The sequence below is a fragment of the Gordionus sp. m RMFG-2023 genome, chromosome 1, assembly GCF_954871325.1.
Source record: "Gordionus sp. m RMFG-2023 chromosome 1, tfGorSpeb1-WG-v2, whole genome shotgun sequence".
Lineage (NCBI taxonomy): Eukaryota > Metazoa > Nematomorpha > Gordioida > Chordodea > Parachordodidae > Gordionus > Gordionus sp. m RMFG-2023.
This window is the reverse complement of record NC_088775.1, coordinates 40,232,255-40,284,807: the sequence shown is the minus strand read 5'-3', so window position 1 is coordinate 40,284,807 and position 52,553 is coordinate 40,232,255. Positions and strand designations below refer to the sequence as shown.

The following is a 52,553-nucleotide window of genomic DNA, read 5'->3' as shown; positions in this document are numbered from 1 at the left end:
AGGTTTAATTAGTGTTATATCATAAAATTTAGCCTTCGATTCAACGTCTAGATAAATATTATGAAAATATTCATCTACATTCATTCTTATTGTATCTACCTGTTCATATATTTTCCGCCAAATCAATAACCTGAACCAAATCTAAATTTGGTTTTTGTAAATTTCTACAAAGTAGTGAGCTATTGGAAAATAATTTATTGATGCAACTAGCAGCAAGATTGATCAATTGAATTCAATAATCATATCGCTTCTGATAACACATTACTTTTTTTCATGCTCAGCCTTATTTAACTTTTGTATTTCTATTTCTTCTGTTCTACAAAATGGAAGTAAAATGAAAAATATTTAAAAAATTATAGATATTTATTAATAATTAAAATATTATTAAAAATACTTATTAATTCTAACTCACTAATAATTTTGAATTTAATAAAATAATTATATATAATAATAAAATAAATTACCGTTTGATTTCAATCTTTTTGACTAAAAATTTTTCCATTTTATTAATATTTTTGAATAATATGTTGGGAAATTGATATTCAAATATTTGTAAAATTTTGATTGAGGGTGGAGGGTAGAATTTTTATTAGCTTAAAATGATATTTATGAAAACAGTCAAATTTGCGATGGGGGGGGGATTTCCCCCTTTTCCCCCCAATGGTTACGCGCCTGCTTCCTTGTTTTATCCAGTGACCCCTACAACGGGGGGGGGGTCCGAAGCAACTGCTTCTATAAATTTCTATGGGGGTACATTTTTTTTAAAAATTTTTTAATTTTTTATTTTAAAAAAAAATTTTAATGGTCGATGTTTAGCAAATTAGTTTGTTATCCGATTTCTTATCATAAAATTATTTTTCCACTTTCAAGATTTGACGCAAAATTAAAATTTTATCAAAGGGAATAGTAAAAATTTGCCCAAAAATATTAACCAAAAAAAATATAAATTTGATTAAAAATTGTACATATCATAATATAAGAGATGATAAATGGACAGATCATATTAGAAAAAGACATGGTGGGCTTAATTTTTACGATATAAAGAAAAGCTTTGAAATAGTGGCATTTAAGAATATTTCTCAAAATTGGACAAATAGCAAAGTAATTTTTTTTATTAAATATTTAATTGTTTATACTTATTTATAAAGGGTATTAAAACACAATTTAAGGAAAAAGAAGTAAAAATTGGCAAATCAATGCTGTTGGTATAATAAATATTTTTATTAATATGATTATTTTTTTAAAAGTGTACTAATAATGAAAATATGTTAGAAGAAAATATTATATCTGACTCTGATAATTTAAATAAATATAAATTTATAATTATTATCATGTCAAAGATAAATATTATGGACACTACTACAGTTACAGAAAAGGATCAACATCAAGAAGAGATGCCATCTGGATCTGGTGTTGTGGGATTGATAATAATGGAGAATAATGAGTTATCAAAATCAGCAAAAGAAGTTAAACCCCGATTTAATGTGAAATATGTTATGTTTATTTTATCTTCCCTCCCCCTCCCTTTTCTTAGGAATCAAATGATCCCATCAATATTGTTGGAAAAAGAATTGACAAATTTATAATTGATAAATATCTAGAATTGGAGCTCTCCAACCTAAACATTATTTATTCCCCAAAGATATTAATAATAGAAACAGATCCTTTAATGAAAGTTTTTATGAGAAAACTAATATTGACAAGAGCAAAGTTGCTAGAAATTGGATTACATATAGTATTAAAATGAATAAAGTTTTTTGCTTAACATGTCTATTATTTGGAGGTCCACACTCAAATTCAAATTAGACATGTGAAGGTCTTAATATATGGAAAAATATTAATCGTGATATTATTGTGCATGAATCTTCAGAGGCACATATGATGGCCGATTATGGAAGGCTTTCTCACAATAAAAATTCCATATTACAATTTATAATACCCCAAAAGGAATGTGTCGATAATAACCGTTACATCGTTAGAATAATAATAAGATGCCTAGGATATTTAATATCTCGCAATCAAGCCTTCTGGGGGAACAGGCAACAAGATGGCAATATGATGAGCCTTATTAAGCTTATTGCAGATTCTGAGCCTGTTCTTAAAATGTATATACAAGATAATGAAGAAAGAAGAAGTGAGAAAAAATTAAGGGATTAAAATCTAAATTATATTCAAATCTGTTATCATATAATAACATAAATATTCTTATTGAAACCATGAAAAATATGGTTATAAAAAAAAAAGGAGATTGAATTCAAGTGCTATTCAATTATAGTTGATGGTCCATATGATGTATCGAAATCAGAAGCAATAGCTTTGATAGTGAGATATGTTGAAAATAGCGAGACACCTAAGCCCGTTGAAAGGCTGATAGACATTTATTGTACGGGAAATACAACGGGCCTCGATATTAAAAAGAATATAATATCCAAGCTTGGCTTCATGAATCTACCCCTCGAATTCCTAGTGGGGCAAAGCTATGATGGCGCCTCAAACATGAGTGGAAGAATTAATGGAGTGCAGACTTTGATTAGAGCGGAGGCGCCAAAGGTAGCTTTTATTTGTTGCTATTGTCATCGATTAAATTTAATAGTTGTTCAATTATGCCAATCAGTAAAAGAGCTGCGAAATGTCTTGGGAATATTAGACGATATTTACGTATATTTTAATGGTGTTAAAAGATATGAAGTGCTCAAAACATGTCAGAGTGATTTACTGACAAAATCACATAGATTTTTACGCATCAAGAATACCACTCGGTAATATTATCTTAATTGTTTCGATATATAATGTTTATTTTATATTTATAGAAGCTGGCTAACATCATATAAGGCGATTGTAAATTTTTTCCTACTTTATGATGCTTTGAGGGCAGCTTTGGCAAATTTAAAGGATTCTGAAGATCCTGCCACTTCCACTATGGCTAGTGTATGGTCTATAGAATAGAAAAATTTGATTTTATTTTATCACTATGTGTTTTGGATAAAATATTGTTGATAACAAGCTTGGCTTGTACAAAATTGCAAACCATTTCGAAGGATATAGGGTTTGCAATAAATCAAATTCAATTGGCAAAAGATTGCCTGATTAATATGAGAAGTGTAATTTAAATTATTATCTTTTATTATTTTATAATCCTAAAATAGATAATAACACTGAATTTTTGGATGTCTTTTCAAAGGCCCAAGATTTTATGAAGAAGAGAAATTTACCTTTTGATTTTGAAAGTTCAAGACTTCAAACATTACAATCCAAAAAGGAGAGGTATATATATACTTTCATCATTAAATATAATATTTTATTTTAGCTTTAAAATCAGTGTGTTTTATGCTGCACTTGATTTAATTATTATGCAGTTTAGTGAAAGATTTAACGATGAATCGATAAGATTTTTGAGTCAAACATCATTTTTTACCCCAAAGGGAATGGTGGAAAAGGCAATTGTTAAAGATGATATCAAGGATATCTGTGAATTTTATCAATTAAATATAAGTAAAGTTTTTGAGGAAATGTTGATGTTTAGAAATATTTATAAAATGGCTAAAACGGGGGACGTAATTATTACTCGTGACCTAGAGGTTAAAGAAGATTCGTCAGATTATGATAATTGTAAATTTATTTAATTAAAATATTTTTACTAATACATTATTTAGCTTCTTCTGATGATGATAATAATTCTGAGATGAATGATTCAGACTGGAGAAACTATTCATTTATTTTACCTTATCGTCTGCTTATAAATTTTTCTGCTTTCCCAAATTTAACAATTTTATATAAATATTTATTAACTATTCCTACTACATCATGTACTGCCGAAAGGGTCATGAGTAAAATTAAACTAATTAAAACAAGACTTCGTAGTGTCATGAAAGATCCATTTCTTAATAATTTAACCATTTTATCAATGGAAAATAATTTCTTTAAACAATTAAATATTGATGAAATTATAAATTCTTTTGCTTTCTCTTCCCCTAATTTATCTAAATTATTAATTTAAAAATAATATTTTTAAAGCATATATTTTTTACATTATATTTATATTATAATAAATATTGATGCAATAAAAATTATTTTTGAAATTTATTGGTGTCAAAAAATAATTTACAATGGGGGGGGGGGTACTTTAGGGGGGTATTCTGCTTCTATCCCTCAAAAAGTGTAGGGGTCACTGGTTTTATCAGTTACTTTACAGTAAAAATTAATTTAAAAAAGTTATATTAACACTAACAATAATTTATTGTAGAGATGTATATATTTTTATATATAAAAAAATAAACTTCTCGTGAACCTCAAAAAATACGGAAAATAAAAATTTAAATATTGATTCAATTTTCACTTCAGATATTTTTAAATTTGTGCTAGTCTTTTTAATTACATCACTTGGATTGACAGGTCATCAAATAGAAATAACTAATGTTAGATTTATTAAAAACAATTTATAAATATTCCGAATTATTCGAATAACTCGTTTTATTCGTTTCCGGATAAAAAAATTCGATTCAAATTTTTTTTTAGTGGACTAATATGATCTGTACCAAAATTATCTTCAATATCAATCTCTATTGTTGACATTTAAAAATTTTAATTATTTTGAAAATTAAATTTATAATGCAATTTTAAAATATAAATTTTAATTTCAAAATTAAATAAAATAAAATAAAAAGATTATGATTATAGAATTAACTATAAAATTATAAATATATTTTAATATTTTTATGTATATTTATTATATACTACTTTCTAAATTAGTAGCAAGCTACATCGCTATTTTTTTAATATTACAAACCTGAAAATACCTGTAGAAAATAATTAAATTATTTATATTTATTTTAATCTCATACCAAAACTTTATATATATCTAAATAACCATACTCTTATTTACAAGTCCCTTACACCCCCCCCCCTATCTATACTTATATTTTACATTTTCACACAACCAACACAATAAAAAGTCAAGTACAAATATCTCTTTTTTTACAGTAAACCCACAAATTTGGGAAGTACCGCGAATAGTATCTAAAATACAAGATCCTTTTGTATCTTCTACCCAGTAACTTTGACATTTCTAATAAGATACAAGTATATGTAACGAATATATTCTTTTTTTAAAAGAACCTTTTATTTTTTTTATTTATTGACAAAAGATACCGATTCTTTTATATTTTTATTTAATAAATTTTATAATAAAATATAACCATATTTTTTAATAGAATATTTTTAAAATATTGGTAAAATTTACAGTATAACTAAAATCATTTTGAATATCTACTGCTTGCATCAATATAGTTAAATAACAATAACAACACCAAAATAGAATAGATAAACATAAATTTTATAAATTAATGTTATTGAATAGAATATCACAATTATATAATATTTTTAATTTGTAGGTTTATTAATACTCATGGTCATGGTAGCAAAGAAGGTTGGGAAACTAAAAATACGGAAAGTAGTCTCCCTGAATCAAATCCAAATCTTAATTTTAGATAATATTTTTTAAATTATCAAAGTAGAAAATGTAAAAAACCTGAATGCTAAACTTATATAAGCAAGGATCCGATAAAGGGTTCAAAAAACTCCTCTAAAAATTATCTTAAACATAAAATAATTTCTAATTAAATGAACAATTATATTTAATGGTTTATTTTTGTTCTGATTGCTTGTTTGCATAGGTGATCTGCATCTGGCCTAATTTTTCAAGCCCAGTCCGAAATTTTTTAAAAAGGTTTTGCTGGCCCGGCCCGAACCAAAAATTTTTTTAAAAAAAATTTACGGGCCCGGCCTTAATTTATTTAAATATAGAAATTAATTTTTATAATTACTCAAAATAAAAGATATATGTTATATGGCGTCTAGTTTCTATAAATAAAATCGAATATCTTTATTTTACATAAAAAAATCAAGATAAATATAGATATAATTAAAAAAATTTCTAAAGCTCGACCCGACCTGGCCAGAATTTTTAAAAAAAAATCGGACCGGGCTGCAGATCTCTAGTTTGGATTTATCTTAATTAATGCATGTTTTTTCTTTTTAGATAATATTATTAGGAATAACAATTATTTTTGGATCAAATATTATTAAGGGGAATTATATGTTTAGCTATATATTCAAATTACATGATTGCCAGAAAGATAATCAAGTGCCAAACATTTGGACTATGCCTGGAACATATTCTTATGATAAAATAACTGAGTTATTGCAAGAAGTCTAGAGAGAGTGAGAAATTTCAAATAAGCTAATTGCTAAAGTTACAGATAGCCCCCCCCCCCAGTCATATAAGTATTTAAGTGAATATTTTATAAATTTAAATGATCTTGATAATTATTATGAGAATGACATATTAAAATTTAGTATTTACATATTTTCAATTTTTTAATGTTTTTCTTTAAACGAAATAAACAAAATAATATTACTTACATTAGGTAGGCATAATACACTTATCCTTAGTTATTACTAAAGATTGTCTTTCTGAAATATGTAACTTAAAAACTCTTCTATGGATTCGCTATGGAGTAATGGGAAAATATACAAAACTATGGAATGCTTGTGGAAGGTCATCCAAATATTAAAAAAGATAAGGGAAGTAACAGAGAAACAATTGAAATTCCATGCGTAACATGGAGAAACTTATTCAATATAAAGACTGTTCAAATAGAAATCATTAAATTTATTATTTGGATAATTGATAGTCCAATTTTAAAAGATATAGATATTACTTATATTGAAGATAAGTTTTGAGCCCGGCAGGGGCGGACTGGCGATGCTGCTCTACGTGGGTAAATGTTTTCTAGCGACCACATTTATGGGGCTTCCCCCATATCCCCATTTGCAGGCCTTGGTCCCGTTTTTACCCGGCATTTGTCCAGGAACCCTTCAATGGCTTATTTATATTATATATGTTCTAATTATTGCATATTTTTTGGATGAAAATGTCTAAAAAGATGGGTTACACACAATATTACAGTTTCAAAAATGACCCATATTAAATAATAATCCCATATTTTATTTTAAGAATTGCACTTATAAAATCATACTAATTGAACATATAGAAGTATTACATTTTGCACTATAAAATCTACATACAATATTTCATATTGCACCGAGTATAAGACATAATTATACTTATAAAATCAGGCATATTGGAAATATAGTTTCCCAGATAAAATTTAAATTATAAATCAAACGAATATTATTTACGCTAATAAATCTCGCATTAACTCTCAACATTGTCTTAAATAAACATATATTTGAGTTATATTTGCATTAACACTTCTTTTTGAATGGGCATCAATAAAATTATCTTCAATTAATCGTTTTCCCATTTTGCCTTGCATATATTTATAATTTTAAATTTACTAGATGTTCTTCCACAATTTTCTAATATGTTAGCAAAAAATAGATTAATGTATGTCGTTGTGTGGAAAGTTAGGCAGAAAGTTACAAATAGCGTTACGTTACATATAACATATCTCACATTTTAAAGATATGACGAAGAGTTTCTGTAAAGAATGATATATGTGTCATCGTTAATGCTTTCAAAGGGTTGCTGGACAAAATTTGACCTCAGAATATTTAGCGTTATTCCTTTTTTCACAAGTCAAATTAATTACGGAATTTAAATTTACTAATCAAACACTGTATAATGGTGCGAATATTTAGTGCGGTTATAATTTTTGTTTTGGTGAGCCGACATTTGTTTAATTTTATTTATTTCCTTAATATTTTATAAATTTATTTCGGCTACTAAACTGATCGAAGCACTAACCTCTACTAATAAAACACTTAGGAATGATATAAGTTTCATCGTTAGTGCTTTCAATCGTTCAGCCAACTCATGCCTAAATCGTAACGTCATAACTTTTATATAGCTTATAACTTTTTTATAAGGTTATAATTAAATTAATAATGAAATTTAAATATATTATTCAAGCATTAAATAATAACCGCAATGTTTTTCTTTTGGTGTGCCGCCATTTTTTATTTATTTCGTTAATAACTTTTTTTAGCCTATTACTTTTTTTAATAAGACGGTTAACAAAATTAATGATGAAATTTAAATATATTAATCAAGCAGTAAATCATGGTGAAAACAAAATGTTTAGTACTTATATAATTTTTGTTTTAGCAGGTCTTGATTATTTGTTTATTTTTGTTTTTTTCACAAATGAATTTTTATTTTTAATTTCTGCTACAAAAGTGATCAAAACTTCTACTAAGGAAGCACTAAATAATGATATATATTTTATGTGCTTTCAATCGACTTTTAAGCTTGAAGTTGTCAATTTTTATTTTTGCTGACTTTTTATCTTTATTCGGCAGCTATACAGATTGAAGCACTAATGAAGAGTAAAAAATGACATAAGATTCATAGTGCTTCCAATCGTTCACTTCATGAAACTTATTTTACTTATATATTTTTTCGGTGCAGATATTTTTACAATGCAGTTATTTTATTTTTTTATTTTAATTTTATTTAAATAATCCTTAAAATTTGTAGATCTCAAAAATATTTTATATAAGACTGTGTTCAAAAATACCAAAAAATTAAATTCACAAACTTTCGAGACTTTAATGAAAACCTATAATAAGCTATTTTAAATATAAGAATAAAAATATGTCCAATACATAATTCTAAAAAATTTATAAATTTCAAAAATTTTATATATAATTTCATTAAAATTATAAAATGGAGTTTGAAACTTTTCGAATTTTTTTAAAAAAATTTGGGCATAGCCTAATAAAAAGATTATATTAAAAATGCTGAGTTATAAAAAAAATTCATAAGTAGCTAACAATTAAATAGCTAATTTTGAAATGTAACTTGTTACAAGATACTTATGTAACTAGTCGAAGTTACTTTTTAGAATGTGACTTTTAACTGAAATTAGAATTTTTAATGTTGTAACTTGTAACTAGTTACATTTCAATATAACTTTAACAATACTAGAAAATACTGTGAAAACATAAATAAATTATAAAAAATATGAGCACAGTATGTGCACACACACACTATAAATTTGGATAAAAATATACAAAGCACTTTTACTTGTCAATCATAAATTAAATTGCTTATTTTCGGCTTATAGTTTTCTTTAACTGAATAAACTTTAATTTTTAATATATTAATGCTAGATCCGATATAATCAAATTTGGTTAAATGATATTATAATCTCTAATAAGTTGGTTTGCCAAAAATAAGAACATTTTCTTAAATCGATTTTTAAAAAAATTCTCAAAGCGTTTTTAAAAATTGAGTTTCACTTTACATAATTGCCAATTGTTAAATCTTCGAATAGGATTATAAATGCGTGTTATAATATGTATTAGTGTATAATGAAACTTAAAAATATTTAATATGATTTTTTGGAATTGTATTATTTAACAATATATAAAAATAATCCTTGTTTATTCCTTTTATAATACTTATAATATAGATTCCACTTAAAATACGGTATCAATATTTAAATCTTGCATATTTTAAATCTTAGGCAAATTTTTTAAATTAAAACATTTGGTTTTGTAGAAAAAAAATACAAGAAATGTTTATTCTTATATATTTGACTTGAATTTACTTACTGTATATGGTGGAAATATATCTTCGCCCTAAAATTGGAGTGCTCCACTATACATAAGATTTTGAGTTAGTAGTGAATTTTAGAGTCGTATAGAAATGAAGGGGGGGGGGTGAGTTCAAGATAATATAAATTTCCCCCCTCACACCCCTCTTCCCAAATATATATACAATGTAACCTAAGAGAAATAAATAACATATACATGACCAAAGGCCTGCAAAGGTGGACCTAGTGACCTTTAATAAGATTTCGCAAAAACCCTACCTAATAATGTTCCTCCTTCTTCCACTTAGCAAAATCCTGGCTACGCCTATGTTGCTATCTATCATTACAGACGTGGGGGGGGGGGGGGTTTCTTGTTCTCATAAATATCATTTTAAGCTAATTACCCCCTACACACCGCACACCCCCCTCTCAAAAATGTATACAATATATCATTATAAAGAAGAATTTGAAAGAAAAATTAGTTTAGAAAAAAGAAATTTTTATAAAAGAAATAGGTGACTACCCATTTTTAAAATATATTATTGCCAAAGGCCTACGGACCGACCTAATGACCTCCGATAAATTTTATGGGGGAAACCCCCGCCTAATAGTTCCCCCCCTCCTATAGGAAGATCCTGGATGCGCCTACATTTTATAATCACGTGTTGCGCACCTTTTTGAAATTATATATATAAATTATACAAAGGAATAAATGGGAAAGATTAGTTTTGTTATACAACTAAATCAAGATTTGAGTTTTTGTCAAACTAGGAAAAATTATTAATTAAATATTAATTAATATGATTTTTTGTAATTATTATTTTAACGAATGTATTCGAATAAGATAAAGAGTTACTGTCTATATTAAATAATTTGATGATTGTTAGTGTAGTTATTTCTTTTAAAAAAAATCATAAATTCTCATAAATTTTTTGAATATATGCTAGCACTAAAAATATTATGAGTTACCTCTCATTTTTACAAAAATTAATCTATTTTTTTCCAATAAATCTAAACGGTAAAGTTGTTTTCAGCTTCAACAATTTCCACGTAGAGCTAGAGCCTGTAAGTCGGTGAGAACTTTATCAATGAAATATAGGCACGCCACGTGGCTCGAATAGTAAGTTATATTTCTTATCTTTTTTTGTCCCATTCATGAGGAAAAGTCCCAATCAAAAAAGGAAAAGTGTCAATCAAGAAAGGAATAGGTTCAGGTGTCAATCTAAAAAGAAAAAAGTCCGATCAAAAAAGGAAAAAGTCTGACCAAAAAAGGAAAAAGTCTGACCAAAAAGGAAAATTACCAAAGGTTTAGGAAAAGTCCGATCAAAAAAGGAACTCAAACAAAAAAGGGAAAGGTCCAATTAAAAGGAAAAGTTAAAAAATCTAATCAAAAAAAGAAAAGTGTCAAGCAAAAAGGAAAAATATCAAATAAAAAAGGAAAAGGTCCTATCAAAAAAAGGAAAATTCATATTCAAAAAATATTTTTTAAAAATTTTAAAAATCTTCTTGTCAATTTTTCTTAAATTTTTAGTTTTTTTAATTTTCCTTTTTTTTTAATTTCTAACTTTTTGGGATATCTTTAAGTCATTTATATATAATCTTTATTTTTCTTAATCTTTACTCAATTTTTTTTCTTCTCATTTTTTGATTTCTTTTCTTTTAAAAATGGTATCACGTCAATTCGGTAAGGAAAATTTAGCGCATGACAATTCAACGCGGCGTCAATTCAGCGCGGCAACAATTCGGCGTCATTTCAGCGCTGCGACAATTCAGCGCAGCGTCAATTTGGAGCGTATCTAATACAGCTGCAATTTATTATAAATTTATTAGTATAAAAAAAGGATGATTAAATAGAAGTCATTTTAAATTTAGTCCTATTAATTATTTCTTTATATTTTTTACAAAAATCTTAATTTTATTTACTAAATGTGTAATTTCAATAAAGAAATTTAATAATATCAAAAAAATTAACCAATATTTATACCGATTTTTTTTGGTGGACAATTTATCACATAATAAGGTATACATATTATTTTGGCTAGTTTTTAAAAATGACCCAAATCGGTCGTTAACATTTTAATTTGAATTTATAAAGAGAGGTCTACTTTATTTTGCTAATTCATCTAGAATCAAATTTTTATCATAGGGCTAATCCAAAGATTTTTCACCGGTTGTATTTCTTAAATAGGTTTTTAACCTTTTTAAAGTTAAAAAAGACCCTTCATTAGTGCAGGTACTAATTGGTAATGTAGCTAAAATAATTAATAAAGTTTTGATATTGGAAACCTAAAGTGCAATTACACATGGAAAGGGTCTGCAGAGCATTTTTTAGTATCAAAAAATACTCTATTCTGTCATGATTACGAAAATCAGACATCACAAAATAACTTCATATGAGCCTACTATAATGAATTTTCCTAATATCCTCTCGTGTTTCAAGAGTAATCAACAGTTTAGACTCAACCGGCAAAAGAAATAAAAGAAGCTTTTTAAGATAAAAATATGACTAATAAATCTTTCCTTTAATTTAAATAAAAATGTATCAATAAGATAAGATGAATAAAAATGTTTATTTTATAAAAATCCTCAATCGTAGATGCATCAATATTTGAGCAATTGGATTGTCTAGAAACTACTCTAGGTTAAAAAATTTCCTTCCCAAACATATTAGCAATCTCCTTTACTTTCTCATATTTCATGAAATTTTTATCCACATTCTCTTTAATATTTGTTAATATTTCAACAATATCCTTTGCTATATTCATAACCTCCCTTAAACCCAAATCAATTTTTTGTAGCATTTTGCTAAAATAATATGTATAATTAAATAAAAAATAAACACAATGAATAGATATTAAAATTATGGCTTAATAATAGCCTGCAAAAGATTCTCAGCATCTGCGGAATCTTTTTCATAAAATTCCAGTGCTGCAAATACAACATCATATAGTTCAATAGAGAGTTTCACCGACTCTTGTCTTTCAATGAATCTATTCGGACAAAATCTTCATAGTTTCTTTTTTTGATTTTTTAAGTCAATGTCATGATAAGCTTATCCATGATAATTGGAATGTCAAATTTCAAATATTTAATGACACTGGAAATTTATAATTTTATTTTCAATTAACATATTTATAATTTCAATACCTATAATATAAATAAATAAAAAAATTGCTCATTAATTCGTCGGGCCGATTTGGGCTAATTTTTAAAAACGGTCGATTATGATTTTAGCCAAAATAATATGTAAGATTAGAGATAGAGGTCGATTTTTGTAAAAAAAATATAAAGAAATAATTAATAGGACTAACATTCAAAATGACTTCTTAATCATCCTTTTTTTTATACTAATAAATTTAATAAATTGTAGCTGTATTAGGCACGCGCCTAATTGTCGATGCGCCGAATTGACGCCGCACCGAATTGACGCTGCGCCAAATTTCCGCACTGAATTGACAAGAACCTTTAAAAATATTTCTTCATTTCTCCCTGCCATTTTTCTTTATCTCTGTTTTTATGTCATTTTTAACAATTTTTTAAACTCTGATTTTTTTTTCCTTATATTTTTTAAATTTCACTTAATTTTTATTTCTATTTGGCAATCAAATATTTTCTAATTATCATTGTGCATATCAAATTATTTCATTACAATTACGATGTATATATATTAAAGAACAAAATTTATATTAATCATTTAAAATTTCCTAGTTTACATTTTGGAATATAGGTCTCCATATTTCTAAAATAATTCTTTGCATTCTCTTCGGATTCTTCTCTCTCTCCATGCTTTATAAAATTAATTAATTCCTAGTCATTATTAGAATTTTGGTTTCTGACAAAATCCTTCCATTGAAAAAACACATTTTTAATGGGATTAATATAAGGTGTGCGTGGTGGTAAATATTATATTGCATGCCCTATCTTACTATCGATTTTGTTAATGTATGTTTATGATGAAATGAAACATTATCCATAACAAAAGTCATATTCGTCACATTACTTTCTTCAAAATTAAGGGGGGGGGGGGGTATAATTTTTTTTATATTGAAATAAATTTTTTGCGGCATTTTTTATTAAAACTGATTATTATATAAAATTTATCATAACCAACCCTATTTTAAAAAATAAAAATTTCGGACATATAAAAGTATGAATAATCAGCTATTATATTTTTTATAAAAATCGATTGTGTTTTAAAAACAATAATATTTTATTTGTAATTCTTTTGTAATATACATTTTATAATTCTCCAATTTAACTTCTAATTATATGCAATTTGATTAACCTCGATAATATAATATTACATGTCGGAAAGTTATAATCAGAGATGTTAAAAGATACTTTTTAAATGGATCTAGATACAGATACATCGTCTAAAATAATATCTAGATACAGATATTTTAATAAAAAATCTATCTAGCAGATACAGATACCACATTTTTATATCTAGATACAGGATCTAGATACTTGTAAGATCCTTTAACAACTCTGGTTATAATAATATAATAAACAAATAGCGTCCTTTTAAAATATATAAGGTAACCTTTTGAATATATACGATATTCAAATAAAATAGTAACTATTATTGGAGGGTTATATATTCGTTATATTAAATTATATTACTTTTAGGTCTTTTTGGTTGACTAAATTTTCTTATATCTAGGTGTTTAAAAAAATGTAAAAAAATTAAACCTTAAATTTTCGGGGGATAAAATATTAATATTCGATATAAAAATCTAAACCCAATTTATAAAAGTCTTTTATATATATTCAAAATTAATTTTTATTTTGCATTTTGTTAGGTAGATTCTGCTTTTATATTTTATCTTTATCCCTTGGACATTTTTAATAGCCTTTTTATTATTAGTGAATATCCATATAACCGTCTCATTGATATTAAAAAACCACTATCATCGATAAAAATAAATGTTTTTTTTCAAGTAGGCTACATTCACAAACTAATTCGTATTATTTGCGGATCTCGATATTTGATTCGTTTCTCTATCTGAATGTAGTGATACCCTTTTAAAATTATACTTAAATCCAGATAGTAACCTTGATACCTTTTTTGATATTTTCACATAAAATCTTTCTTTGATCCTTGGATAAAGTGCAATCCATATTTATACAATTTAATATAATATTGATTTAATTTCTTCCGTACACGTGATGGTTAAACTATATTTTATTCCATTTTTGAGATGGGAGTATTTTATATTTGTCACAGTTTTATAGCTTACTTTAAAACATGATAACATTTATGATACTATCTTTTATTGCGTCAGCTTTTGTTGCGCTATTAATGTTGTTTTACTTGTTCCATGTCTTCATGATTTTATTTTTTAAACAAAAAAAAATTTCTTTTTATACTTATCAAATGGAATGAATGTGAAATTCTTTTTAGTTTATAACATTATAACCTCTTTATAAACCTTATTAAAATTTCGGGCTATGGACCTTAAAGAACTATATTTAGCGGGCCATCAGACTCGGACGAAAAATTTATTTCACAAGCTTCTAGGTGGCACTCCAATTCTGAATCGATGTAATTCAAAAAGCAAAAAATTGAATAAATAAGTTATTGATCATTTTTTGACTAATTTCTTCTTAAATTAAATTTTTTTCATTCAAGTTCAGAGTTTTAAAATGTAAATAAATAGACTATATAATTTTTTTTAAATTCGAAAGGAAAGAGGAAACCAAAAAATAATATCGCGTTAGAAATTTTTGGGATTTTTTTATTTCGAATAACATATTTATATTTATCTTTCTTTTATATTAATTTTGTTTCATTTTATATTAAATATTCTAGAGGTACAATAAGCGGGTTTTTAGCCCATCCGTTCATTCTAGAAATTGGCACGGGCTTAGGATAAAATTTTGGCGAGCGAGCGGGTGGGTTAAAAAATATTTCTAAGGCAATTGGGCGAGTAAACTTGAAATATTTTTTGGGCAAAATGAGCAGAAAAGTATAAGTTAAAATGCATTAAAATAAAATAAATAAAGAGCCAGTATAATAATTTATAAACATTAGGCGGGCTGGTTAAATAAATTTTTTAGATCAATAAGAGGCGGGAGGGGGGAAGTAAATTTAAGGAAAACTATGGGGGAGGGCGAGCTAGTTAAATTTCTTCAATCAATGGGTGGACGGACGTTCGAAACCTACCCATTGCAGATCTCTAAATATTACACCTTTCCTCATAGCGTTTAATTTGTGTGATCGGATATGTTTTCCTAATAATACACGTATAATACGAATACACTCTCCTTTGTAATATTCAGGGGAGGACTAGCGACCCTTTGGCCTCGTATATTTATATGGGGACTTCGCCTCCATACTCCCCATTTTGCGGGCCTTTGACTCGCTTTTACCCGGTCCGGCTTCTTTGATTTACATGATTTTTATTACTTCTTTTTTTTTGAAAATAAGTTCAAACGTTTTATATTTTTAGTAAAAAAAGAAAGAATAGTATTATACGATAATCATATATTTTATTTTCAAAAAATGCACATCTAAAATCATAATCATTACCTATATAAAATAATATTCATTGAAAACATATATTTTATATTAGATTTACAATGATATTGCACTATAAAATAAAATCATACATCACATGTTAAATATAAAAAAAATACATACTCAATATATTAAATCAATTAATTATAAATATAAAATTATTGCAGTGAGAATAAAATTGCTGCACTTTTATATAAATCAGGCACCGATCATATTGTAAATAATATTAATAAGATTCTAATAAAAGAATTAAGAAAATATATAATTTTTACGTTAATAAATCTCTCATTACTTTGAAACTTTGCGCAATTATACAGGAATATCTTCTAGTTCAATCTACGCTAATAGTTCTCGTTCAACTGACATCATTAAAAACGCTTCTAATTTTTCTTGGTCAATATTAGCTTTCAGCTTATTTTTATAATTTTTAATTTACTAAATGCTTTCTCGCAATTAACCTTAGTAAATGATAAAGTTTAAATGTATTCATATGCTAAAAATAAATTAGTGTCACTTGTATGCATATTGTATCTTTTAAGAATTTCATACACGCATATTAAACACTTGTTACATTTATTATCACACTCTGATTTATTATCATATTATATTATTTCATCTTCTTCATTTGACTCCTCACTTGTACATACAATATCATCGTCCGTTTCATGAACATAATTCGTTATGAAAATTAACATTCAATATATATTCCAATTGTGCCAGTTTTTTCAAGGCCTTTTCAGAAATACCTTTACTATTTATTTCATCAAAATGTCTTGGATGCAAATATTGCACATTCAAGATAAGCTCTCAATTCGCAGAAAGTAGTTCTAACAAGCTGTTTATAATTTGATCAATTATAGGACGAAATAGTTCGAACCTATAAAAGTCAATCGATTCTTGAGGACGTTCATCTTGGCATTTGTCACTATAAATTCTCTTCGCTCGTCCTATTAGATCTTTTTACAGAGCATTTTGTACTTAGATACTCTCCGGGAGCTATAAATATGAAAATGTTTCATTTAAATTAGCAATTTTATTGCTTTATTTTGAATCGATGATACAGAAGATTTAGCATCTTCTTTCATTTTCCTTGCTGACAAAGTACCTAATTTTTTAGTTTGAAGATATGACAGTGGCCCCATTATTTTAAAAATTTCCAAATATACTATTACTTAGAGTCTTAAATTTAAATAATTATCAAGTTTTTATCTCAAATTATTTATTATCTATTATAAATTGAAGTGCCTTTATCATTATTGGGAGCAAGCTCTCTTTGCCATATATCCATATAAGGGCTTTTTCACGTGCCCACCATCTTATTTCACCTATTTTTTGCAGCCTTCTCAACTTATTTTGGCCAGATGAATTATTCTGTTTCACCCAAGCATCCATCCTTTTATCTGATTCACCGACCTGGATTTTATTTGATTTCAATGAATTAGGAACAAGAAATGTTGGCTATATTTTCTACAATAAATCAATGTATAAAGATATAATATAATAAATTTTAAAAAAAACAAAGAAAAGAATGTGGTAGTGTAGCGTAAAGCGACGTTATTGATATATTATGCATTAAAATATAGTAAACGACATGACAATTCCCAAGGAATGTATATTCAAATCATAGAGATATCATTAAAAATAAATAAATGATAAGAGAAAATAATGTGAACATAATAATTATTTTTTTCTAATTGGCCTCTCTTTTGATATTTTTATCTGATCGGCCTCAAAAATAGACATTTTCTCGCGGCCTCGTGGGCAAAATGCCCACCGGGTCTTATGGCCAGTCCGCCCCTGGTAATATTCCTTATCGGTGATATTCTCCCGCATATTACTATTTATAGTTATATGGTTTGGAGATAAATTTTTTCGTTGAACGGCCCAGGTTTTTAAAAATTTGCCATTTTAAACTAGGAAATTTTAATAATGAAAGTTTGTTAATAAGAACAAACATTTTAGTTAATATGGTTTCTCTTAAAGTTAATAAAGCCATTCCTTCCTACATGCAAAATAGTAAATATTTAATTATATTTATTGTACAAAGTCGTGTGAATTATGAAAATATTTATAATCACCCTCTATAATTAATATCGGAAACGAATCTAAATATATTCAAATGAAGGTCACTATCTTGTATAAATTTCTTTCATCTAAGTAGCTATGATATTGATAACACATAATTATAAACAACGGAAGTCCGAACAAAAATATCTGTTATATAAACAGCTTACTCAACTGAATTATCATGATCAATAAATTAATGGGATATGAAATTAACGTTTTCATCAGGTTATAATACAATTAGAAGCTACTGTAGAAGTAGGAAAGACCGTCATAAGTGATAAGACATAATTGGCGGCATTGGAGGAAAAAAATTTAGATATAGATATTAAAAATGTAGCGGCAGGAAAGTTCGCACAGAAAAATTTAGCAGGCCAGAACGGAGTTTTCTTAAAATTTTAACAGTCCGGGGCGGGCAATTTAAAAAAAAACTATAACGGGTATCGAACAATATATTTAACAGGGTTTAACAGATCTCTAGTAACTAATAAGGCCAATTAGATCCTTTTTATTCATAAAAATTGCTAAAAGCTTTGTAAAAGTGCGTATTAATATAACTGGTAAATTTGGATAGATAGTAAGGCAAGGCCAAGGAATGGCATTATTATTTTTATTCATAAAGATATAAAAATCCTGTAAAGACAAGAACTTAAAGAAACTGATCAATTTGGTTAAATAACAAATCCAAATATAGTTAATTAATTTTTATTTATAAAAATTTCTAAAAACCTTCTTAAAGTGATCATTTAATAATTTGGTCAATTTGAAAAGGTAGTGACACCAAAGCGGCATTATCATTTTTAACAGTCAAAAAAATATAAAAATCTTCAAAAAATCTCTAAATTACAAATAAAATTAAAATGTATTTTAATCAACCCTTTTACCAAAAGAAATCCCCAAAAATGCAATATGTGACATGCTATTAAAAATATTTTCTATGATATTGCTGCAAACAGAAAATATATTTTTGGTAAAAACCTTATAATATTGCATTGAATCACTATGTGTTTGCATAAGGACAATATATGACTAGAAAATATTTTATTTTTTCTGCCATCCCAGCTCTTTAGTCCTGAGAATATACTTTATTTACTTGATTTTTAAATTAAATTATTTTTTTATCTTTAAAATAAAATTCAATTAAATATAGGTATAAGTATAGTTAGGGTTAGACAAGTTGCTCTAAATAGGTTATAATTACTTAGAACAAATATATAATGATTAGGTTATCATGATTTTGATGAAAAGGGCTAGCAGAAAATATTTCTCCAAACAATAAAACCCCGGTAAAAATTTCAACTAATTCCTCGGCAAAAAATCCCCTTGAAACTCTCGGAAATAAAATTCCTACGAAAATAAATTATCTAAGAAAATAATTTCCCGGAAAAAAACCCCGAAAAAAATCTAGAAAAATATCCCATTTAAAAATTTAATCAAATTGTAAGCAATAAAAAAAAAATTTCTCCGAAAGAAATTCCTCATTGACATTTTTAAAAAAATTAACGGGAGAAAAATCAAAGTTTATTAAAATATAAGTAAGTTCTCAAAAATAATTCTAGGTAAAATTCTTGAAAAATTAGGTAAGTGTTAAATTCTAAAATATTTTTTAGAAAAAAATACTATAATATTCAAATACAAAAAAAAATTCTTGCTGAAACAATTTTCAATTAAATCAAAATGATTTAGAGGTGGGATATATAGTTTTAGAGTAGTTCGTAATCATGGCCCCAAAAAGAACCAAAACGGAAAATAAATCCTTATTTTCAAAATTAACAAATAGGTGATGAAAATAAAACCTCAATAAAAAGAACCCCAGGAAAAAATTATTTTAAAAAAATCCCCCACCCCCCCCCCCTCCCCAATTATGAATATCTAAATGAGGCCTATGCAAATACGTATAGACGCATTTGGTGAATAGAATTTGCATTATACATCAACCAAATGTCGACATCAAAACGCAATAAATATAATGCTTTAAAAAATATATTTCTTACCATTTGTCACTACCACATCTATAATTCCTTTCCGAAATTTTTTTTTCCCCTGGATTTCCATAGGGTTTTTTATCTGGGTTTTTTTCCATGCTATTTTTATCTAGGAAGTTTATTTCGTGTGTTTTCTCTTCCATGGGTTTTTTTCCCTATAATTTTTTCATAATTATTTAATTTTACCTGGAAAAGATAAGGCCTGACTAACATAAGGCTGGGAGATATGGTTTGCGTTAGTTTATAAAAATAATTTTATTTAACATTGAAATTACTCAATTAATATATTTTTTATTTTTAGATATTTGGATCTATAATTTTGCCATTGTCGATTCAATTTACCACAAACCTTTTAAAACTCAAAAAATAATAAATAATAATTTATAGAAAATGTACAAGAATATCATATGAAGTTTAATACTTTAATAAAGGTTTTTTAATTAACCAACACTGAAAATACTAATGGAAAGGCCTATGATAACTTAGAGTTGTATTGTAGAGGCTTATGGTTAAACAGATTTGGATTGGTTTATGATAACTTAGAGTTGTATTGCAGAGGCTTATGGTTAAACAGATTTGGATTGGTTTATGATAATAATTTTGTCCAGTTTTCCCGTAATGAGAAGGGTTGGTCTGGCAGGTAGCTAAAGATTATGAATAAGCAGTCACTCACCTCTATAACGGTGGTGGTCATACATCAAGTTAGTTATGTTTAGAGGGTGGGGTGTATTTTGACTTTGTTAGAATTTTTTACTCAGTTACGTAATTTAGTTCATTTAGAAAATAAATTAGTTTTTTTATTAAAAAAATTTTTAAATTATTTTAGCTTTAAATATTAAATACTTTTTTAAATATTTTTTACAAATCGAAATCTTGTTATTTTTAAGGCCATACACTATAAATATATATTAAAAAATATTCATGCATAATGTATTAGATAAGTCAACTGCAGGTTTTAATAAATTTTAAATAAAAGTATTTTGAAAGGTTTGAAAATTTTTTTATATTTTAAAATAAAAAAACGTCACTATTAAAATTGTAAGAAGAGAGTTATCTATTCATTACATTTCAAACTGATAGAATTATAAGTATGTTCATTAGTTATGTAATACTAATTTAATGATGTATATATGCTACTAGATTGGCGATTCATTTATTAAATCCATTTAAAAATGTCCATGCTGTAGCACCAATTTGTGGTTTGCACGTAAATTAAATGAGAATTATCAAATAATGATAAATAAAAGAATTAGGATACGTTCGACCCACAATGGGGTTAAGCTAACTCCTATATATATATATACCAGTGATGAAGCGCCTATGGAAACAAGGAGAGCATTGTTTTTCTATTTAATTTTTCTTAAAATATTAATAAATAAATTTATATAATTTTTATGCTACTTTAAATAAATTAATATTATTTTTACTGTGTTAAAAAGCTATACATATGTTAAGTAAACTTATAAATTGCTTATTTTTTAAAATAAATAAAAGAAAAAAATAATGCTTCTACGATATATAATTTTTTTATTACGTAAAAATAATTGGTTTTTTTTTCAATAAAAAAAGAGAAAATCAAGCAAATGTATTGTATTTATAAAGCAAATGTATTGTGTTTTTACTTTCAAAAAATAAGTATTGGGGAATCAAATAAAAAAATGCTTATTTTTTTAAAATAAATATAAGAGGAAGAAAAATGTTTATATTATATTTTTATAATAAATTTAAAATGAATTGTGTTGTGGAAATTTATTATACAAATCTTTTAGTTCAAAATATTTTGTATGAACTTTGAAGAAATTGATTATCGAAAATGACTAACACCAACTTTATACAAAACTTGGATAAGAAATCAAAATTATTCAATCTAACTTTGATTTCAACACTGCAAATACAGACCCAAAATTTTAACATTTAAAAAAGACAAACATTGGAAAAAAATATAGTTTAATAAATAAAAAGTCAATTGTTTCTCAGTGGTATACGTACACTTTAATGAATCAACAATCTATTTGTATAATATATATCATTGCACAATGTAATTTTTTACGTTGGTATAGTATCTTGATAAAAATTAAAATATATATCAACTGTAAATGAATTTTTTTTAAAAAAAATAAATGGAATTATAAAAATAAACGAATAGAATTAAAAGGATAGGGAAAAATGAAATCAGAGCAAATTCATATGTGGAATTAAAACTTTGAATCTTTCCTGTATGAGGGTTTAGTTTTCTAAATTATGTAAATTTAAGTTTATCACTTTTATTTAGTAATGTTAATCATTCATAAATTCTACTAAGAATTTGATTCATAACCTGTCAAAATTAAATGTAAGTCACTTTCAATTCTATAAGTTATATAAAGATAAAATGGCTGAGGAAAGTGCATGGATTTCTATATATGATACTCTAAAAAAGAAAATTCTTATTTATGGTATTTTAACATATGGTGTTTTTGTTTCCTTTTTTTTAGGCTTTAACGAATATACTCCTAAGGATGGAAGTGATGGTGTATATATAATTAGGAAAATAACCAATCTTCCTCCTTTACAGTTTCAATTTGAAATAAATGTAGAAATACCCTTTACCATAGGGTTTGCTGAAAATGATATGGAATTAATTATAAATCAATGTTTACAAACAATGAAAATACAAGAAACATCACTTTTTGCTTTTAAGCTTAAATCAAAATTTGATAGTGATTCTACTTATAAAGATACCATTATTGAGCTAAACCTTACAAAATTTACTGTTCAACCAGAAATATGGGAAATGACAACTACCGAAAAACTCAGTATGTCTAGACTTCATAAAGATAAAGGATCACAATTATTTAAAAATGGAAATGTAACCAAAGCCCTATACCAATTTAGTCAGGCAATGAAATATTTAATAACTTTTGGCCCTGAACCATGGCCAGATTGGGCAATTGATGATATAAAATCTTTAAAAGCTTTATGTTATTTAAACATTGCAGCATGCCAAATCCAAAATAAATCCTATAAATATGTTATTGATAATTGCACAAAATCATTATCCCTCCAACCTAATAACAAAAAAGCTTATTATAGACGATCTATTGCTTATCTTAACTTAGGTGAATATGAATTAGCTTATAAAGATGCAAAACAAGGATTATCACTAGAACCTAATAACAAGCCTCTTTGCTCATTAATTATTGAAATTAAGAAAAAAATCATTGTAACAGATAGGCCATTTAAATAAACTTTTTTAAATTGTTATATTGTGTTATGCAAGATTCTTAATAAAAATGCTAAATTGTGATAATTTTATAATATATTATGATGAAAGTAGCTAAACTACATCCTGTCTTAAAATATTTATGTAATATTTTTATCTTATTAAATATCTCAATTATAAAATGAATTAAAAAATAGATAAATATTCATATATATGACATTATGCAAAAATAAAATTATTGAGGTTATTGCTGATCATTAAAAATTTTGCCTGTCTTTGGTTAGACTTACATGAAAAAAGTTTTCATGCTACCTAGACTAAAAATTAGATCTATGGGTACATATCATCATTTGCTTAAATTTTATATTATTTTTAATAAATACTAACCTTACTTTATATTTGGCATCTATTTATAACCCCAGCTTGTCCAAGAATGACTTTAAAAAAAATGTTTGTGGGATTCAAACCATAACCTTCTGCTGAGCTATAAAGCCACTTTCATTAGCAATGATTTATAATTATAGTTAATTTTTTTTTTATAAATTATTAAAATAATCTGATAATGTAAATTAAAGGTCCACAATCATTGTTTTGAAATTTTTATATTGCCTCCCAATTATAATTTTTTAAAAAAATTTACCCACTCACTCAGATTTATCTATAAATTATGTTTAACCTGCTTGCCTAATATTTAAAAATTATTTTAATGGCTGGTTTGACTCCTTATTATATTGTATTTTTAATTAACATATGTAATAAATGCAGAACTCTAGAATAGATTACTTTTTAAAGGTTTGTTTTTATCTACAATAACAAAAGCTAAAAATACAGTCATTTAAATTTGTATACAAAGGAGATTGGTAGTTTAATAATTTCCCAAATCACAATATATTTTATAAAATAATTGGCCAAAACAAACTATTTTTGAAAATCAAAAAAAAAGTAAATAAATATATTTTTATAATTAGTTAAAATAAATATCAAGCATAGATAAAATTATTAAAATTTCAAATGCATAAAAAAATATTACATAAATAATAAGTTTAATATTTAACTTTATTAAAATACTCATACATGATTTTCAAATATATAAAATATCATTAATGGAATCAATGTGGAACAAAAATTATAATGTAATAACAAAATTTATGAACAATGAAAATAGATTGGAAATTGATCTTTATTCTGATTAAACTAATAAATTACTATTCATCGTAAAATGCTATACAGTGTTGAGATTATAACACATTTAAAAAAAAATGATTTTAAACAAAATTTTACCAAACATAGGCATAAAATATGTAGGTTCAGCCAGATTTAAATAATAATACAGCAACTTGACCCAAATAAAAATAAATGAAATGTCGTGTTTCATGAGTAACAAAACTACCAAAATTACGTCCAACAACACAATGCCAGGTAGGCGAATATTTTCTATCAAATTCTTTCTTTATATATGCAGCAATATCTTTTTCAATATTGTATTTTTCAATGGCGTTGCTTGCAACATCAATTGCATCTTGTTGCATCTCTTCAGACATATCTGCATTTTTAACTATAGCTTTACGTTCAGCGTTCATTAATGAAATGTATACCTAATCTTAATTATTTAAATATTTAAAAAAAAATAATCATTACCTAATTTGAAAGTATCAATTTATTTTGCGTGATTGAAAACGTTGGATTTGGACGTATGATTTGAATATAAAAATTTATTTATATTAATATTTAAAAATTATTTAAATTTTATAGTAATTTAATTATGTATTTATGTTGCTTATATGTCCTTATAATTATTAAAAAGATTATTTAAATAAAATTTTTAGGTATATTATATTAATATAATTCAACCTCAATTAATTAATTGCTTTAAATGTAATAAGTTATGATATTTATTCTCCTATTTAAATTTTTTTAGTAATTTCTATTTATGTTGCTTCTATGTCCTCTTATTTAAATAAAATTTTTGGTTATATTATTTTAACATAATTTAACCTCAATTAAATTAATAATAACGTAATTAGTTATAATACTTATTTTCTAATCTATGGACTAAAAAATTATTTTGTTATTCAAGATTATTTATGAATGAGATTTGTATAACTCAATCAGTATCCAGGGCTGAGTGAAGGAAAAATTTTGAACCTGTGTTTCAGGTTTGTGCAGTTGGGGAAATAGACGAGTGGGGTAATCGCAAAGGGCCTCTAAAATTTAACCATTTTAAGGGATATCAAATTTGTTTGTTTTATTTAATTTAAAAAGTGCATAATTTTATATTTTTGAAGATTAACTATTAAAATAGTCAGAGAAAAAAATACGTATATTTGGTAACCCAGATTAAAAATCTAGTGAAATTAGTTTTTATATGCCAAAATCTAAAAGAATTAATAAATTGTTCAATTATTATGTAATTTTTAAAAAATAATAAGGTTTGATATATGCATCTTTATCTATATCTTGTTATAATAAAAAATTTGATTATTAGTTATCAAAATTTTTATTTTCTCTATTATAAATATATAATCTTAAAAAAAATTTAATAAGTAAAAAATATATAATTATTATAAAAAATTACATAGAACTATTTTTTATTAAATTATAAAAAGTTAGGTTATTTTGAAATTGCCTATGAGACATATTATAATTAATTTTCCTTTAAGATAAAAAAAATATTTAAACCATGGTCTTCATTTAATATATAAACTTTATGGCTGGTATACTTTAAATTGCCCTCATGGTAATTAAGTATTTTAATTACGCTTTAGATTAGACAATTAGATGTTTCTAGTTTCAGAAATTCCACAATACAGTAAAACTTTAAGCGTGAAACATTTATTGCGAATGTTGTTTATCACAAGTAAATTTTACAGCGAAACATTTATCGTGAATGCACATTAGAATATACAATAAGACAATATCGCGACAAATCTATTTTTTAATAGCCACACTCTTATTGCTAAACCTCTAAAGCTAATACACCACCGAGATACGTTTATCGCGAATCAATAATAGCGAAATTATTATCGCGAAACCCAAATCCCGAGCGATGACAATATAGCGTAAACTATTTTGCGAATATATGGCCAATATATTATCAATATTGCGATAATTGCTAAAGTGACTATTTAATTTTGAAATAAAATCATATTAATTGAATAATATATTTTTTTAAAAAAAGATACAAGATTCATTCAACGATAGAGTTTGTTATTTTGCCTTAATAAATTTATATAATAGTTATTGAATTTAGAATAGGGTTATAAAACTTATTATTGCATAATTTATAGAACTCGGCCTTTATTAATCACTCATTGCCTAACCTTACTAGCGTAAGTGATATCTGGGTTACGCCAATATGTATTGCCTGATGAGTACTTATTATTTATTAATACATCAATCAGTTGCCAGTCTATTGGTAAGCGTGACCGGCAGTTAAAATGTCAATTTAATTATAAATTTCATTAAATAATTTGATCCAAACTATAGTTATATTTTATAATTCCTTATTTCTATTTTTATTGAATTAAATATTTTCTATTTCATATAAAATTAGATCTTGTAATATTATTATATCTCCACTTTTTCCAACTTTACAGAAATGCAATTTTTAAAATTCCTTATCTGTCATTATAAATGCTTAAATATTTATTTTTTATTATTATATATTTGATATGAATTTAAATAATAAATTATGATCATTATTTTGGATACTAAATAATAAAAATGAAAAAATTTTATGATTTCTAAAAATATATTAAAAAAGATTTCGGTATTTTATTACTACTAAAAATACATTACAAAAATGGCGCAGACTATAAAAAGTTTAACGGATTCAAACCTGTGTTACAAAGATTGGTACAACTTATTTCAAGAATTTAAAAAACTACCAAAAGCATGGCACCGAGTACATATTGATTATGCTAGACCATTTCAAACTCATTATTGGTTAGTAGTGATAGATACTAGCAGTCGCTGGCCAGAAATGGTTCCCATGACTAGCTCTACAACCGAAAACACGATAAAAATATTAAGAAATATTTTTCCAAGATTCATATTTCCAAAGATAATCGTTTCTGATAACGGACCCCAATTCAGCAGCAAAGATTTCAATATATTTTGTGATAAAAACGGGATTCCATTAGTGCACGGAAGTCCTTACCATCATCAGAGTTCGAACTTTTAAACAGAGTATGAATAAAAGAAACGAGAGGGATTTAGACCAGTCTAGCTATTTTAGTCTGCAATTACAGAAATACACAAGGGCATAGGCGTAGCCAGGGTGAGGGACAAGGGGAAAGTCCCCACCTTCAGAAATTTATCACTTTTTGTGAATATCATTTTAAGCTAATAAAAAATATCCCCCTTAGTCCTTTCCCCACTCCTTGACCCCCAAAGAGTAATTTTAATTTATTTATCTTAATAAAAGTAAAATGCAATTATAAAACTATAATTAAAATTAAATCATAAATTAAATAAAAAATTTAAAGCACAATACAAACAGTGGAATATTATATGTCGTAGATTTATATGACAATCAAGTATTTTTACCAATATAGCGATTTATATATATTTACAGAAAACTATAAAATATTGATAAGGACATCAGAAAATATCTTTAAAAGACATTATGGGATATAATATGAAGATTAAATTTTAATATCATTTTTATTTAAAATAAATAGATGGCGTAAAATAATTTAATGCAAATTGTTGCTATATTTATTATCAATAGCATTGATTAGTAAAATTTGTTAAAATATTAACTAATATATTCTCTAACTGTCAAATATGTCTGTAAAAGTGGAATTTTACCTAGTATTTTGTAACAATTCTATATAATAGAGGAATATCACCTTTATGTCTACTTACTTTTTATAAATAAATTTCTTATACTTGTTTGGAATAAATAATTACCATGCTTTTATATTAATGTATATACACAAATAATTTATTATATAAACTAATAAAAATATATTTCATATTTGTTCCAGGTATATTTATATTAAAATTAGCCTCTTATCTTGAAAATTTTATAACTATATATAGACTAAGGTAACCCGGACGAAGGCCGGGCGAAAGCGGGCCAAAAAACCTGCCCAAAATGGGGTCTGGGGGCAAAGCCCCCAATAATTTTTTAATCCCCCCCCAGGAAAATCCTGGCTACGCTTATGCACCAGGGACAGAAACGGAACAAAGTCCCGCTGAAATACTACTAAAAAACCTAGAGGATTGTTAGATAAAATATTCGAGAGGGTGAACAAAAAGAAGAAGTTAGTATACCACAATCAAAAATTCCAGATAAATGAAAAATTTTGGTCGTGTCTTTAAATAATAAATAAAAAAAATGGGAAGAAGCCATTATTAAAGGCATACTCGGATCACCACGTTATGAAGTAAGTATAACGGGTAATACGATTATACGTCTTACGGACCAATATTAATTAAAGGATACGAATTAGAAGAGAGAACTGAAGTAGAAGAGAAAACCGAAGAGATAGTAAACAAATAGGATGTAATAAAAAATAACGATGAAATGAATCTAAAGGAGAGGGAGGAAGAAGATACAAGTCAAGATCGATATCCCAAAAGGATACGATCGAAACCAGATAGATTAGGGATAAATGATATGTATTAAATTGTTGTTTTTGTTATTTTTGTAAAATGTTATTTATCACTTTTTGTAAATATCATTTTTAGCTAATAAAAAATATCCCCCTTAGCCCCCCCCCACTCCCTGACCCTCGAAAATGTATGCATATATCTTAAACAATAATTTGAAAGAAAGAATGTAAAGGTTGATGTTTTTTTTATAAAACCATTCATCATAATTTATACATATTTGGGAAAATAAATTTATAAATATATAAAATGAACCAAAAATGTTTTTTTTAATAAATGGGATATTAGCCAAAGATAAGTCTTAAGACAAAAGTAAAATGTATTATAATTATTAATAATAGATCCATAAAATTATTAAATAATATAATATACCAAATATAATTTTTTATAAAGTGAGTAATTTTAATTTATTTATCTTAATAAAAGTAAAATGCAATTATAAAACTATTGATAAATTTAAATCATAAATTAAATTAAAAAATTAAAGCACAATACAAACAGTGTAATATTATATGTCATTGATTTAGGTTGAGCTATTGTTGAATAAAAAAAATTAGCTTATTTTTAATGCCGTAGAAAAAATAAAAATAATTTTTAAAAAAATATAACCAAAAAAAATGATGTATTTTAATTTTAGTTTGTTTTTTTATTATTCATGACATGACATGAAGCCACCCAAGCTCAATTACTTATCAAATAAAATGAGAATATAGTATATTAAAAAAAGTTAACCTAATTCCAATATTTAAATAATTAATAACCTTAAGGAATTTTAGATCTATAATATAACAAAATTAATTCAACCAATTTTTTTCCAAATTTTTATAGCAAGAATCCTTACAGCTGTTAACGCATTTAAAAATAAGCAATTAAGCCCAAATTATATTTCACTCAATTAAAAAACCCTTAAAAACTAATTTGATACATCTGATTAATTAATAAACATTCAAATATTCAATATCTGAGTACAAAATAATTAACCAAAATTCAAAAACTCTGAAATGACTCAAAGTACCAATTTAGATTTATAAACCAGAACATGTCAATAATAAGACTCTCAAAGAAAGAAATATTGCTTAAAAATCTAATATTATTTTTAGTTATAAAGTAAGCAATATATTAACTGAATACTTCACTTGATAGAAATCTTATCTCATGATATGCTTAATACAATCACACTATATATTTAACAACACAAGAAGGAGTTATAAAATTATCACTTTAAAGAGAAGGCCACATATTTAAAGGTAAAATTCTGTTGCAACTAGTTTAAATATGCAAACCTGAAGATGAGATGCAATAAAAATCTCATTATTATATATTTAGTATACACACTCTAGTTCCACTCACCATCAGCATTTCTCCTTCTTCATCATAATTCCCACAAACTAATGATATAGTTCAATTACCCCTTTATGAAACCTTTTTTTTTCAATCAAAGCTTTTATATCATGATCACATATAATAAACTGATTTGAAGATAGAAAATAAAAATTATAGAAATATTCCAGATGGAAAAATTTAAATTTATCAGTAAATGGATTATATAATTAATGGCATTTGTCAGCAAAAATTTCATCATATCCTACTTTTATGAATTTTGAACTTTAATTTACAGAACAATATATAAATTTTGCCATAAACATATTCGTGAATTTTAACCTTAAAGGTTTTCCCTCCTTGAGGCATATTATACCACTCTATTGCATCTTAGTGTTCAAGCATACACACTCTGGTTTCACTCACCATTAGTATTTCTCCCTCTTCATCTCAATTCCCCAACACAATAATGTCATTACTAATGATATAGATAAATTACCCCATTGTAAAACCATCTTTGCAATCAAAACTTACATATCATGATCACATATAGTAAACTGATTTAAAGATGAACAATGAAAATTATAAAATCATTCCAGAAAGAAAATTTTAAATTTATTAAACAATACATAGATTTATCCATAAACACATCTGTGATTTTTAACAATAATGATCTTCACCTTCACCTTAAATATGAAAAAAATTCCTAATCCATGAGCCTACCAGACCTCAGCACAGCACCTACCAAATGCAACTGCCCATTATGCAATAAACTTATTAAGGTAACCAAATTGGGGCTATTGCCATCTCATAGTAACCATAAAATAAAGTTTCCTCAATCTGGGCTACCCATCTTATCACCAGCAATTCCTAGAACCCTTAATGCCTTCTCTGCCCTTGCCCTCACAACTAAACAACCCATAGTCACCATTCCCAAATCATGGACTGATGTGCTCACTTACCCAATAATCCTACCTTCACTATCACAAATGCTTCGACGTTCGACCCAGCCGACTCAAATGTAGAAATATTTCTAACGACACCAAAACCATTTGTAATTTCACGAATACCTAAAGGAGCAAGGCTTCAAGTTGTGAGACATCTGTCAAAAAACTTGACTTCCTTGTTAAATAATTATTCTTCTGTAAGACACTGGCTAGACACCCTGTCATTTGCCTTTACTACCTTACAAGTTCCTGATCCTACCAGCAAAAAATCCCTGACCCAACAAATTAAGGATTCTACTATCTACCCATAGGCGTAGCCAGGATTTTCATAAGGGGGGGGAAATAAAAAAATTACTGGGGGCTTCGCCCCTAGACCCCCTTTTGGGCGGGCCTTCGGCCGGGTTACTTTAGTCTATATATAGTCATAAAATATTTTTACAAATTTTAATAAAAAAAATAAGCCTGGAACAAATATGAAATATATTTTTATTAGTTTATATAAAATAAAAATATAATAAATTACTCGTATTGTATATACCTTAATATAAAAGCATGGTAATAATTTATTCCAAACAATTATAAGAAATTTATTTATAAAAAGTAAGTAGACATATAGTTGATTTTAATCTATTATATAGATTTAGTTATAAAATACTAGGTAAAATTCCACTTTTACAGACATATTTGACAGTTAGAGAATATATTACTGTTAATAATTTAGCAAATTTTACTAATCAATGCTCTTGATATTAAATATAGCAACAATTTGCATTTAATTATTTAACGCCATCTATTTATTATAAGTAAAAATAATATTTAAATTTAATATTCATATTATTCATCCCACAATGTCTTTAAAAGATATTTTCTGATGTCCTTATCAAGATAGTTATCTGTAAAATATATAATTCGCTATATTGGTAAAAATTACTTGTTTGTCATTTGATTATTCCACTGTTTGTATTGTGCTTTAATATTTTTTTAATTTATGATTTAATTTTATCAATAGTTTTATAATTATATTTTACTTTTATTAAGATAAATAAATTAAAATTACTTACTTTATAAAAAATTATATTTGATAAATTATATTATTTAGTAACTTTATGGATATATTATTAATACCTATCTTTGGCTTATATTCCATTTATTAAAAAACATTTTTGGTTCATTTTATATATTTATAAATTTATTTTCCCAAAAATCTATAAATTATGATGAATAGTTTTATAAAAAAATATCAACTTTTACATTCTTTCTTTTAAATTATAATTTAAGATATATGCATACATATTTGAGGGTCAGCTAGTGGAAGAAGGACCAAGGGGGATATTTTTTATTAGCTAAAAATGATATTTACAATAAGTGATAAATTTCTGAAGGGGGGGATTTCCCCTTGCCCCCCCCCCCCCATGGCTACGCCTATGAATCTACCCCTTACCCATCAATCACATTACCACATCTTTTACGAGTGACGACACAGATAAAAATAGAAATCACAAAAATGACGTACTCACCAAGACCAGGCTAATATCTAAAAAATTGGATAACCTGAATGTTAAATCCGCCATACGTCTGGCAACCTCCGACAATAAACTGGCTCCCTATGACTTAGTAACTTATCAGGCCCTTCTCCTAAAACACCAATCACACAATTTTAAAAACGAAATACCGACTTACCCTGAAACTCCTCTAATTGCGGCCACTTATACCGCAAGCGACGTTAGAAAGGCTATTCTCTCCTTCAAATGCGATTCCTCACCTCGGTTCGATGGGTTTCGCCCAATATTCTTACAAGACCTAACCGCACCTTACATAACACAACAATGTGACGTTCTAGAAAAAATTACCCAATTAGTCAACCGTATGCTTACTGGAGGCATACCACCCGCCATTATTCCACTGCTATACGGACCTAAACTCATCGCTCTCCATAAACCCAATAAAGATATTCGCCCAATCGCTATTGGAACCACTTGGCGCCGATTAACTGCCAAACTTGTAATTAGCAGATTATTGTTCACAATATCCAATCACCTTTGCCCGAATCAATTAGGAGTCAACGTAAAAGGTGGATGTGAGGTACTACAAACGGATCCCACCAACGATATCCTAGTCAAAATAAACTTCTCGAACGCCTTTAACTCTTTAAGGCGTGGAGCTTTTCTAAATCCTATTCTCACCCTCTACCCAGAATACTCACAATTTATCTTCGATTGTTATGCTAATCCCTCACATCTTTAATTCGGAGATAGATTGATTCCTTCTAACGAAGATATACAACAAGGTGACCCTCTAGGTTCCTTTTTGTTCTGTCTGGTCATTAATATTCTAATACGAGAAATTAATGACCAATGCAACCTAAATCTCCATAACTGGTATATCGCCGATGGCATACTAGGCGGCCCACCGACTGAAGTCACGAAGGCAATCCAAATAATAAAATCCAGCGAGAAAAGTTTGGGACTTTGAGTTAATCAAGACAAAAGCGAATATTGTCCTCTTGGAATCATTGACCTTAACCACGATACTATGTTCAATCATACACCATTGAACGTTTTAACACATCTCGGATCTCCAGTAGGTAAAGACGAGTTCTTTACCAAGTTCTTTGCCGATATCTTACGAGAGATATTCCTTATGCGAGATACACTATCTCGCCTCCCAGCTCACCAAGCTTTCTTCTTATTAAAGAACTACCTTTTAATACCAAGAATTTTATATACACTTCGAGCGTCTCGGATCTTTCAATATGACGTCAACCTTGCTTCACATGAACTGGAGATTAAACGCCTAACAGAAGATATACTCAATCTTAAATTTGGGGAGTTATCATGGCTACAGGCTACCTTACCAACCAAATCCGGCGGTATTGGTATAAGGTCACCTTCCCTACTTTCTGTTAGTGCGTTCATATCCTCTCGCTCGTCCTGCGAGCCCATCATTCAAACGCTAACACAACATCCTGACCCCTTACTCCAACAGGCAATTGATCTATGGAAGTCTCATTAGTCGATCCTCTATCGTCGGCATTACAGAAGGATTGGGATAAACCTCTAGTTGGCAACTCCGTTGCATTCCTTAAATCGAGGAGCCAACCAGAGGACCATTCTCTACTCTTCTCCATTTCCGAAGGTAGTGGATACAAATTTCTTGAAGCCTTCCCATCCCGAAATCTTGACCAGCTCCTAAGCAATGATGTTACGTCACGCCATCGGTCTTAGACTGAATTGCGATATGGTAATACCTTATAACTGTATCCTCTGTCAAACGTCGGTCAACTCCAAAGGCCGTCACTCACTACACTGCAAGCGCTGTAAAGGCAGATTCATTAGGCATTCAAAATGCAATGATACCATTGCCAGGGCCTTAAAATCCGCCGGCATCCCAGAACCTACTGGCCTTTACAATTCAGATGGTAAGCGGCCCGATGGTTCGATTATTATCCCTTGGAAGAGGGGGGAATTCCTAACTTGGGTTTCTCATGCATTGATCCTCTTGCCCCTTCCAATATAAATAGAGATGCCATACTAGATGCCGAGGCGAATAAATTAGCTAAATATTCACCATCTCTTCCCGCCAATTATACATTCCTACCATTAATCGCCACTATCTTAACGTCGTTCGGCTCTCATGCCCTAGACTTCTTTAAAGAGCTAGGAAAACGGATCTCTGCTAGGACCGAGAATCCCAACGAGGGATTCTACCTACGCCAACGATTAGCCATAAACATAGTAAAATACAATTATCTCAGCTTTATTTTTTTAATATCCGAAAAGCCGTAATTGAACATCCTATGCATAGTATAGACTTTGGCCATTTTGTTGCATATTATTATAATGTTAGCGCTAAATTTATATTAATGTATAATTAATCTATGTTATTTTATTTTATTAAATTATTTTACTAATAATGTAATAATATCTTATTATTATAATGAATATAATATTTATATTTTAAATAATCGCTTTTTATTTGTAAATTGATTTCTATAAAGTATAATAATTATAATAAATATCATTTAACAATAAATAAATAGATGGCGTTAAATAATTGAATGCAAATTGTTGCTATATTTATAATCAATAGCATTGATTAGTAAAATTTGTTAAATTATTAACTCTAATATATTCTCTAACTGTCAAATATGTCTGTAAAAGTAGAATTTTACCTAGTATTTTGTAATAATTCTATATAATAGAGGAATATCAACTAGTCTACTTACTTTTTATTAATAAATTTCTTATACTTGCTTGGAATAAATTATTACCATGCTTTTATATTCGTATCAGGTCAATTCAGCAAAACTTTTATCGCGAAACACTTTTTCGCGAAACTTTTATCGCGATGGAATTTTATAGCGAAGGTAATATCGCGAAACCAAATCCGGGAATTTTTTTCCGCGAAACATTTATAATATCGCGAACTTATTATCGCGAATTTATTTTCGCGAAACCTTAACCGCGAATACTTTATAGCGAATACATTCTAGCGAAACTTTGATCGCGAACTCGTTATAGCGAATTTATTTCCGCGAAACCTAAACCGCGAATACTTTAGAGCGAATACATTTTAGCGAAACTTTAATCGCGAACCATTTATAGTGAATTTTCTACCGCGAATGTATTTGCGCGAAATTATTATAGCGAGCGCATGACCGCGAAAATGAATTCATTTTAAGTGAAATTGATATATTCAATATCAATTTACCAACCGAAGTTTTTTAAATCATAAACGCGAATGTTTTAAGAATATTTTATTACTTATTGTTTTTAATAAGCATGTAACCTCTATCTGATGTAATAGAAAATATATTAGTCTTTCTGGTCTCACTCACTCATGGTTGTAAGTATGGAGGGGACATTTTGGGTTAAGTTTTTACCAGAATAAGTTCCCCCCCCCCCACATAAAATTTTAAAGTGTGCTTTATGTCATTTAAAGTAAATGAAATACGTATTTTCCAATCTAGATAAAAAAATATATTAAAAGCTAAGAATTTTTTATTGATTTTCTCAGATTATTTTTAAAAATTATAGAAGATTTTACTGATAATTAATGCCTCCTAATTACAATTTTTAGATAATGCACATCGATATAACTTTCTGATATAAAATTTGAATATTTTGACCTCTCCTTTTTCTTCATTTCGCATAAATAGAAATAACTGCAAAGTTATGATTAATCAAAAAAAAAAATTGAAAATATTCTATTGGATTACATAAATTTGTAATATTTATGAAGAATAAATTATGGAAATAAATCATTAGATCTTCAGTTATTTTAGTTTTTTATTTTTGCTCATTTCACAAGTCTAACTAAAACAATATAAAAATTAAAAAACGTAAAATAGTTTTCATGATTTTTTAAAATAATACCAGTTCAATTTAAATCACAGCGTTTTTATGAAAATACAGCTAAACGCTTCTACTCAAATTATAAGCACTTTTACTCATTTTTTCTAATAAAATGGAATAAAAAAAATCAGGATTTTTCGAAAATAGATAGAAAATGTTCCAAATCAAGAAAATAAAGATATTCCAATATCGGGAAACCAGGGCAAATGGAGTGTTTATTTATTTACCCTTGTCACAATGAGGTTGGCATTAGACTGAAAGTTGTAATGGTCCTGTTGCCTCCTCTCTCCAACACCATTGTCACAATGAGGCGATTTGTCATTGTGAATCAAAACCTAAATATAAAAAGAAATTAATAATAATTAGGAATGTTTAAAGTAAGGCTTTTGAGACCTAAAATAAAAAAAGAAAACAAATATATATATATATATATAAAGAAATTAATAATAATTAGGAATCACGAAATGATGAAATCAATTTCATCCTTTATTCAACAAATTAACAAAATTATTAAAGTAAAAATAATAAAAAAGATTAATAAAAATAAAAATAAAAAATAAAATACAAAAAAGTTAATAATTATGAAAGATGTTTTGTATGGTAAAAATTGGCCTTTTTATACTCTTTACAATCTTCTTATAACTAATATTCATAACTATTCAAATATAATATTTTTATCACGCGTTATAATAATAAATCCAAAAGAATTCCTTATGCAAATTAAATATAAAGTACAACAAAATCCAAAAGAATTCTTTATGCAAATTAAATCTAACATTTACAACAACTCTTACATATTTTATCACGACAAGGGTGAGAGGGGGGGGGGGTTGGTTTGTTAAAAACATTTTCTAAATTTTGAGAATAGTATATAAATGAAGGATAATAAAAAATAATTATAAAAAGTGGCTATATTTTAATTATATTAAATAAATGTCATATTCAATTTTCTCAATTTGTAAATTGCAAAAATTTTTAGGCCCGGCCATACCTCCCATATTCTAAGAGTGAGGTGGGATTTTTAGACTAAAAGGATAAAAAGGGGGAAAGCGCGACAACTGCAATTCTTTTATATATAAATATTGGTGAATAATATTTTTAAAATTATAATTTATAAATTTAAATTGAATATTATCCATATTTATTAAATCAAAATATATAAAAATTATATCCAAATCTACATATTTATCGGAAGGAATTTATTTTATTTAAAAGTTTATTATATATGAAATAAATTTTAACTCTTGGCAATTCATGTCAAAATTCTGCTTTACCATTAATTCGGCCTCTAATAAATCAAATGAGACCGAAGTAGGATTTTTTCGCCTAATCATATTCATTAAACTAATTTCTGAGCCAGCATTTGAATGTAGAATTAAAAATAAATCTTTACATATTTTTTTAGGCTTATATTTACATTTTTATTTAATTCTTTCAAAATATTCTAACTTGATCGTATCCTTCAAAATCAAAGGTTTAAGCTATTTATATCTATAATTACCATAATAGTTTGATAATTCTGAGTAATTTCTTTATATGCTTCAACTTAGGAATAGACAAGATTTATATATTTTAATATCAGCGCCGTTAAATTTGCGGCTGAATAGTTCTACGAACTAATTGTATATTATTCAATATTTCTTGCTTTATTAGTACCAATTGAGTATTTAAACGAGTATATAGTAGCTCGTAAAAGGAAAAAACTATTAGTAAAAAAATTTTGGCAAATCTATGATTTAAGCGACTGAAATAATTTATTCCGAAAATTTTATCGATGTTCAGTATTAATTATAATTTAATTCGTTTAATAGACAGTATAAAGAAAAAGTTTATTAGCAAAATAAGAAAAATTGCCTAATTTGGCATTATTGATAGAATGGAAAATAGCTGGTTTGCGCTAATATTTATTAATTCTTCAGTCATTTTTTTCACACACAAAAAGGTAACCGTACTATAAGAGAAATAAAATCTATTTCACCCATTAAAACGTAAAACAAACCAAATTTCTAGAAGCATTTAATCTGGAACTTAATAATTGAAATTTATTACATTGATTCTTCAATTCGTTTGGTAAATAGTTTTTAGACAAAATAGGATAAAATTGCCACGATTGGCAACATGCGAAACAAACAAATATTTTTGGGTGAGCTCATACCATATGAAATTCCAGATTAGTACTTACTATTCCATCAATCAGTTTTCCTAGTCAATAAACAAAAACTAATACTAATAAGAGAAATAGACAATAGCACACCTTTAAGTATGAACAGGGTTACCATTCTCCCCCCATCAGCGGGAGACTCCTGCAAATTTTTTAGTTTACACGCAGATATCTCTTTCCCGCAAAACTACCGCAATTGGAAATCTCCCGCAAAAATCTACCGCAATTTTTTTATTTCTCCCACAATTTTTTAAAAAAGTATTTTAACGTTTTTAATATGTAAATAATAATTTTGAGACATTGATTATTATTTTTATATTTTTAAAATAAATTTTAAATATTTATTCGAAAAACATGTCTAGTTTGTAAATTTCTTTCTATCCTGTTTTATTTTTATCCAATAATAAATCAACATTATTTCATTCATATTAGTCAGTACAGGGGAGTATATCAACATCGATTGCAATACAAAAATATTCTCAAAATGAAACTATATTTGCGGAAATCGTATACATCTATTATGTAGTTCAACATTCACAGAGCTCTATATATATCATTAAAATGTGATCTAATAAGGAAAATAATAAAACATTTCCCTCGATCCTTCGCAATTTCAACAAGAATAAGAACATTTCAATAAAACTGTTAAAATTAATTTTTTCCTCGGATAGTGAAAAATCCAACAATATAGCTAGCCACATATTGGTAAATATAGTTGTTTCAGGGTTATCAATAATTTGCATGCCAGCTTTCTGGGCTGATAATGCCTCTGTAAATTTTGGCAAAAACTAAAGTTAGCGAATTGAGGCAGCACAAATGAATTAATACCAATTGGCTGTATATGCCATATATACTACATAATTCTTGCAAGAAGGCAATTAATGTACTATCTATGGATGTCGAAATAATTGTGATGAAATGTTTTAACGAATTTAGTTCAACTAAAGGAGTTAATGAATTAAAAGAGTTGGTGAAGTGGTCTGACTTTGAATGGTGTGAGTTGTTGCGATATATACCTATCAGGTGGTTGTCATTACCTGCCATCGATAGAATTTTAAAATTTTACAAACCCTTAAAAAAATACTTCTTAAATAAAGATTTTAAAGGCTGTCCTAAAATTTTTAAAAATTTTTTCGAGTATGAAATGGCAGAAGCATATTTGGGATTCGTTTCACATGTAGGAAATCTACTGCATGCAGTTAATATTCAGTTGCAATCAGAATATTCTTTATTAAAAATGATTTACAAAATCATGCTACAGCTCTGTTCATCTCTATAGTTAAAAATTGATATAAATTTTATGGCGCTATTGCTAAAAATATTATTATTAAAATGTTCAAATAATACTCTAATTAATACATTTTTAAATGAAGCAGATATTTTTATTAAGACAATTTTAGAATATTTACAATCAAAATTTGATTTTAATAACTCTATTTACAATTGTATAAATATTATGACATTGGAACAGAAACCATCAATTGATGGTTTTTATAATTTAATAAATATATTAAAAATACCGAAAGACATTGATGTCTTGTTTGAAGAGATTGTAATTCTCTCCATTTTTTATGATTCGCCAATACTTCTCCTTACCTCATTCTTATGCCTCATCCGAGCGCATTTTTAGCCTGAAGAGGACTGCCTGGAAAAAGGAGAGAAATCGCATTTAACAACATTAGAGAACGAGCTAATGGTTAAATAATGTATAATATGTCATGCCAGGAATTTTATAATCTCAATAACGACGGTAAACATTTAGTTCTATTATTTAAATCTCAAATAAAATATAATTAAGTTTTAGCAATGGCGCCATAAAATTTATTGTCAATTTTTAACTGTAAAGATGGACACATCTGCAGCATAATTTTGTGAATCTTTGTTAAGATTCTTCTGATTGCAACTCACATTCTACATGTGAAATCATTCCTAAATATACCTCTGCCATTCATTGTTGAAAAAAATTTTCAAAATGTTAGGACTATTTAAGAAATATTTTTTAAAGGTTTATAAAATTTTAAAATTCTATCGATGGCGGGTATTAGGAACATATCGCAACCAACATTGTGCTGACTCACTTCTGTAAATACACTCTGTTTTTACCAAATTCACTGAGGCATTATCAGATCAGAAAGCTGACATGCAATTTATTGATCATCTCGAATCTGATATATTTACCAAGATTATGTTTGTTAAGTAATAAATGCAAATTTAGTAATTATAGTAGAGCTATAGAGAGAATAAAAATATTTTCAACCAATAAAGATATACGTTAGAAAATTTCACATGTAGAAAGTTTAGATATTCTTGAGATAATAAAAATAGGAAAGGTGATTGAGGATGAAGAAGCTTATGACAAAATAATTAATAAAATTGATAATATAAAAATAGAGGGAGACACAACCGAAATAAAACAAATAGAAATGCAGAAAGACAATCAGCTGATACGGATAGAAGAATGATAAAATACGATGATAGAAATAGAGGGGTGGATGCACAAACGTATTACGTTCATAGAAATCAATGGAGGCCTAGATACGACAGTTATCAAAGAAATAATTATCAAGAGAATAATTTCAATCCTCGTTTTCAAAACAATTTTAATCCTCGATATCAAAACAATTTTAATTCGAGACATGCAAATAATTATGAACTAGGTTATCGGAATAATTATAATCCTAGAGTTTATGATAATAATAGGGGGTATAATGGGACAAGACCGTATAATAATTTTATAAGATTTAACAATAAAAATAATTATAATAACAACTACAATAACTATAGATATAATAATGATGATAATTATAAATATAATGAAAATAATTATAGATATTATAGACATCAAAACGAATCAAGATACATACCAAGATACAATAATAATCGAAACAATAATCAGTCATACAACAACATATATAGAGACAATAATAATAATCTATCCAGATATTCGAATAATATAAATACCGTCGATATAGAAGAAATAAAAGAGGATAATAATGATAAAAAGAAACACAATTTATTTAACGTTGATGTGAATAATATGGAAGATGATGACAAGGCAAATGATGCTTACAAAGTTACGATATACCTTAACGATATACCGATAGACATGCAGATCGATACCGTGTCGTGATTTTCGATATTGCCGATTAATATTGCTAGAAAGTTAGGAATCAAAGTCTTGAATAAATCGGACACGAAACTGACTGGCTATGAAGGGAAAAGAATTAAGGTGCTAGGAATCGTTCAAATAAAAGTGAGATATGAAGACAAAACTCAAAACCTAGATGCGTATGTAGTCGAAAGTGACAAGAATGCACTTCTGGGAAGAACGTCGATAAAAGTTTTTGGAAACATACTTAATAAATTTGTGAATCTAATCGAGGAAAGTGATAATGATACGATAGAAAAATTAATAAAAGAATGCAATTCAAAAATTAATAAAAAACCTATATATCGTAGTGATGTTAAATTACATTTGAAACAAGATGCTAAAATAAAAATTATACCACCAAGACGCGTTCCATATAAAAGACTTGATTTAATAACAAAAGAATTACAAAAATGGATTGATGACAAGATAATAGAACCGGTAGATGAAGTACGATAGGCAAGTCCACTCACTCCAGTTTATAAAAGTGATGGGTCATTGAGACTATGTGCTGATTTTAAAAATACGATAAACCCTGTATTAGAGGGCTTTAAATATCCGATACCACGTATTAATGATTTAATTTCAAAATTATCGAAAGGAAAAAAATTTACGAAAATTGACTTCAAAAACGCGTTTCTTTAAATACCAATACATAAAGAATCTAGAGATTTGCTTACAATATCAACGCACAAGGGTTATTATAGATTCACGAGATTACCTTTTGGTTTAAAAACGTCATCACCAATTTTTCAATGCACCATGGATAAAATTTTCTGAGATATGAAAGATGTCATATTTTACATAGATGATTTATTGATAACTGGTGATGATGATTGTTAAATATATTAAATATGACCAAAATTGAATATTATATTTTTTAGTTTAAAAGGTCACTGTAATAAAAGATAAGAAAAAATCGGTAACGAAAAATGAAATTGTAAAGGACAAATGTACTTTGTTAACATGTAAATACGCTATTATAAAAAATGTATATAATGACAAGAATTTTGTATATAGATATATATAATAAAATTAAATTTGAAAATGAACAAAGAGTTCTCCCGTTGCCTTCCACTAAATTAAAAATGATACAATACATCTGAACAACATAAAAAAGTTTTTGACAAAATAACAAAATATGGATTGACACCAAACTTCAACAAGAGTATGTTTATGAGGAAGGAGATAAGATCTTTGGGACATGATATAGATAAAAAAGGCATACATCCAAATGAAGACAAAATCAAAGCCATTACAAACATGTCGAAACCAACAACAAAAGAGGAGTTAGCAACATTTTTAGGCATGGCCAGTTATTACAGAAAATTTTTGTGTAACTTTGCAGACTTAGCAGACTTAGCAGACCCGCTGTACAAGATTGTAAACAAAGAGAAGTGGATATGGGAAGATGTATATCAGAAGAGTTTTGATGATTTGAAAACATTGATTAGTAGTCCGCCAACTTTAAATTTTTACAATCCCGAATTGCCTATAGGAATTGCTACTGACGCTTCGAAAAAAGGATTAGGTGCCATATTATTTCACATTAAAGGTGATGGTAAAGAAAAACCTATAGCATTGGCGTCGAGAACTTTATTAAAAGCCGAAAAAAATTATACGAACATTGAAAGAGAGGCTCTATCTATAACATATGCTATGAAAAAATTTCAAGAATATTTGATTGGGACAAAATTGATAGTAACAGATCACAAACCGCCAATATATTTGTTTTCAAAAACACTCAAAGAGAATACTTCAATATCAATGCGTTTACAAAAGTGGAATTTAGCAATGGGAGCTTATGATTACACAATAATATATAGACCGGGGAAACAGAACTTGGTGCCAGATTGTTTATCAAAATTACCATTGACAAATACAGAAAATGCGATAAAGAATATAGAAGATGAAAAAATTGATGACAAATTATGGGAAATCCCAATAAACTTCAATAGAATAGTTAAAGAAACAAATATGGATGAAGAATTAATGGAAATAATTGATGATATTAGGAAAAACAACCCGATTAAAAATAAAACATACAAAAATATGGAGATAGAATTAAGCTTGGTGAAAGATTGTCTTTTTAAGGAGAACAGAATAATAATACCGATGAACATGAGAAAGGAGATCTTACGTGAATCACACAAGGGACATCTAGGAGCAGGCAAAACGAAATTGTTAGCAAGAGATTACTTGTGGTGGCCTGGTATAAACACAGAAATAGATCAAGAAGTGAAAAATTGTGATACATGCAATAAATACGCTGATAACCCACATAACATACAAAACACATGGGAGGAAGCAACTATGTTTTTTGAAAGAGTGCATATAGACTTTGCAAATATTGAAAATGACAACTTTATGGTATTTATTGATGCATATAGCAAATTTCCAATAATAACACGGATGAAAAACTTAACAACTGAATCTACGAAAAAAGAATTAATGAGAATCGTTAGTTTATTTGGAATACCATACAAAATAGTTACGGACAATGGTACTAATTTTACCAGCCATTTATTTAAAAAATTTTGTGAAGATCGTGGAATAAATCACATACTCATAGCACCGCATCATCATCAATCAAATGGGCAATGTGAACGCTTGGTAAGAACGATGAAAATGAGCATGAAAAGAAACATGGAAAACAACAAGAAAATCGATGTGGACATTGCGTTGGAAAAATTTTTGTTCAATTACAGAAACACGCCTAATGATACAACAAAGATGATACCTAGCAAATTGATGTTTTCAAGAACAATGAGGACTAAATGGGATTTAATCAAACCAATGGAAGAATATATTTAAGAGGAAAATATCGGACAATAGAGATATAGATGTAGGAGAGAAAATTTGGTATAAAACGTTTAAAGAAAATATTTGGGACAAAATGGTGATACAAAAAGAAGGAAACTTAACGTACAGAATAGACAATGGACATCATATTATTAGGAGACATTTGGATCAAATAAAGAAGAGAGCATCGATAGATAATACTGAAAAATTTTTTAGAGGGGGAAGAAGTGAACAAGTTCAAGTTCAAAAAAAACAAGTTCAAGTTCAACAAAATTCGAAAATTCAATATCAAAAAAGCGAGAATATGACTACGACATAGAAAATGATTGTTATAAATAAAAAAAAATTTTGTAAAAAAAAATATATATATATAATTTTGAAAGAGAAATGGGATGATCAATACAAACAGCATTTCAACAAGCAATGTTCAACCAACGACGTGCAACCAACGATGTTTCATGATGTTCGATAATCGATTCAACAAACGATAATCAGATGGTCAAACAAACAATCTAAAGATATACGTGCAAATGACTAATGGAGCTATTGAGAAACGAATGACTGTAAGTGAAGATAAGAAAATGAGGAAAGAAGAAAAAAAAAGAGAGGGAAATGTTAATATATAAATTTTGCATATTTTAATAACCTTTGAAATTTATATTTTCTTAATTTCTTTTTAAATTTATTTAATGACCTTTTTTTCTTTTTGTGAAATATATTTTGTGCGACCTTTAAAAAAAGATATCGTATTTGTATATGTAAAACGTTAAAATAACTTAACCTTAAAACAAATTGTAAACTGTAACTTTTCTTAAAGTAACCTTAAAACAAATTGTAAATTATATATATGTAAATAGTATTAAAATAATAATATATATAGTTGTAAAATTTTCAATATCTTCAGTAGTGGTAATAGTAATAAAAATAAAGTTAAATTAAATAAAAGATTTCAAATATTTTTTTGGTTTTTCTTTACCTGCCTTCCATGAATATAACATGGATTTTTCACTATTTGAGGGGAAAAAATTCAATAGTTTTATTGAAACGCCCTTAATTTTGTTGAACAAGGGGAAAATTTCCCTTATTAGATGCATCTGTTAGAATTGCGTATATATGCCCATCTTTCAAATCGTCAAAAATTGACCTCCTGGATTTAGGTCTTAAAACATTAATGATAGCCTTGCTCATTTTTGTTCTACAAGTATAATTTTCATTTATATTAAAGTCGTTATTATGGAAAATAGATTATACCAACATTGTGATGATAAGTATCTCTGTGAATGTTGTACTACAAGATAAGTACAATTGCCGCAACTGTAGTTGCATCTGTATTATATCTTATTTTGGAGTACCTTATTATGTATTTAAACGTGATACGTGATAATTAAGCGCCCCTATAATGTTATACACACACACGGTAGATTTCCAATATTGGTCATTTTGAGGGACATTTGCATAAAATATATTTTTAATTGTAAAATTAAAATCGTTTTTTTATATTTAAAAAAGATCGTTGGTTTTTTTTATAAATTAATATATTTTAATAAATCAAGATGTTATTGTATTTTGAAAAATAGTTACCGTTTGTATTTATATAAACTAATTATAAAAAATAATAGGCGGATAATTAAATTCAAAATCCCGGCCGAAGGCCGCCCGCAAAAATTTTTTTTTTTAGCAATTTTTATATTTCTACCGCAATTTTTATGTTTCTCCCGCATAATACCAAATTCTCCCGCAATTTGAAAATTTTGACCTGGCAACCCTGAGTATGAACCAAGTTGAATTTCAAAAATTTGAATCAAATTTAGATTGAACAAAGAATCTAAAGAAAGCTATTATGATAAAAAAATTAAATGAAATATCTTAAAAAAATATTACTATCATTATTTATAAAATCAACTTTTTTCCTATTTCAAAATATGAGGATTTAAAGATAAAAGGCTAACTCGATATTTTAGCCAAAAGAAAATTAAGCTTGGAAACTTTTCCGACAGATGACCTAACTTGCGACAACTTTGGAAAATGTTATATCAAAATGAAATAGACTGGTTATGGTAAAATTTAAAATAATTAGTATAGCTAATTATTTTCATCAAGCGAATAGGTTGACCTATTGTTTAATAAAAAAAATTTAGATCATTTTTAATGCCGTAAAAAAAATAAAAATAATTTTTAAAAAAATATAACCAAAAAAAATGATGTATTTTAATTTTAGTTTTATTTTTATTATTCATGACATGACCACGAAGCCACCCAAGCTCAATTACATTGTTATCAAATCAAATGAGAATATAGTATATTAAAAAAGTTAACCAAATGCCAATATTTAAATAATTAATAACCTTAAGGAATTTTAGAGGTATAATATAACAAAATTAATTCAACCAATTTTTTTTATAGCAAGGTAAATATCGTAACTTGAACTGCGAACTCATTAGAGAAGCATCATTGAAATTAGAGGGGGGATAGATAGTTATGAAATAATTATCATTATTTGAAAAATTGGAAAGGGATGAATGGTATTTTCTTTTTTTAATTTTTTATATTTGGTAGGAGGTTAAAAGTTTTGAGAGGGTTGATATCATTTATAGATAGGTATACAAGCCCCTGTTAAAGTGAATACATTATATTCTCCACAGTCCTTTTCTTAAGTTAAAATAGGAAATGGTATAGCAAGTATTATCTTATTTTAATAGATCCCTTTAGTTCATATTTTTTTTATATCTAATTTACATATAGAATAAATATCCTTACAAAATAAATTTCCTTATAAAAAGTTTTTTAAAAAAGATTTTTTTATTTATTGAATATGTGAAGGAAAAAGTAGAGCATTGCTATATCATATCGTCTAAACCAATAGTTTGTTTGTTAAATATATATAACTGAAGTGTAAAATTTTAAAATCACTGATTTGGACAAAGACTGGTTAAAATCGTTTTAAACTTTGCCCTTTAGTGTAATACTTGAGTATTATTTTATAATAATATTTTAATAATAATGTTGCTCATCAAAAGGGATCATATTTATAAGGGACAACAACTATATGACTCAAGGGCTAGGAATATGAATTTTAAAATAATTTTATAATGCATGACGAAAGGTAGTTATTTTTGAAATATTAATCGTGGGATTGATGTGGTAGAGAAAGACTTCGTCACATAAAGAATTTGTAAATACCCTCATAAAATCTGTATCTTGATGAATGAGTCTGTATGTAGCTAGCTAAATTTTATACCAAAGTAGAACTTCCTATATTTTTGTCACAAAAAAATAATGCAAATATAAAAAATTTGGGACTATTATATAAAAACAAAGAAAATTTTTATTATTTGTAGATAAGAATTTAAAAAATTAAACATTAAATGTTATATTAATAGCGATTCCTTTAAGATAATCTAATCTTGATCAGTCAGAAACAAGTTACTATTCTCGCATTTAGATTTAGATATTTTTTTCTCGAGGTAGAGGGTGTTTCATTAGAATTATATTGAGCAATTTTTAACTGTCAACCATTGTTGTTTTTTTAAGCCTAGAATATAAATTATATAGTTTATTAGTAAATCTTTATACTTTTTAAATCATTTTAAAATAATAGATATATAGATAACTTGATATAAATTTCCACATGTTTGGATGGTGACTTGTTAGGAGGGAACTGAAGCATCTATGCCACCCTTCAACCGCGTTGTTGGTTTTCGCTTCCCCGTTATTGGTAACAATTCCATAGTTCAATATTAAACAAAGCAGGTAGTCTGCCTCTACCAAACGTTTTACCAATGTAAGCTTTTCAAAAGTTTCAATTAGAGGCTAAAGTAACAATTGATTATTAGAATAAAATTCGGAGTTTATTAGTAATTCAAATGTTTCAACTACATTTAAGGGTGGCACAAATGCTAAGCAAACCATCATTCTAAGTTGTATATTAAATTCCACATCTGTTTTATATTTCTGCGATATTTTTGGATATTTTTGAATGTTTCGCCAAAAGGATTGGCCAAAATGGAAATAGCAACATTTGTGTTGCGAACTGGGAAACACTTCATTAAAAGCTTTTACCCTGGCCATTTCAAAATCCGTCATTATTTTTTTTGAAGTTGATATTAAGTTGTCACCTATAATAGTAAATATACTTTTATATGTTTCATAATCCTTTCTATTGGTCAATATATATATGAGAGGTAAATCATTATTATTTTTAATCCCATGAATTGTATAAATTTGCGTAAATAAAGGTGGCGACGATTTAAATGTACCATCAGAAAACCAATGTTCGCATGAAGCTAAGAAGTCTAAATTTTTTCTTGTTCCAAATATGATAACATGGTCGGGAACCTAGCATACATGATAAATAAATAAGCAATTATAATAAAGTGATTCTTATCGGGCAGTTATCGCAATAAAAATGAAGGATTTAGTTATATTTGTTCAAAAAATTTATAGAAAATCTTACCGGACCATCATCATTAAGTATGAAATCCTCATACTTATCTGTAATTGAATATTCATGCGGAATTACCAGCTCAATAAGGCTGCTAGGATTCGGAGGTGCAAAACTGTTTGAACTCCGCGTTCGGTGAATTATACGTTTCATAAGATTCGGTGATGGTAGTGCCATTGATATAGAATCACTTAATCGAGATACGTGTTTCGCCACAATAAAGTTTGGAGTTTCCATAGTATTATTCAAAGCTTCATTCTTAATTGAATTGATTATTTTCTTGGTTTCCATTTCGATTGGATTTTCTGGATGATTGTGTATTTCTTTATTATCTTTTATCTTACCATTTATTTTTGTAAGTCGTACGGGACATTTAAAAATATCCTGATTGATACATCTATAATAATTAATATCTGAGACTACTTTATCCAGGCGGAACAAATAATTTTTAAAAGTTAGGATCTCCTTATTTTTGCTTGATAACATATTTTATAAGACTCCGAAATAAAGAGGAATGGCGAAAATATTTATAATTTATAACCAAAGGAATGGCACCAGCCAGACGAGAAAATTTTTTTTTTTAAATTTCGGCAATATTTTTTTTTTAAAATAGTTATAATTTATCAAATATGTCATTAATTATTTGTTAATTTTTAGTGTAGCTATTTTTTTAATTATATTTTAAAATTATTTAAGATTCAATAAGAACCCATATCAAAATATTATATTTAAATTAATTGAAATTAATGCCGAGTTATTATACTAAAAATTTTATCACGCCCCCCCCCCCTTCAAATAAACAGAAAAGATAAAAAGATATCTATAAAGATCGTAAAATAATAAATTAATAAATATTTTAAATTGAGGAAATCCCTTATTTCACTTAGATGTAATTTATTTTTGAATTGCCATTTAAAATTGATATTCTAAACAGTAATGTTGTAGAATTTATTCATCTACACTGTTTAAGAATAGTGACTGCCAAAACCACGGTTGTGCATTTGACCGGTCAAATGTTTAAAATCAAATAAATATTTTTTTATATTGAATATCATCATTTTCTTTAATATTTTTTAATCAATTTTCTTTTTGTCTAAATCTTCAGTCAATTTCTTTAGTAAGATTATTGACACAAATCGACCAATTTCTTTCCGAAGAAGAAGTAGATCTAGGAATTGTTAGTAATGCCACTTCTCTTAATGGCCATGGTGGTCAAATCTAATTTCATTGCTTGAGATTGAAATCTGATTGCTTCTTATGGAAGTTATTGCTTTCTCCATGATTTTCTATTAAAAGCCGCTTTTATTTCTGAAATTTATGATATAACTTGAAATATTTTGATCACCACCTTGTATGCCTAATCCTCCCCCCTTCAATTGACCCGTCAAAATTTAGTCATTTGACTGGTCAATTGACTGACTTGCTAACCTTGGCCAAAATTGATTGATAAATTTATAAATATTAAGTCATCAGACAATAAATAGGAATGCTACCCAGATATCAATTTCGTCAGTAAATATCAAGATTTAACTAATAAACTCAATGATTAATATATTGATAAAACTGAGTTCCTTGTGCGCGATTATTATAAAATAAGAACTTCGAAGAAAAGGATAGGATAGCGAAAAAAGTGTATTTCAATAACAAATTTCATAAACCAGATCTAAGTTTATTAATCATTATATAAATTTTTTAAGGTTAAAAGATTACAAACTATGTGAATTAAAAAAATATTATTCAAATAATATAATTATAAAAAAATGATTCAAAATAAATTAGTCCTTATTAGCAATTATCGTGATATTAAATTCTCTATAATAAATTCGCGATATATGTTTCGGGATATATGTTTCGCGATATCTGTTTCGCGAAATCGCTACATTGTCTTCGCGATTTGGGTTTTGCGATAATAACTTCGCTTTATAGGTTTCGCGATAAAGGTTTCGCTATAAAATTTTCGCAATTATTGATTCGCGAAAAAGGTTCGCGCTAATGTATTAACTTCTTCGCGATAAAGGTTTCGCTATAAAATTTTCGCGATTATTGATTAGAGATAAAAGTTGGTAATGTATTCGCATCGCAATAAAGGTTTCGCGATAAAGGTTTCGCTATAAAAAAATCGCGATAAAGGTGTCGCTATAAAAAAATCACGATATTTGTTTCGCGATATTTGTTTCGCATATTATATTCGCGGTAATGTATTCGCTATAAAGGTTTCGCGATAAAGGTTTCGCGATAAAGGTTTCGCGATAAAGGTTTCGCGATAAAGGTTTCGAGATAAAGGTTTCGCGATAAAGGTTTCGCGATAAAGGTTTCGCGATAAAGGTTTCGCGATAAAGGTTTCGCGATAAAGGTTTCGCGATAAAGGTTTCGCGATAAAGGTTTCGCTATAAAGAATTCGTGATATTTGTTTCGCGATATTGCATTCGCGGAATAGTTATCGCTATTATGGATTCGCGATAAAAGTTTCGCTATAAAATCCATTCGCAATAAAAGTTTAGCGAAAAAGTGTTTCACGATAAAAGTTTCGCTGAATTGACATGGAACCTTTATATTAATGTATATACAAGTATTTTATTATATTTTATATACTTTTCAATTCCCCCCCCCCCTAAGGAAAATCCTGGCTAAAAAATCGATTATCACTTTCCATATTCTATTAATGTAAATCTAGTTAATTTTTAATTCAATGAGTCTAGAAATAAACATATGATTAAAAAATTTAAATACCAGTACAAATACAGTACAATCACTTATCACTAATACTATATCTTTATATCCAACTTTGAAGATAATCCTCTATCATACCGGAAGCGATTCCTAATTTTTTATGAAAATAATTTTAGTTCTAAATCATATCTTTATTCCTATTAAATCTGATCTTATCTAACACGTTGGTCATAGACCTGCCCAAAGTGAGCGGTTAGTTATATGAAGGCCCACCCTTCATAAAATTAAGCCGATTTTCTAATGGATACCAAAATACCTTTTACCCAGTTGTAATTTAACAAAAAATGAGTGGGACTTACTATTATAAATGAGATATAATATATATTATTAATGTTATTAATGTCATATACAATACATTATTATGATGATTGACATTATTGATATGTAATATACGAATTACGATAGATATGTCACACATGAATTACTATATTGATATATATATGTAATAAACGAATTTTATATTGGTTTATATTGGCGACGTATTTCTTATTATGAATAAAGGAGAAAAACCAATTACTAGTGGTAAAATGAATATATCAAGTGAAACGAATAATATTAATTAAGTAAATAATATTACACAAATTAAATTTGATAACTTTGATAAACAACAATTTTCAAGATTATATTGAATATATAGATGATGTTTTGGAGTTAAGAGGAATATTAATAAATAAGGAAACCAAGAAAAAAATATTATTTG

At 27.1% G+C, this 52,553-nt stretch overlaps 2 protein-coding genes across 2 annotated transcripts; one reads left to right on the top strand and one right to left on the bottom strand.

Moving 5' to 3' along the window:
* Positions 1-22,494: 22,494 nt before the first annotated feature.
* LOC135931918 (peptidyl-prolyl cis-trans isomerase FKBP4-like) lies at positions 22,495-23,372 on the top strand. Its single transcript, XM_065469233.1, has 2 exons — positions 22,495-22,564; positions 22,604-23,372. The coding sequence occupies exons 1-2, from the start codon at positions 22,501-22,503 to the stop codon at positions 23,353-23,355; spliced, it is 816 nt and encodes a 271-aa protein (XP_065325305.1). The 5' UTR covers positions 22,495-22,500; the 3' UTR covers positions 23,356-23,372.
* A 25,120-nt stretch (positions 23,373-48,492) lies between these two features.
* On the bottom strand, positions 48,493-49,609 carry LOC135925452 (uncharacterized). Its single transcript, XM_065460784.1, has 2 exons — positions 49,136-49,609; positions 48,493-49,017 (listed from the first exon to the last, which is right to left on the bottom strand). Exons 1-2 carry the CDS (start codon positions 49,607-49,609, stop codon positions 48,493-48,495), a joined length of 999 nt encoding a protein of 332 aa, XP_065316856.1.
* Between the last annotated feature and the right edge of the window lie 2,944 nt (positions 49,610-52,553).

Bases quoted from the DNA above. Each gene is read 5' to 3' on its own strand.
- LOC135925452 (XM_065460784.1), bottom strand. From the start codon at position 49,609: ATGTTATCAAGCAAAAATAAGGAGATCCTAACTTTTAAAAATTATTTG. The intron at 49,018-49,135 runs GTAAGATTTTCT...CATGTATGCTAG, and splicing joins TACTTAATGATGATGGTCCG to GTTCCCGACCATGTTATCAT.
- LOC135931918 (XM_065469233.1), top strand. From the start codon at position 22,501: ATGGCTGAGGAAAGTGCATGGATTTCTATATATGATACTCTAAAAAAG. The intron at 22,565-22,603 runs GTATTTTAACAT...CCTTTTTTTTAG, and splicing joins AAAGAAAATTCTTATTTATG to GCTTTAACGAATATACTCCT.